Genomic DNA, 55,736 nt, shown 5'->3' on the forward strand with positions numbered 1-55,736 from the left:
TTTTCTCATCTATTTTTAGCCTGTTAATAAATCAAATTAAACCTCCGTTTGTCTCTCTGCTGCCATCAGCCTCGAAATGGTCAGGAGTCTTTACTTCATTGATACTTCCTCAACCCTGGAAGTGTGATTTTGGAAGGTAAGAGAAAGAGGTTGACTGAGGACTGGCAAATGGTGATACTCCCTTTACTGTTTGAAAAACCCACGTAAGTTATCTCTTATCTTCTCTTTCCAGATCCACTCACTTTTAAATTGGGATGTTGTTTATTCATGAGATTAATGTATTTTCATTCAATAAATGAACAAGAGACTCACTTATTTTTGAAATAGATATATGTGTGCCATTAAAATCGAACAAGAAAAGTTTATAAAATGGAAAAAGATCATCTAGGTTCCTTAATGTCACTTGACAATGTAACCACAGTTATATGCGTACCTTGCATCTTTGTGTGTAATTTTTTCTATAATTTTATAAAACACTTAATATGACACTGATTTTATTCATGCCTCTAATCATTGGCCTCCTAGCCTTTTTGGCCTTCACTTTAATTGTGAACTAACCTTATGACTAGGTTTTGGCCAACATGATGCAGCAGAGCGATCTGATGGAGTTTCCAGCCTGAGTTTTACAAATCCTTGTGCCCTTCTCCCTCTTGAACACCTGAAGCTAAATGAGGATAAGCCTGGGCTAGATTCCTAGCTGAATAGAGACCTCGTGTGGAGAAGAGCCCAGTCATCTCAGCCAAGGCCATCCTAGACCAGCCTCCAGCCAGGTGTTTTCCCAACCTATGAGATATCCCAGCCTTGTCAGCAGAGATGCCTACCCTACACACAGATGGTCTCAGACACAATCCCAGCAGTGATGAAAAGAAATATTCAGCTGACCGGCCACCTTGTAACAATAATAAATGCTTCTTGTGTGAAGCCACTGTATTTCAGGGCGTTTCGATACTCAACACTAGATAACTAACAGACACATAATCACCTACAGATTTTTTTCCTATAGTGGCAGTATCTTAAAATTATATTGCTGATAATTTGCTTAATTTAACTTCCACAATATGTGACAAACATTTAAAAAACTCAACACATCAAACACTATCTGATTTTTGATGGCTGTATACTATTTAAAATGTGGATAGATTATAATTTTAAAAAGTTTTGTCAGTAGTACAGAAAAGACTGCAATAAAAATTAGATTTTTATGATTTTTATCTTTGGTCCCACAAACGAGGTGTAATTTCTCTAAGTTATTTGCCTTACTTTTTAATGACAATCTTTGAAACAACCAATAATGCCTGTTTGATCTATTTCATGATATAAAGATTACAAACAATGCTATCTGTCTCATATGAAAAATGAAATGTAGCTCATTCACACTGCCAGTTCTTTCTCCTATTCTATCTAATATTTGATAATAGTGTGATTTCCAATTATTTCCTTGATTCATTTTGAAATATAATAACTTAACTCACACTTATTCTTTCATCAATTTTGCATAGTAGCTTAATTCTCCTCTGTGTAAGTTGATCAGAGTTTCCCAGGTACAATTTACTCCATCTCTTCTCACCTCTGCACCATTTTTTCCCAATTTCCTATTGTAGTAAAAATACATACTCCCAAATTGACCATCTTAACATTTTTACATGTAGTGTTTGGTGATACTAAATATATTCATAATATCATAACAGTCACCCCCATCTACCTCCAGAATTCCTCTTTATCTTGTAAAACAGAAATTCTATATCATTAAATAATAACTCCCCATTTCTTCCTCCCCACTGTCCCTGACTATCACCATTCTACTTTCTCTCCTTATGAATAGGATACCCTAGGTACCTTATACGTAAGTGAAATCATACAGTGCTTGTTTTTCTGTTGCTGCCTTATTTCACATAGCCTAATGTTCTCAAGTTTCATTCATATTGCAACAAATGTCAGAACTTCGTTTTCAAGGCTAAAATTCCATTATGAGTATATACCACATTTTGCTTATCCATTTATCATTTATTGGTTAGTTGTGTGGCTTCCACATTTTAGATATTGTGAACAATGCTGCTATGATTGTGGGTGTATAAATACATCTTTGAGATCCTGCATTCAATTATTTTAGGTACGTACCCATAGATGGAATTTCTGGATCATAGGGTAACTCCACTTCTGATTTGTGCAGAACCATCATACAACTTTCCACAGTAGCTGTACCAATTGAAATTCTCTCCGACAGATCACAGGGTTCTAATTATTCTACATCCCTACAAACACTTGTTATTTTCTGTTTGTTTGTTTTGATGGGAGTCATTCTAATGGGTACGAGGTGCTATGTCACTATAGTTTTCGGCATCATCTGCTTTCATCCTATTGTTGGGGCTAAGTCGCAGTCGGTTTTCTTAATTGGATATTATGCGAGCCATAAAGATAAAAACTCCGGTTAGCTTCTTCCACTTCATTTAGACTCACCCACCATTTTCAGTGAAATTATATTCTCTATTAGAAAAAGAAAAAGACACAGTTCATTTGTCTTTACCTTTATTGAAATACAAAATGTTAAGCATGCAATCTGTACCAGTAAAGGTGTTTCTTGAAGTTGATAAAGGAGGGCTTGGCTGCTTGTGGTTTCCTGCTGGGGAGAGAAAGAACAGAAGGTCAAGACAGTCACCCCTTGCTTCCTTCTTCCCATTCCTCATCATGATTCTTCTTCCATCCTCTTCCATGTGCTCTTGACACTTCCCTTGACTTCCATCTGTGAACCTGTTAATCTTTTCACTAAAATGTGATCTTCATAAAATCTAAGTAAAATTATGTTACTTCTTTTTTCTAAAGCACTAGAAAGGCTTCTTGTCTCACTGAGATAGTAATTTTTAAAGGTTTACCATGTGATAACCAAGAAACATGAGATCTGGCCTCACACTGCTTCTCCTAATTTGTCTCTGCCATTTTCCCCACTCACATTCTCTTTTGGTCACACTGTCTCCTTGCAGTTCTTTAAACATGTTTAGTGCATTGCTACCCTAGGGCATTTGCACTGGCTATATTCTGTGCTGGGACACTTTTCCTGAATAAGAACCATATGATTCACTTTCCAACTCTGTCCATTCTTTGTTCTCATTTCATTATTTCAAGGAAGGCTTTCCTGAGTGCAATATCTATAGGAGTACAGCATCCATCATTTTGTATGTTTCTTTGTCTTCATTTATTTTTCCTCTTATTTTATTTATTTATTTATTTATTTATTTTTTGCATCTAGCTTGTGATATATCTACCTATTTATGTATTCAGAGAATGTTTCTCTTCACTAGTATATAAACTTTCTGAGTGTAAGGAATCTAGCTACTTTGTTGACTGGCGTATTCTAAGCATCTAGAACAGAACCTGGTACATGGTTAATGTTGCAAATATTAGTCAAACAAACAATTAAACGTACAAATGTAGCCCCATTGGATGGATTAAGCACTGAAAACTCTTATGCTGAAATGATGCAATATTGTGACTGGAGTGTCAGAAACCAAGAGTAAAAGAGTGCATGGCAAATATTGGAAGTATTGAGAAAACCTTTACACAGTTGAGTATAAAATATAGGCCAGGCGAGGTGGCTCACGCCTGTATCCCAGCACTTTGGGAGGCCAAGGCGGGCGGATCACTAGGTCGGAAGATCGTAGCCATCCTGGCTAACACGGTGACACTCCGTCTCTGCTAAAAATACAAAAAGCAATTAGCCGGGCCTGGTGGCAGGCGCCTGTAGTCCCAGCTACTCGGAAGGCTGAAGTAGGAGAATGGCGTGAACCCGGGAGGTGGAGCTTGCAGTGAGCCGAGATCATGCCACTGCACTCCAGCCTGGGCGACAGAGCAAGACTCCATCTCAAAAATAATAATAATAATAATAATTTAAGTATGTATCTGAGATGGAGATTGATAATAGGCTTATAATATAGTGTTAAATGAAGATGCTATGAGTGAATAAACTACTCTTTTGGTCCAGATTCAATGTACCCAATCTATAACATTTTGATTAAAAGAACAAAAATAAAGTATATCTATTAACATGAGAGCTTGAAGAAACTTCTGGAAAGGGCTGAGGGTCTGAAAACAATCTCTGAGTGATTTGTGATCTGTGTTGTGAGAGCATTCTGAGAACGAGAGACTGGATCAACACAAACTGTACACTGTAGGGTTTATTTTGTACTATCTGATAAGGGTACCTGAATACCAGTAATGTGGTATTTGCTGTGGTATCCTCACTCAGAAAATCAACATACTGCTTTCTGCAGAGTTAGTGCCTCTGTTTTCTCATTTTTGTTCAGAGTTTGATGCAATGTTTGGTAACTCTCTCTCTCTCTCTCTCTCTCTCTCTCTCTCTCTCTCTCTGTGTGTGTGTGTGTGTGTGTGTGTGTGTGTGTGTGTAAGAAAAAGAGAGAAAAAGATAAGGATAGAGTATGAGATGTAAATGAATATAAATAGTAATGGATGCAGGAGTATGTTTCTATTTTAATAAATGCTACCCTGGGCTTTTCATTATCACATTCAGTCTTGATTTTCCTTACGTCCTTGATTGATTGCCTAATTAATTGTAGAGTTGGGGGAACCCAAATGTAAAAAAAAATCAAATAAAAAAATACCAGATAATCACCAGATTGCATCAACAAGGTACACTAATTTGGCCGTCCAAGTACTCAACTGTCATTGGTCATCGGACCTCACCTCCAATATCACACTCTCATTTATTTCATACACCACCAACAACTCTCAATACTTAACCATTTTCAATTGCCAGGAAAGAGGTAGAAATATATTGTCACGAACACTTGTTCTATGGTGGGCATTTAGACTGTTGTCTCTGGACTTTCAAACGCTTGCTGTACCTGAAAAAGAAAGTAGGTTGTAGATAAGACATAACTCTTTTCGAGTCTCAGAAAGCATCTTGCACCATGAACCAGGAAAGTCCTGGAATGAAGAGAGCTTGCAGGTTTCAAAGGACCAAGCCCGTAGACATTCTATCTTCTCAACATTGTAGACTACCTCTTAGAATTGACCCTCCATGTCAGACTGTACCCTTTACATCAAAATAAACACCTCATGTCTAATCCAAAGACTTTCAACATTCATTTCCTCTGTTTTCCATTTCTGACCTACAGATCAGACAATCAGTTATCCTTTGGAAGTTGTTCATGAGACCAGGATAGGGAATGACTGTTTTCAACTCCCACGAAGGCTGATTCCTCCACTGAATGAGAATTAAGTCTCAATACCTTAACTTTGACACTTGAACACTGAACAACTTTCACTTCTTCACCACCAAGCTGATCTTGTAGTCTTTTGGATGAACCAACTGATGAGATGCTGAGATGCTACTTACCCTAAATCCAGAATGTTTAGCTCTTTTTTTCTGAGAATACCCTTGAAAGTAAAATGTCTAATTCCTAATTATCCTAAAACAATTATTTTCTTAGGTCTCTATTCACAGAAACTCTGTCTCAACTTATGCTGCAATCTTCTCATACTCCTTCTTTTTTATCTTTTAATTTTTTGAGACAGGGTCTTATTCTGTCACCCGAGCTGGAGTGCAGTGGCATGATCTGCACTCACTACAACCTCGTCTTCCGTCGCTCAAGCAATCCTCTCACCTCAGCGCCCAAGTAGCTGGGATTACAGGCGCCCACTCTCATGCCCAGCACAATTTTGTATTTTATGTAGAGACGGGGTATTGCCATGTTTCCCAGGCTGGTCTCAAATTCTTGGACTCAAGCAATTGGCCCTCTTTGGCCTTGCAAACTGCTGGGATTGCAGGTATGACCCGCGGTGCCAGTCCTGGATGACTTTCTTCTTTAAACGTCGCAAGTTTATTCTTCTTTTCCCACAGGAGTCATACTGTTCTCTACAGGTTTTACTTTATAAACAACCACACTATTTTGTTTTAATACCAATCCTTTTTTCTCTTTAAAAAATAGAATATATTTAGATTAGATAGAATAGATTCTCTATTAATTTATGCTTCTCTTTATTCAATGATTTATTGAATATTTACTGTATGCCAGGTTTGTTGGGGTGCTGAGCAAATCCCCATCATCCTGAAGTTTGCGTGTTAGAAAGTAAGTACGGGTAAAACAACAAACAAACAAATACAGAAACTATTAATATATGCTGAGTGCGGGAAGGTAATAACTATGAAGAAAAATATCATGGGAAGCAGTGGGAATAAGGAATGTCCCAAGTTGGGCAAGGAGGAGCAAGCCTCTCCTTCTACAATTCTCCATTGAAAGATTGACTTTTTTTATTCCCTTTCACATGCCTTTATGGATCATATCACAGTCTGTAAACACATATTTGTCCATTAACCCACATTTTCAGTATCTGTATCTCCCACCAAAATGTGAGTCCTAGATAGGCTGACATCATGCATGCCTCACGTACCCTTCTGTCACCAGGATGGACCCAATGACCTAGCAGACCACTCTCAGTTTTTATTCATTTCATAAATGAAGTAAGTAAAATTATTTCAAAATATTTTTCATTCTCTAAAACTTAAGAACGTATAGTCTAATACGTAAAGATTATGGTTGGCATTATTTTGTTTTACTTTGATCTCCTGGAACTGTTTTTTTGTTTTTTTGTTTTTTTCCCTAAACCGTATTTTAAACACTTGAATGACAGAAAAAACTAGGTATCTCTCTACTTTCGCTTGAATGACAATGATTGTTTTTTTCCTCCTTTTCCTTTTCCTGCTCTGTGGTCCCCATACCTTCTTCTATCCATCTGTCTCTTCTCTTTTTGATCACTCAGTTTTTGTTTCTCTACTCACATAAAAACACAAATTCTGAAGGAGTTTAATCTAACAAGCCTCCTTTTATTTCCTCATAAGAATTAACCAGATAGTTTGTATTTCCTGTTTAAACTGTGTTATTGGATCCTGACGGTGCCTTCCCCTTTCTGTCTCATTGTTGTCTTAACCTTTGGTGGAGATAGTGCTGAAGAAACCCTCTTCTCTACTCCATAGCATGCTTTCCTTTAGCTACCTAATATGGCCATAATATTTAATTTTTACAAAGAGTGAAACTTTACCTCTGCTTTTTGATAGTCCCTGAAAAAAGACTGATTGTAGAAGCAATCTCAAGCTGTAGTAGAATTAATGTGTGATTGTACAAAAGAGATACGCCCAGAAGAATAATTAGTAAAAGGAGCAAGTAAAAAACAGTGAGGTGTTGAACTCTGAAAGTTTTCAAGAGATCTGAAATTCACCTTACCTCCTTTGAGTTTAGGATTAGTAAAGGCTCATGATTGCGACCGAACTGGTTGTTCTTCCAGTCCTTCAAAATCTTCACAGCACTGAGTGACTGATTTGACCCTAAACTCTTTTTCCTTGCACAATGCAGGTGATGCAGGTGCATAATTTTGCATTCAGTACACTGTAGTGTTTCCTCAGAGTTGTATGTTCTGTCTGCTAATACTTCTATGTTTGTTGACTGTCATACCTTCTCAAGGAGACTGTGAGCTATTAGGGATCAAGGGTTTAATAAAAATTTACTTAGTATTTCTCAATTCCCTTAGCTAAAGGTACAAATATGCAGATTCTCTTCATGGATTTTTCAATAGTAAGCTCTGGTATTTGGGGAAAAAAGATCCCCTTTGCACATCATGCTGCCACTGTCATAACTGTCTTTCTTCTCCCCATCTCTCCTGCCGTGTTCTAAATTCTTTGAAGTCAGGTACCTGCTGTAACTTATATCTGTGTTCCTAAAAGAGAAAGCCCAGAAAATGGTTTATTAAGGGAAAAAAATGGTGCTATTAGCCAGTTCAGGTCTTAGGAATCAACCCTAAAGACTAAATCCATAACCCATTCTACGTTTCAGCTCCTGTTTTTCCAGGGGGTAAAAAACAACAACACAAATGTAATTTATAGATTCAGTGCAATTTCCATCAAACTACCATTGACATTCTTCACAGAATTAGAAAAAAACTACTTTAATTTCATGTGGACTCAAAGAAGACCCTGGCTAGCCAAGACAATCTTAAGCAAAAGAACAAAGCTGGAAGCATCATGCTACCTGAATTCAAACTCTCCTACAAGACTACAGTAACGAAAACAGCATGATACTCATACCATAAAGATATATAGACCAATGTAACAGAACAGAGACCTCAGAAATAACCCCACACATCTACGACAAATCTGTCAGGTTTGTCTACAAACCTGACAAACACAAGGAATGGGGAAAAGATCTCCTGTTCACTAAATGGTGCTGGGAAAACTGGCTAGCCATATGCAGAAAACTGAAATTGGACCTGTCCCTTACCCTTCATATAAAAATTAACTCAATATGGATTAAAGGCTTAAATGTAAAACCCAAAACAATAAAAACCTTAGAAGAAAACCTAGGCAATGCCATTCAGGACATAGACATGGGCAAAGACTTCATGGTGAAAAAGCCAAAAACATTTGCAACAGAAGCCAAAATTGACAGATGGGATCTAATTCCACTAAAGAGCTTCTGCACAGCAACAGAAACTATCATCAGAGTGAGCAAGCAAACTACAGAATTGGAGAAAATTTTTGCAATCTACCCACCTGACAAAGGTCTAATATCCAGAATTTACAAGGAACTTACACGAATTTACAAGGAAACAAACAACCCCCGTAAAAAGTGAGCAAAAAATATAAACAGACACTTCTCAAAAGAAGACATTTATACAGACAACAAACACGAAAGAAAAAAAAACTCAACATCACTGATCATTAGAGAAATGCAAATCAAAACCACAATGAGATACAATTTCATGCCAGTCAGAAAGGCGATTATTAAAAAGTCAAGAAACAATAGATGCTGGTGAGGCTGTGGAGAAATAGGAACGCTTTTCCAGTGGGAATGTAAATTACTTCAACAATTGTAGAGGACAGCATGGTAATTCCTCAAGGATCTGGAGCCAGAAATACCATTCAACCAGGCAATCCCATTACTGGGTATATACCCAAATGAATATAACTCAATCTACTCTAAAGACATATGCACACATATGTTTATTGCAGCACTATGTATGATAGCAAAGTCATGGAACCAACCCAAGTGTTCAGCAATGATAGAGTGGATAAAGAAAATGTGGTACATATACTCCATGGAATACTATTTAAAAGGAGTGAGATCATGCCCTTTACATGGAAGAAGCTGAAGGTCATTACCCTCAGCAAACAAAAACAGGAACAGAAAACCAAACACTTCATGTTCTCAATCAAAAGTGGAAGTGGAACAATGAGAACACATGAACACAGGGTGGGGAACAACACACACCAAGGCCTTTTCGGGGGTGGAGGGGAAAGGGAAGGAACATAGAAGACAAGTCAATGGGTGCAGCAAACCACCATGACACATGTATACCTATGTAACAAACCTGCACGTACTGCACATGTACCCCAAAACTTAAAGTAAGATTCAAAAAGAGCCCTCTATGACAAACTCATAACCAAATTCATAGCCAATCGTAGTGAATGGACAAAAGGTGGAAGCATTCCTCTTGAAAACCAGCACAAGACAAGGATGGCTTCTCTCACTACAACTATTCCATGTAGAACTGGAAGTTCTAGCCAGAGTGATCAGACAACAGAAGGAAACAAAAGGCATCCAAATAGGAAAAGAAGTATATCTTCCAATATACAAAATTTGGTAGCATGCATGTAATGTATCTTCATAATAGAATGATTTATATTCCTCTAGGTATATATACCCAGTAATCGTCCATACTATTCTTTACATGTGATATTTTCATCTGGTTCTGATATCAAGGAAATACTAGTCTCATCAAGTAAACTGGGAAGTGTTTACTCCTCTCATAATTTTTGTGAAAATGAAAGTCAAAACAGAATGAATGGTGGCAAGATTGTGAAGAAAAAGGAATGCTATCCAGCATGATGGCTTATGCCTGTAATCCCAGCACTTTGAGAGGCTGAGGCAGGTGGATCACTTGAAGTCAGGAGTTCGAGACCAGCCTGGCCAACATGGTGAAACCCCATCTCTACTAAAAATATAAAATGTAGCCAGGAGTGGTGACACATGCCTGTAGCCCCAACTACTTGGGAGGCTGAGGCAGGATAATCACTTGAACCTGGGAGACAGAGATTGCAGTGAGCCAAGATTGTACCACTGCATTACAGCCTGTGTGAGAGAGTCAGACTCCATCTCAAAAATAGATAGATAGATAGATAGATAGATAGATAGATAGATAGATAGATAGATAGATAGATAAGGAATGCCTATACATTGTTGGTGGGAACATAAATTGGTTCAGCCACTGTGGAAAGTAGTTTGGAGATTTTTGTATCCAAAGAAATACAAACCATTCTATTATAAAGATACATGCAAGCAATGTTCATTGCAGCACTATTCATACTAGCAAACACATGGAATCAACCCAAATGCCCATCAATAATAGAATGGATAAAGAAAAGGTGGTACATATACACCATGGAATACTAATCAGCCCTAAACAGGAATGAGATCATGTTCTTTGCAGGGACATGGACATGGATGGAGCTGGAAGCCATTATCCTCAGCAAACTAACACAGGAACAACCAACCAAAAAGTGCATCTTCTCACTTATAAGTGGAATATGAACAATAAGAACACATGGACAACAGGGAGGGAAACAAGACACATTGAGGCTTGTGAGGGGCTCAGGGGAAGGGAGAGCATCAGGAAGAATAGCTAGTGGATGCTGAACTTAATACCTAGGTGATGGGTTGATCTCAGCAAGAAACCACCATTTCCTTTGTAACAAATGTGAACATCCTGCACATGTACCTCAGAACTTAAAATAGCTTGGAAAAAGAAAAAAGAACTTAAAACAGAACTGCCAGAGAAGCAAAAAACACTTCCAAACTCACCCTACAAGTACAATATTACTCTGATACCAAAACCAAACCAAGATACATAAAAAAAGAAAGAAAACTATTGGCCATTATGATTGATGAATATCGATGCAAATACTAGCAAATTCAACAACACATTAAAAAATTATTCCTCATGACCAAGTAAGATTTATCCTAGGGATTCAAAAATGCTTCAATATATGCAAATCAATTTATTGTAATACATTGTATCAACAGAAGAAAGAACAAAAACCATACAATCATTTCAATTGATCCTGAAAAATCATTTGACAAGATTAAAAATGCCATCATCATAAAAATTCTCAAAAAACCAGGTAGAAAAGAAATACTTCATAATAATAAAAATCGTATACAACAGACCCAAATATAGTATTATACTGAGCGGGAAAAACTCAAAGCCTCTTCTCTAAGATCAAAAACATGGCAAGGGGGCCCACTTTCAACACTGTTATTCAACATAGTGTTGGAAATTCTAGGCAGAGCAATCAGACAAGATAAAGAAAGAAAGTGCATCCAGATTGGAGGGGAAAAAGTCAAATTACCCTTGTTTCCATATTATATGTTCTTATATTTGGAAAAACCTGAGGACTCCACCAAAAAATCTGTTATAGCCGATAGACAAATTCAGTAAGATTGCAGGATACAAAAATCAATATACAAAAATTGGTAACGTTTCTATCGGCCAATGGTAAACAATCTGAAAAAGAAATTTAAAAATTTCATTTACAACAGCTACAAATAAAATTAAATACCTAGACATTACATTAACCAAAGAAGTAGAAGACCCTTACAATGAAAACTATAAAACATCAATGCAAGAAATTAAAGAGGATGTGAAAAAAAAATTTAAAATTCCTTGTTTGTGGGTTGGAAGAATCAATATTGTTAACTTGTTCATACTACCCAAAGCAATCTCCAGATTCAATGCAGCCCTTACCAAGATACCATTGACATTCTTCACAGAATAAAAAAAATAAAAAATCTAAAATGTATATGAAACCACAAAAGACCTGAAATAGCCAAAGCCATCCTGAGCAAAAAGAACAAAACTGTAGGAATCACAATACCTGACTTTAAATTACACTACAGAACTGTAGTTATCAAAATGTCATAGTACTGGTGTAAAAACAGACACGTAAATAGAACAGGTTACAAAACGCAGAGATAAATTCATACATCCACAGTGAACTCATTTTTGACAATGGTGCCAAGAACATTCATACATTGGTGAGAGGACAGTCTCATCAATAAACGGTGCTGGAAAATAAAACTAGATATCTATATGAAAAAGAATGAACCCAGACCCCCAACTCTTGCCATATACAAAAATCAAATCAAAATGAATCAAAGGCTTAAATCAAAGACCTCAAAGTATGGAACTATAACAAAAAAATGGAGAAACTCTCCAGTCCTTTGGACTGGGCAAAGAGTTTTTGAGTAACACTCAGGAAGCATGGGCAACCAAAGCAAAAATGGACAAATGGAATTATATCAAGTTAAATACCTTCTGCACAGCAAAGGAAACAATCAACAAAAAGACAAAACCCACAGAATGGGCAAAAAAAATTGCAAACTCTTCATCTGACAAGGGATTAAAAACCAGAATATATAAGGAGCTCAAACAACTCTATAGGATAAAATTTTAATAATTTGATTTAAAAATGGGCAAAAGATCTGAATAGACATTTCTCAAAAGAATACATATAAATGGCAAACAGGTATATGAAAAGGTGCACAACATTAGAGAAATGCAAATCGCAACTACAATAAGGTACTATCTCATGTTAGCTAAAATGGCTTTTATGTAATAGGGAATAACAAGTGCTAGCTAGGATTTGGAAAAATGAAACCCTCATACACTCTTGGGGATAATGTAAGTTAGTACAATCACTATAAAGAACAGTTCGGAGGTTCTTCAGAAAACTAAAAATAGAGCTACCATATGATCTAGCAATTCCATTGCTGGGCATATACTCAAAAGAAAGGAAATCAGTATATCAAAGAGATGTCTACATTCCTATGAATATTGCAGCACTATTCACAATAGCCGAGATTTGGAAGCCAACTAAGTGTTCATGAACAGATAAATGAATAAAGAAAATGTGGTACCTAAAATAAAGAAATAGTGGAATACTATTCAGCCACAAAAAAGAGTGAGATTCTGTCATTGGCAACAACATGGATAGAACTGGAAGTCATTAGGTTAAGTAAAATATGTGAGGCACAGAAAGACAAGATCATGTGTTCTTATTTGTAGGAACTAAACATTAAAATAATTGAACTCAGTGAAATACAGAGAAGAAGAATGGTTACCAGAGGCTAGGAAGTGTAGTGTGGGGTGCAGGGGAATTGGGGAGGGTTAATTCCTCCAAAAACTGTTAAAAAGAAGGATTAAGACCTAGTATTTGCTGGCAAAACAGGGTGACTAAAGTCAATAATAATTTAATTGTACATTTAAAAATAACTAAAAGAACATAACTGAATTATTTGTAATACAAAAGACAAATACTTGAGGATATAGATGCCTCACTTTTCATGATGTAACTATTATGTGTTGCATGCCTGTATCAAAATGTCTCAAATATGCTACGTGTATGCACATAAACATACACCTAAAATGGAAAATTAAAGAGATAGAGAAAAAAAAACTGGACCATCATTTAATATAGGAATCCTCTTATGCAGTATATATTCAAAAGAAAATATCTCATTCTTCCAAAAAGACACAGGCAGTCATATACTCATCATAGCACTATTCATAATAGCAAAGACAAGGAATCAACCTAGGTGTTATCAAGGGTGGATTGGATAAGAAAATGTGGTGCACATACAACATAGAATACTACACAGTTATACAAAGAATGAAATTATATCCTTTGGAGTGACATGAATGCTTCTGGAGGACATTATCCTAAGCATATTTACTCAGAAACAGAAAACCAAATACTGTGTGTTCTCAGTTATAAGTGAGAGCTAAACGCTGGGTACACATAGAAAGATGGGAAACAATGGACACTGGGGTCTACTAGAGGAAGGAGGGAGATAGACAAGGGTTGAAAAGCTACTTATTGTGTACTGTGCTCACGACTTGGATGACAGGACCAATTGTCAACAAAACCCCAGCACCATGCAATATTCTTAGGTCACAGAAGTGCACATGTACCTCTTAACGTAACTTTTCAATTAAAAAATGTGGAAGGTAATGGGAAAAAAAATTAGATTTTGGAGAATTTTGGATTTTGAATTTTTGGATGAGGAATAACTACATTTAGGGCCAGATATCTTGACCAGAATGGAATTTCAGTACTCCTCTCCAACCGCTTCAACTCGTGAACACACATACACATCTGCCCACAGGCATTCATACAGCCTACTTCTTTTAATGTCCTAGGAAGATTTAGAAACATCTTGTCAATATCATTCAGTGATGAGCATCTGTGCCGTCCAATCTGGAAGCTCAAATGAAAATCAGACCTAAAAAGAGAAAGTCTGTAGACCTTTTCTCTGATGTAGAATCTTTAGCCAGAAAAACTGCAACAAATACAGCAAAATGAATAACAAAAATAAAAAAGTACTTGAACCTGCAACAAGTATAGCAATAGGAATATCTAAGCATTGAATGACCCTCCTCAGGGTTTTTAAAATCTGCTCTGGATCTGATAGCCGTGAAGGATACAGGCAAATTAGTCCATTCATTCCATCTCTTCAGAGAAGGCCAGATCTGCTTTCTATGTTTCCAACTGCAATAGTCTAGCATCCAGGGTAGTCAAGTGGTAGAAGCATCTTTAGCCCACTGTTCAGAAAATATCCTCCTTGTCACTGGATAAGGGATATTCTTGCCAATGTTTGATAAGTGTCAGAGTAAAAAGTCACTTGTGAAATGTTGGCAAGAAACATTATCTGTGAATAAACCACATCACAAATCCCAAGACTGGCTCTTGCATGAAGAAAAAGAAGAAATACTGCTTTTTTTCTAAGTCAGCTAAAGCATGCAATGGAATTCACGTTTTCTAGACATTGGATTATATTTCTAGTGAATATATTCAAAATTCAGTGAGTATATTGTTACTGATATTTGACAAGCATGCTGTATGTGGTGCAGATATTAGAGTAGCATATTCCCTGAGTTCAAGAAGTCATCAATTTAGTAGAGAGTAAGAGAAAGGTAAAATGGGGCAGAGGAAAGTGGTCCATGGAAAAGACATGCTTAAATGTGCATTTCAAGAGTGATATTTACCAACTGTGATTTAAGTTAATTATGAGCTCTGAAATGCAATTGCCTCATCTATAAAGGGGAGGATAATAATTCATACACAAAAGATTTCTGAAACATCACAAGTGTATGGGATAATATACTCAATCTCTACAGTATAATTCTATTAATAGCTTCTCAATTTACCAACTTAAAAATAATTTTAATTAGAATTAATTAAACAATATTCACAAAAAATATTTACACAAAATTTTAACTAAATACAAAAATGGTGCAACAGAACAAAAGTGAAAATCTAGAAAAGGTTGACTAGGGAAGAAATACATAATATTGGAGGAAAAAAGTTCTTATGGACAACAGAAATAGTAAAGAAGAATTAATAATTTATTACATAGTTGACACAGAAGTAATGAAGACATTATTATACAAAGGAAGGTGTAAGGGAAAAGTAATGGCAATAGCTCTGTATACAATCATGGACACTCCTTTAGTCTAATCTTTTATTCAATGGTAATGGTAATAAAATGTATTGAATAATAAATTGAAATTTTGTATAGAACTATGTCTGTCACAGTTAAAGGAAAGTTTTAACTAAGTCTTGTTTCAGTTAAGTGAAGTAGGTAAGAGATAGGATGGAGACAGGTGTCTCTGCAAATGTTTTGTGAAATTAAGGAAGTAGATGGTTATTTTTCTTCAGGAGAGCACCATGATATGGTTGGAATTTACACAGTGGAATGTGGAGCTAGGTGTAATATGGGAGTTATAGATAACTAAATTGGAGTTTCTGATAGTCATCTGGAAAGGAGGAGTAAAAAAATGTGAAAGAAAAGAAAGACACAGAAATCAGCAAGATTGATGTTGAGAAAACAGTGGACCGACAAAGGGCTTCAAAGACAGAGGCAAATGTCACATGGAAGGCTGGGATCAAATGATTTTAAAGAACAGTTCCATCTAATATTAAAGTCTACTAATTACACTCAAGCTAGAAATGTCTGGGTCTTTTGTGTGGTATCATTGTTTTTGATCATGGAAAAAAATAATTCTAACTTAGGATAAGGTCAGCACAATATGGAACCAGTCTGTCTCCTGAGGGACGGCATCTCATTATAGACAATATGTAATTTAACTATATGAGCAGAGCCAAGACCTTCAGGCCATAGGTGGCCACGAGAATGCAAGTCCCAGGAAGCTGCCAAACATAGTGAATGAAAAGATTCAAATGACTTTTATTTAAACCTTGATAAGGAAGTTAACTGAGTTAAGTTACAAAGTATAAACATCTTCAATGATAGCAGTTGTTTAATACCTTCTTTACTCTGGACCATGCTAAATATTTTGCATACATTAACTCATTCAATCCTTAGAACAATGATATCTACATTCACATCTATTAGTAAGGAACTCAAAGAAAGCCCAGAGAAGCTAAGAAAAATGAAATCAACTTACCAAGTACTAGATGGTTGTGTCAGTCTATAAAAGCAAAGTTATTACACCAAAGTTCACATTTAGAATTATTCAGATATATTATGTTTTATGTACTTCATACTTCTAGGTAAAAGCCACTTTAAGGTAGGGTTCCAATGTGCTTCTTTTGCTTTTCTGCTTCTCTACCCTCTGCTCCCACTATTCAATAAGTACTTGAAGTCTGGGCAAATTGGACTGCTGAATGATCTCAACATTGCAGACCTTTTCTATGTGGAGTCAGATTCTAATGTACTCCAGCATAGATCATTTTCCACCAAATTCTCTATTGTTGCTCACAGTTTAGGGAAAATATTTTGCACCTCAGAGAAATTCAATGATTACTAATTCAGTGAATATATATATAATCTCCTTGGATAAAGGGAATTGAGTTTATAACTTGGAGCCAAGCTTGAGTTGGTCTTCAAAAATCTTATCTAAAGTCAACACCAGTATCTGTGCTCTAGCGGGTGAGTGTGTGTTTCTGTATTGATAACCCCAACAAAAGATATCCTGTGTAGAAACTCATTATCTGGTGTAAAAGAGCAGAAAGAAATAAAATCCTCCTCTTTGTGGGCTTTTTTAATAGCATCATTCTGAAAGTCTTCTAGATTTGGTCAGCCTGTGTTTCCAGAGGCTTCTATTGAATCTTTTAATCACACAACCCCACGGTTCTCAGGAAATACAAGATTTGTCTTCTACAACTAGCAACTGCCAAGAGAACCACATTCTCCTCTTAACCTGTGTTCAATCGTATTTATCAAAGTGTTGACTTTATCATTTATTCATATGCCCCTAAATACATACATCCCAGTAACAATCTTTTCAACAAATTTTACCTTTTCTAATCCTCAAATTTTAACAACATTCCAACATCAAAGTCTCAAATTTAAATACTGTGATGGTTAGTATTGAATGTAAACTTGATTGGATTGAAGGATGCAAACAATTGTTCCTGGGTGTGTCTGTGAGGGTGCTGCCCAAGGAGATTACCATTTGAGTCAGTGAACTGGGAGAGGCAGACCCATCCTAAATCTGGATGGGCACCATCTACTCAGCTGCCAACACAGCTAGAATAAAGGAGGCAGAAGTTGGAAGGACTTAACTTGCTGAGTCTTCCAGTCTCCATCTTTCTTCCATGCTGCATGTTTCCTGCCCTCAAACATCAGACTCCAAGTTCTTCAATGTTTGGTCTCTTGGAGTTACACCAGAGACTTTCCAGGGACTTTTGGGCCTTTGGCCATGGACAGAAGGCTGCACTGTTGACTTCCCTACTTTTGAAGTTTTGGGACTCGGACTGATTTCCTTGCTCCTCAGCTTGCTGACGACTTATTTTGGGACTTCACTTTGTGATCACATGAGTTAATTATCCCATAAAATCATATATATATGGGGTATGTGGGGGGTGTGTGTGTATATATATATCCTATTAGTTCTGCCCCTCTAGAGAACCCTAATACAAATATAGAACAAACATCTCCCAACCAGCAATATAATTCACAGAAGCCATATTATTGCATACTGACGGTATGTGTTCTTTCACATTAAGCATCAAACATAAAGAAAGGGAAAAATCCTGGATGCATACGGATGAAGTCAGTATTTTAATGTCTGGTGTTCTCAAAGACATCAGCACTCACCACCACGGCAGGCCTGGATGATGATCACCTTGGGTTTGTCCTTCAAACTTGGACAGTTCCTGATATTCAACATTTGAAAGACTTCTTTGACTTCTAATAGATCTGGGACTTGCTGAGACTACTTCTTCCCATAAATCCTTCCTGAATACCATGAGACATGAACACCAGGAAGGTACTGCCAACGGTCTTGTGCTCTGGGCAATGAGCAAATGTCTTCAGTTCTGTAGTCATGTCCTGAAAGAGATCCATACTACTGATTTTGCACTATGTGATTCACTATTATGGCACCTTAGAAATCAAATAAATAAATACCCAAAGGATTTCTTAAGGAAGTCCATGACAAACAGCGAGTGGCAAGGAAAATTCTAGTCTTAATTTAGAGAAAAGTAAAGAGAGTGTTACAGAGATCATCCTGAGATTTCTTATAGAGAGAAGGTGGGACTATTGAGTTAATAAAACATTTCCCAATTAAGTTTTACCAGGCTTTTGCTGAATGACTCTTATGTTAAAAGAGAACATGTAGCATCCAGAACCCTCCATTGGCAAGTTTGGATTTTAGATTATCAAGAGGTTACATTTCCTGGTCATACGACTAAGCTTTCTAAGATTATTTAGGAATATGAAAGCCATTACCATTGTCTCTATGTGTGATAAAACTTACTGAAGCAGTGACATTTTCTTTCATATCCATGCTGTACCCCAGAGTTTCCACCAGCGTCTTTATATCTCTGACATCAACTTCAGTTCTGACCCTCCCAGGAAGAATGGCATTCCTCATGGATAATGGCATTCTTCTCTGTCCCACTTTGTGTTTCTTACATCATCATCTATGTGTGAAGCCATAAAGAAAGAGGTACATTCTTGAGAGGACAATCTTGATCTAGTCATTAGCACCACTGAGTGAATTCACTGCTAATGGAACACATTCCAAGCCAGAGGAGATTTCCAGTGGTGCAATACAGGCATCTACTTTCATATCTTAGAATCAGCATTTTTACAAATATTTTAGAGAAAAAGAGAGCTTTCCAAGGCCATGCATAATTAAACACCCAGAAAACACTAAGATATAATTTAATGGAAGTAGTACTTAATTAAATGTTTCTTTAAAAAATATATGCTTGCCTATTTATTTACTTATTAGTCATGATAGCAATCATTAGACATTGTTTTAATGAGCCTTCGTGCCAACCTTTAGGATTTCTTCTTAGTACACATCAGTTATTTTAACATTGTCATGTTGCAGATTATCAGAGCCATAGAATAGAAGAGGTCTAAGCTTCTGGGTTTAGAAGACCTGCCTATTAGAAAAGAATGACGATTTTAGAATTTTCATGAATGAGAAATAAGTTTCCACCATATCTGAGCCATTATAAATGTTTCACCTTTTTAAAACATCCTGCATTAACGGATACAGGCGTGTGTAGTCTCATTTATATCCCTAAATTATTGGAATGCTTTAATTTAAGGATAGATATTTTTAATTACCTATTCATTAATGATTTACGTATTCACGTGAGTGCAATAAAAATGGAAACATTGTTTATCATATGCATTTTTCTCTATCTAGTCCATAGAACAGGGTACAGAATACAGTTGGCATGTGATAATTCTTTTTCTAGTGGCCTAGTAAGTAATATTAATTCTAATGAAATTATTTAGTGAAGTGTTCTTTTAACAGGTATTTATTGAATGCATACTACGGGCAACCAACTGTTAGATGAGACCATACCTATGAATAAGTCAGACATTTAAAAATTTTATCTTAAAGCTTAAAGTCTAGTGGGGGAAACTGAATTTATTTTTTAAATTACCAAAACATGTAGTAAAAGTTATGGCTAAGGAATTATAGGGCATTTCAGGAATAGGGGCTCTGAAATATAGTAGTAGAAGTAGAAATGGAGAGAGAGATCCCAATTTGAACAATAAATCCATAAACTTGGCAAAAGCTTAAATGTTGGACGAGAGTGAGAAGAAAGCTCAAGATGAGTTTCGGGTTTCTGATTTGAATAACTGGTAATGGGGACATCATTAACCAAGATAGGAGAAACTGAAAGAGAAGCAGCATGGGGGGAAAATGGCACATTCAACTGTGGGAATGTTCAGACAAAGGCGTCTCTGGGAGATGTGAGTGAATATGTTCAGTAGACACTTGAATTGTAAAGTCTGGCACTTAAGTGGGAATCAGGATTTAATACACAAATTCAAAATTTGTTCATATAAATGTGTACACAGGAGTAGTGAAACTATCGGAATAGCCTCTGTGGAAGCAGAATAGATTAAGAAGAGAAAAAATAATATGGTCAATCCCTGAGAATTACCCATAACCCTCTTACCCTGGGATTATCCTATATGAGATTCAAAGAATGCTATTTCCTTAGAAGCACCATTAACTAGGAAGGAGAAAACACTGCTTAAGAGTCGTGTGTGTTAAGATAACTTCCTAGTGGACCTAAAGAAAGATGGACATTGAAATAGCATACTCTCTACTCTACTAAATTTTTTTCCACTTACTTGACTGATTGATAATAAATCCTGTTCAAGATGTAAGTCACTTGAAACCATGTACATCATTTGGGAAACAAGAGGGTCTTCACATGAATGACTGGACAGTTATTTAACAGCTAAGGCAGAATAGATGAGTATCTGTGAGTGACACCTTTGATCTCTGCTTTGTATGGTGAAAGTGGAATTGAGACATCGTCGGATATAGAATTAATAATTCTCTTGACATGTGTATGTCGAGGTGGCTCCTGAGGCATCACAGGTGTGTGAAAGTAAAGTTGCCTAACTCAGTTTGATTAACACTCTGGGGGAAAAAAAGACATATATGCTTGGACTCCTAGTTTTGCTAAGATTTATCACAGCAGAAAGTGGTTAACGGTCTCATATGAAAAATGAAATGTAGCTCATTCACACTGCCAAATTCCTCTCCTGTTCTACATAATATTTGATGGTGGTGTGATTTCCAATTATTTCCTTGATTCATTTTGAAATAATAAATACAATAATTTACTCTCATGTCTTCTTTCATCAGTTTTGCATAGTAGCTTAATTCTCTTTTGTGTAAGTTGATCAGAATTTCCTGGGTGCAATTTATTCCATCTTTTCTCACCTCCGATTATCCCCTTTTTCCCCAATGCCTTATTGTCTTAAAAATACATACCACAAAATTGACCATCTTAACATTTTTAAATGTAGTATTTGATGCTAAATCCATTCATAATGTCATATAACAGTCACCCCCATTTTCCTGCAGAATTCCTCTTTATCTGGCAAAGCTCAAATTCTATATCATTAAATAATAACTCCCCATTTCCTCCTCCCCACAGTCCCTGGCCGTCACCCTTCTACTTTCTGTCTCTATGAATTTGAATACCCTAGGTACCTCATGTAAGGGAAATCATACGGTATGAATTTTCTATTGCTGCCTTATTTCACATAGCATAATGTCAAGGTTCATTCATATTGTAACAAACGTCAGAACTTCCTTCTCTTTTAAGGCTGAATAAAATTCCGTTATGTTTATATACCACATTTTGCTTATTCATTCATCAGTTATTGGATAGTTCCACATTTTAGATATTGTGAACAATGCTGCTATAAATGTGGGTGTATAAATATATCTTTGAGACCCTGCTTTCAATTACTTTAGTTATGTACCTATAGGTGGAATTTCTGGAGCATATGGTAACTCTGCTTCTAATTTTATGAGGCACTACCATACAGGTTTCCATGATGGCTGTACCATTTGAAATTCTCACCAACAGAGCACAGGATTCCAATTATTCTACATCCCTGAAAACTCTTGTTATTTTCTGTTTGTTGGGGGTTTTCTTTGATGGGAGTCATTCAAATGGGTATGAGGCAGTATCCCACTATAGTTTTCAGTAACATCTTCTTTCATCCTGTTGTTGGGGGTAAGTCGCAGTCAGTTTTCTTCATCAACCAAGTATAGATATTTCATGAGCCATAAAACTCGAAAATCCAGTTAGCTTCCTCCATTTCCACTCACCCACCGTTTTCATTGAAATTATATTCACTATTAGAAAAAGACACCATTCATTGGTCTTCGCTTTTATTGAAATACAAAATGTTAAATATGCAAGCTGTACTAATGAAGGTGCTCCTTGAAGTTGATAAAGGAGAACTGGGCTGCTTGTGGCTTCCTGCAGGGGAGAGAAAGAACAGAATGTCAAGATGATCACCCTTGTTGCCTTCATCCCATCCCTCATCATGATTTTTCTTGCATCCTCTTCCATGTGCTCTTGCCACTTCCCTTGATTTCCATTTGTGACATCTTAGTCTATTTACCAAAATGTGATCTTTGTAAGACCTAATTTAAAGCATATCACTTCTTTTTTCTAAAGCACTAGAAAGGCTTCCTGTCTCACTCAGGTAATAATTTTTAAAGGTTTACCATGTGATAGCATAGAACCATGAGATCTGACTGCTTCTCCTAATTTGTCTCTGCCATTTTCCCCAGTAACGTTCTCTTTTGGTCACACTGTCTCATTGCAGTTATTTAAATATGTTTAGTGCATTGCTACCCCAGGGCATTTGCACTGGCTGTATTCTGTGCTGGAACACTTTCCCTGCATAAGAACCACGTTATTCACTCCCCAACTCTCTCCATTCTTTGTTCTGGTTTCATTATTTCAAGAAAAGCTTTTGAGTGAAATATCTATAGGAGTACAGTATCCATCATTCTGCGTTTTCCTTTCTCTTCCTTTATTCTTCCTTTTATCTTTTTTTGCTTTCTGACCTGTGATGTATTTACCACTTTATGTTTTCAGATTCTGTTTCTACTCACTAGAATATACGCTGTCTGAGTGTAAGAAATCTATTTACTTTGTTAATTGGCATATTCCAAGCATCTAGAACACAACCTGGTGCACAGTTAGTGTTGGCAAATATTGGTCAACAAACAGTTCCATGTCCAAATGTCGCCCCATTGGATGGATTAGGCACTGAAAGCTGTTACGCTGAAATGATGCAATATTGGGACTGAAGTGTCAGAAACCAAGAGAAAAAATTATGTGGTAAATGTTGGAAGTATTGAGAACAACTTTATACAATTCACTATAAAATATAATTTTAAGTATGCATGTTGGAGAGAAACTGATAATAGTCTTATAATCTAGTGTGAAATAAAGCTGTTATGAGTGAAGAAAGTAATCATTTGGTACAGACTCAATGTACCCATTCTATAACATTGTAATCAAAATAATAACAAAAGTTATGTTGGAGCTTGAAGGAACTTCTTGACTGTGATTGAGGATTCAGAAGCCAACTCTGAGTGATTGGTGATCTGCATTGTGAGAACAGTCTGAGAACCAGAGCCTAGATCAGTACAAACTCTACAGTGTAGGATGTATTTTCTACTATCTGGTAATGGTACCCGGATGTCGGTAATGTGGTATTTGCTGTGACATCCTCACTCAGAGGATCAAAATGCTGCTTTCTCCAGAGTTAGCTCCTTTGTTTACTGCATTTTGTTCAGGGTTTGATGCAGTGTTTGGTTACTTAGTGTCTCTCTCTCTCTCTCTCTGTGTGTGTGTGTGTGTGTGTGTGTGTGTGTGTGTGTGTGTGTGTGTACGTAAGAAAGGGAGAGTAAAAGAGAAAGACTATGAGAGATAAATGAATATAAATAGTAATGGAAGCATGAGCATGTTTCCATTTTAATAATTGTTATCCTTAGTTTTTCATTATCGCACTCTGCTGCAGCTTTTCTTACTTCCTTGATTGATTGATTGCCTGATTAATTGTAGAGTTGGAGGAGTCCAAATGCATATAAGTCAGAAAAAAAGTAGCAGATAATCACCAGACTATATCAACAAAAACACCAATTTGACCATCCAAGTACTCAGCTGTCATTTGTCATTGGACCTAACCACCAATATCACTCTCTCATTTATTTCACACACCACCAACAACTCTCAATACTTAACCATTTTCAATTGCCCGGAAAGAGGTAGAAATATCTTGTCATGGACAGTCGTTCTATGGTGGGCATTTGGGCTTTAGCCCTTGGAGTTTCAAATGATTGCTGTACCTGAAAAATAAAATAGGCTGTAAATGAGATAAGACTCTTTTCAGGTCTCAGAAAGCATCTTGCACCATGAACCAGACAACACCTGGAATGAAAAGAGCTTGCAGGTTTCATAGAACCAAGCCCATGGGCATTCTAACTCCTCAACATTGCACCCTGCCTCTTAGAATTAACACTCCCTGTCAGACTGCACTCTTTACATCAAAATAAACACCTTGTGTCTAATCCAACATCTTTCAACATTCGTTTTCTCTATTTTCGATTTCTGACCTACAGATCTGACAATAAGTTATTCCTTGGAAATTGTTCATGAAAACTGGATAAGGAAGGACTCTGTAGTTTCAATGCCCACCAAAGCTGATTCCTCAACTGAAGGAGAATTAAATCTAAGTATCTTATCTTTTTTTTTTTTTTTTTTTTTTTTTTTTGAGTTGAAGTCTTGCACTGTCTCCTGGGCTGGAGTGCAATGGTGCGACCTCAGCTCACTGCAACCTCTGCCTCCCGAGTTCAAGCAATTCTCCTGTCTCAGTCTCCCAAGTAGCTAGGATTACAGGTGCCCGCCACCAAGCCTAGCTAATTGTGTTTTTTTGTATTTCTAGTAGAGACATGGTTTCACTATGTTGACCAGGCTGGTCTCAAACTCCTGACCTTGTGATCCACCCACCTCGGCCTCCCAAAGTGCTGGGATTACAGGGGTGAATCACCGCACCCAGCCCCAGTATCTTATCTTTAAGACCCAAACACTGAACAACTTTCATATCTCCACCACTAAGCTGATCTTGAAGTTTTTCTGCATCAACTAATTGGTAAGAGTCTACTTATCCTAAATCCAGAATTTTCAGTTCCTTTTTCTATGAACATCCTTGAAAGTACGATATCTAACTCCTAATTATCCAAAAAGATTTAAAAGATTTAGCTTCCTAGATCTCTATTCACAGGAACTCTGTCTCAATTTATGCTGCATTTCCTCCTCCTCCTCCTTCTTCTCCTCCTCCTCCTCCTTCTCATCCCCCTCCTCATCCTCCTCCTTTCAGTACTTTTTTTTTTTTTTTTTTTTTTTTTTAAGACAGGGTCTTACTCTGTTGTTGAAGCTAGAGGGTAGTGGTGCAATCTCAGCTCATTGCAACTTCTGCTTCTTGGGCTCCAGTGATTCTTCCACCTCAGCTCTCAGGTAGCTCAGATTACAGGCTCTAGTCAATATGCCTGGCTAACTTTTGTATTTTTTGTAGAGACAGGTTTCACCATGTTGCCTAGGCTGGCCTCAAATTCCTGGATTCAAGCCACTCCACCCTTCTTCGGGCTCCTAAAGTGCTAGGATTACAGGAATGAGTGACTGTGCTGGTCCTGGATGATTTCTTCTTTAAATGCCAAGGTGTATCTTTCTTTCCCATAGGAGTTTTACTCTTTTCTACAATTTTTACTTTACTAATAATTATACTATTCTATGTTAATGCCAATCCTATTTTCTCCCTAAACAAGAGGGAGCATTTATCTACGTATTTATGCATCTATTTATTCAATAATTATTAGTTGAGTATCTGCTACATGCCCGGTTTGTTGAATTACTGAGCAAATCCCTGCCATCCTGAAGTTTGCATGCTAATGAGTAAATACAAGTTATAAAAAACAGACATATAAATAAACTATTAATATATGCTGAGTGGGTGGAGGTACGAGCTATGGAGAAAAATAATATAGGAAGTAGTGGGAATAAGGAATGTCCCAAGTTGGGCAAGGAATAGAAAACCTTTCCTTCTACACATTTTATTGAAAGAATGACTTCATTTTGTTCCCTCTCACATGTCTTCATGGATCCTATCACAATCTGTAAGCGTATATTCGTTGGTTAACCCACATGTTCAGTATCCATATCTCCCACGAAAATGTGAGTCCTAGAAGATAGGCTTACGTCACGTAGGCCTCATTTACCCCTCTATCACTAGGCGGAACTCCATGACCTAGTGGACCACTCAGATTTCATTCATTTGATAAACTAAGTAATAAAAATTATTTCAAAATATTTTTCCTTCTCTAAAACTTAAGAACTTATAGTCCATAACATAAAGCTTATGATTGACATTTTTTTATTTTACTTTGATCTTCTGCTGGGATACAGGAATTGTCTTTTCCTTAGCCATATTTCAAACAGCCGAATGACAGAAACTAGGTACCTCTCTACTTTCACTTCCCTGACAAAGATTGTCATTGTGAAGTGAAAGGCGAATCATGACAAATTCTTCCTGAAGAAATAAATGAATAACTAGAAAAGAAAGAGACACTTACCTTCCGAAATACTTCCTCTAGGTGGCAGCACCAAGAATATTTCTGGAAGCACGTGATGAGCTGTGTGATGAAGACGGAGCCCATTGTGCTGTCTCTCCAGGACACGTTATCTATGATGATACAGATGGATATGCCTTGGGCTATGACTTTCACTATGTTTTTGTTTATATTTCCATTTTGAGAATTTTTTAAAAAGAAAAGCATAGCTTGGGAATTATCTTTACAGATTTGTAGGAAGCACTTACAACCTGACATTTACCCACTTTCCACAAAAAGTAAACAGAAAATCTAGCAAAAGGTGACCAAAAGTTGCAGTTCGTAAGCATTGCAAGAGACTGTGTAATGAATGAATTTTGATTCTTGGGATTGACTTTCTACTACAAAACTCACGCTCATTCTCTCGGCGTTTATAGGGGCTTGAGAAATAACGAATTATCCCACTTTACAGAGGAAGGAATAGAAGCTCAGAAAGATGAAGCAACTTCCCCATGTTCACACATTGAGTAACCAACAAAAAATTGCTACCAGGCTCTATGGTTGTTTGCAGATTATGCCACACTGTCTTTCACCATATAGTAAACAAAATGATGAACACATGACAAGTTTCAGTTATAGAAGACAAAAAACGTGATAAAAATCTACTGTACAGGATGGTGCCAATAGTAACCAATACTGTTTTATGTACTTGAAATTTGCTAAAAGAGTAGATTTTATGCTAAGTATACTTCTTACACACAATCACGGAATGATGATAATAATAAACAGAGAAGTGGAAGAATCTTTAGGAGAAGAGAGATATGTTCATGGCATAGATAGTGGTGATGATTTCAGAAGTACATACATATCTCCAAACTCATTAAGTTGTACACATTAAATATGTACCATTATTTATGTCAACCTTACCTCAATAAAGTGGTTTTAAAAAATAAGGTTTAAAAAATATACAAATCAAAAACAGCCAAATGTACGCTCCTTAAGATAATTACCTAGAAGTGAAATACTAACCAATGTTCCCTGAGATTAGACCTAATCAACCCCACAACTTTGGAGCCTGGTGAACATTGGGGAGTTCCTTCATCTTTCTGAGCTTCTATTCCTTCCTCTGTAAAGTGGGATAATTCCACTGAATTCTTCTACTTGTTTTAAAGGGTATCCACAGTTCTAGTAGGGCATGCAATGGCACTGGTCATTGTAGAATCACATGGGAAATATGGAGAAGAAGACTTGAAGTTGATCATTTGAGAAAGAGATGTCATTCCTGGAATCCATAAAAACACTATGTAAAATGTTAAATGGGCTTAATTTAAAAAAAAAAACAGAATTCATATGTTTAAATGGTGAGTGGTGAATGGGTTCCCATGTATTGGGTTGCTTTAATATTTGGTATGCCTCTGACTGTAAAGTGTAATACTTATAATGAAAGTACAATTGTCAAAAATGTGTGTTTTGGAGGGGGTAGGAATCTCTTTTCATATCACACATAAGATCATGTAAAATATGTGGAGAGCACACAACATTCTATCAGATCATTGTTTCATAGGGATTCTTGATTTTGTAGATTCATTCAAAAGGTAGCCTCAGGCCCACAAGTCCCTTACTGCCACTAAAAGATACATACGTGGGGTTGACGAGCAGAAAGCAATGAAGTCCTTCTCCACATGGGTCTTGTAAACAGCGTCTTCCTCCAGGTTCTCAGGTGACTGTGAAGAGGCCACTTCCAAGGATGCTGGAGAGTCTCTGACCCACAGTTCCCCATGGTTTGCTGTAGAGACATTAACTTTCTGCACACTGCTGTGCCTCCCACAGAATGGCTATCACAATTGCCCACCTTGTTCTTTTTGAATATTCATTCTTACTAGTTTCATACATACAGAGCCACACAGATACAAATACACACACAGACACACACACACACACCCCCCACTTTGCTTTCTCTCCAGTGTCATTCAACAATGTGGCTACTGACAGTGAAATCATCTTGAATTTACCATTTTTAGAAAAAAACCTCTGTTTTCTTTCGAAAAATAGCTTCCAAGAGCTATGAGACAATTGGTCTCAAATTCCTGACCTCAAGCCATCCTCCTGTCTTGGCCTCCCAAAGTGTTGGGATTATAGGCATGAACCACCATCCTCAGCCAGCCATGAGACAATTGAATCTCTGGAGCAAAACTGAACTGCAACATTCTAAAGTTCCCTGATCTGTTTACTAATTTCCCCCTCAATAATTATAAGAAAAAGGGAAGCTGTTTTACATAATGGCCCCAGTTTCAAAGGAAATTCTTCTCAAACCACACAATGTCCAAATGTCTGTAAAACATTTACAAACCAAGCTATCATGAAAATTATTCCATTCCAAAGTTTCAGTATTTCTGTCTAACTTTGATTTAGGGATTCTGATGATCTCCTTCACCGCTTACTGTAGATAAAATTGTACAGAAATTTCTCCGCTGATGAGACAATTTCTTATTATACCAGACCCTTAGGTAGAGTTTCTTTAGAATTCATTGTGCTTTGTTTGCACTGGATGGGGTCTAACATTGTTTCCCCTAAATATAAACCAAACATCACAATTCTCTGCATACACCTTCGTAATTGTTAGATGTCCAGTCTCAGCACTCACCGCCTCTGCAGGCCTGGACAATGATGACCTTGGGTTTGTCCTTTAGACTGAAGCAGTTTCGGTTGTTGAATATCTGGAAGATGGTGTCATAAAGCAGCACATCTGGGTTTTTCTCATCATGTGCAGTTCCGCAGATTCCCTCCAGGATGCCATGAGACATGAGCACCAGGAATGTGCTATCGGAGGACTTGTGCTCTGGTCGGGCAGCAAATGCCCTCAGCGCTGACTCCATATCCTGTAAAAGAGCAATGTCTAACTTCAGTCAGAGAAGCATCACAATTAATAGGACGTCCCAGATTTACCATGAGTGAAACAAGAAACATATGTGACATCCGGGTCATGGTGCTTCACATATTGCTTACTCAGTCACAACAACTGTTCTATGGTTTTATTTTTCCTTCTCTATGGGGCTGTGGGTTCCCATTTTCTCTTCCTGCTGACATACTCTCTTCTTAGTATATTGTATATTGTTATGTGTTACTCATGTTACTTTTTCTTTTCCATCTCAATCTTTTCTCTTCCTACCTACCAAGAGTCATGTGTTATAAATGCAACACAGCACTTTCTTTGTAAAATCCGTCCCACTATGCTTAGAATAGAATCAAACTTCTGGCCTGACCATACTCCACCCTCATACTGTGTCCATTCTCCTTCAACATCTAGTCACGCTGGTCTTCTCTTTGTGCTTCTCATGTGCCAGGTTCATTTTCAGCTCAGCTCTTTCACAGTAGCGTCTCCTACTTTGAAGGCACTGCATTCGTGTCTTTCCAAAGCCGTCTCCAACCAATCCAAAAACATGGCTCCCCACCCTGCAATTCTGTCTCATGTTTCCTTTTTCTTTTCTTTTTGCTTACTTTTGGCTGTCTTGTCACTGTTTTATAGGCACACACATGCACACCTGGTGCTTGAAGTTGCCTTTTTTCTTAAAATTTCACTGTTTCTCTCCACTGTAACCTAGATGAATGCCGGCTGGGAGCTTCCTGTCTCATTTACAGACCTATTCCCAGTGTTAAGAATAGCTCTTGGCACCAGGTTTAGGACTCAATATTTGTTTTACAAGTGTACTCCCATTTAGCATTCATTAGTCTATAATTTTCTGGGGATTCTTGGGGCTGCATCCCAATCACATGATTTTGGAATTCAATAAGAAACATGAAAACATGTGCCAATCATGTTTAGTCTAGTTTTCCAGAATTGAGGATATTTGGAGGACCAAAGAGACATAGATTTACCAATCTAGTACTCTCATTTTGCATACACACACACACACCCACACACACACAGGTTGTTAAACTTTGTTGAGCTGGTTGAAACTAAGTAGTTATTAGAAGGATGTGTGTTGAATACGTATGTGTTTGTGGCAACTGAGGGGTTCTTACCCTGGCTGTCAGATTCTCTTCTACATCCACACTATAGTCCAGACCCTCAAGCAGCTCCTTCATCCCTGTGATGTCAAAGTCAGCTCCATTCCTTGGAGGCAGATGATCAAACTCTGTATTGCATATGATGAGAGCCAGGCGTGTGCGGTCATTTCTCTCCTTTATTGGATAGATCTGCAGGATATGGAGATGCAGTAAATTTAATTTACTCAAGTCTTCTTTCAGCCCCCTTATGCCTATCAATGTTGATTTTTAAGTCTTCATGCAGCTGCTTTCTGCTCTAACTTGCATCAAAGACACTGACTTTCTCTCTCTGAGGAACCCAGGGAAAGAACCAGGACATATCTGAAATGGTTATTCGAGAATCTTGAGGAAACTAGATAATTTCTACCCCTTTTCTTCTCTCTTTTCTTCTTCAACTACTCCAATCTTTCTTAGCATTCAAAGTTCAGGTCAAATTTCATACAAAGCAAGAGATGTTGTCATTGGCTCCATTGAAAAATGAATACAGCAAAAGTCTTTGCCTTTGGAAGCATAGCTATTTTGTTACTATTTTTAACACATAAATGTATACTGTTTTTCAAGCTTTAATTATATTTCCCAAGTATCCTTCATGTCTAGACTTTTCAACTAGAGTGCAACCAATTACTAGTCAGCTATCTTATCTTGTAAATATGTTTATTCCATGACTAATGCTACAATTTTCATAAAATCTAAATAATTACAAGAATAAATACATGAGCCATAGAAATACCAATTTTCTCTCAACTCGTGATAAAATGATCTGCATTATGGGTTGAGAGAGGATTGGTATCATTGTGAAGTCACATAATCTTTCCCTTACTAAAAGCAGTATTGCAAATGGTTACTGCCATCCCCACCCCCAATCATTTAGTGCTGTAAGAAATGGTGCACTGAAGGAAAGCAATGATTTCTCTTCTTTTTTGCTGTTTAATGCAGATAGCATAGCACCTCTTCAGCTCTTTCTTTACATAGTCTCAGGAACTCTTCATGAGGGCAAAGCTTGAGGGCATCTGCAGATTCTCCTGACTCAGGTGGTCTAGCCTCCATATTCAGATGAGCTGCAGGATATCACATAACATAAATTGTGATTTCTGCCTCTGTGACCCAATTTATCACCTAAGAAGCTCGAGAGAGAAGATGTCCTGGGAAGAAGATTTCTTTACATACAGGGGTTTTAGTGGTATCTCATATCTAGTATTCCACATCAGGAGATGTATTGCTACTGGAAAAGATAGAAAAGAAGATCTACCCAAACATGTAATCATACATTCTGATCATTCTGGGGAAAACATTTCGATGATGTTGGGGTAATTTGGCCTTTCTTTATACGGTCGAAAGAATTTGATTTTTCCAAAGGTTTTACTCCAGGATACTCATTTATCTGTGTGGACTTTGTATTGTGTCTGTGCAAGAGTATACTGAGTAAATAGTTGTCAGAGTGCTATCTACTACAAATTTAATGTGTGTTCCATGTCCAATATTTAATTTCTACTATAACACGTAAAAGGTAAAATTAAACAGGTAACATTAATTCTAATAACATTTATTTAACATAACATATAAAAAGTATTATTTTAACATGTGTTTTTAACCACAAGCCAAATGCTTAATAGTTATCCCATATAGGATGGAACAAAATCCCATTTTGGAGTAATTGTCCCCTCCTAATCCCCACTACACATACTGATACATACATACATCAAACCACAGAATATTGAATCTTGTACTTTCAAGGCATTATTTTTTAGCAACTTTGCTGTTAATTTTTAATGATTCTAGAACAAATGAACTTCAATTATCCCTGTGCAAATTGTAAAGCCAGCTATTTGTAAAGCCAGCCAGTCTGAGCTCTGGAGATGTAACAACTTGTAAGAGTATCTATGAATGTCAAACCTTCTGAGCATCTCTTTTCATAGATTACACAGTAATATATGACCTTTGGTCCTATTTCAGAAAATTCTGCCAATGTGAAGACATGCTGGATCCTTGGGTATTCCCTGGTTAAAGGGTATGTTTTCTAGTCCAAAGTTTTCTGTTTCCAGTTCACTTACAGGTTTGGAGAACTTCCTAACTTAGTCATCTCCTAATGATAATTATGTGTGTATGTGTAGATACAGTGTTTTCGGGTAAAATTTAAAATGAGATAGAATTTCTGTCTTACATCCAATAGTAAAATTAGCATGAAAGCAAATCATTTCATTACAAGATAGTACATATTATAGTACAGACTGCTGCCCAAAGAGAGCTGGGTACACTGTAGTTACACTGGCAGTGTACCTAAATTTTTCTGGGATCACTCTGGAGACTCCATCTGAAGATAGAGCCCAGGGAGCTACTAGACCCCGCCTGTGAGGGGCTGCAGCTGTCTTATTCCTGCCATAGCCTCTGCTCATCAGATAGGTTACTTCAGTTTAGAATCGAATGCTCATTGTAATATCTGGGTTTGCTAAAACCATTCTGAAGCCTCTATTACTTCTACTCTAATTCCCATTAGTTGCACTATCACTGACTTTTTGAAAATGGAGATTGTTTCCATGCCATCCCAGGATTGAGAAAAAAACAAAACAAACAAACAAAAAGCCCTGCGAAGGGACCAGTTTAAATATGAATGAGGATGCTACCTTCTTATAATCTTGAACAACTGTCATGCTATCACGTGCTCCCTGTTGGTAGCAACACCCCTTCTTCACAGAAGAGTGCTGATTGAAAAAGCTCATTTGATATGGTGAGGTCTCAACAATTTATATTTCCTTTTGTTTATTACTATTTATCATTATTGGTAATCTGTAATACTTCATGGCTCAATCTTTAAGCTTAAATTCTGGGGGGGAATTGAGTCTGTCTCTGGTGAACTTCAATGTGAGAATGTTTAACCTCTAATAATACATAATTCAATCTGGGGCAAAAGTTCCGAAAAGAAGTTTTAAAATTTAGACACTTTATAGAGATTCTCCTTATCATATTTTGTAACTCGCAGAAATAAGTAAGCACTGGAAAAGTCTAGCTCATAGCATCCACATAATAATTATGAAAACTAATATTTATTGAATGCATAATACTTTATTTATTTATTCATCCTATGTTATTTAGGCATCCACTATGTGCCAAGAAAACTACTGATTACTGTTATTAATTGGTGAAGAAACCAGTTGCGTTCTGGTAGGAGAAACTTGGTAGATGTTGTTTCTGTTTACTGAGATGAAAAGGGAATAAAAATGCAACAGTTTTATTCTGGAGAACAAAGTGTATAGTTTTAGCTGTATTTGTTTTGTGATGCCAGCAAAACACTCAAGTAGACCTGTTGAATATACTGCTAGAGCTAAATGAGTCTGGAGTTCAGAGGAGAGAGTTCCAGATGAGAGCTAATATCTTGGGAGTTGTTGGCATGTGGTGCCTGTCATTATAATGTTTCTAGGCCTAGACGATCTTATGAGAAAGTACTGGAATTGTCTTCATTTCACAGATGGTAAGACTAACAAATAGGGAGCTCGGGAAGTTAAGCAACTTGCAGGAAGTTGCATAGGTCACAGGTGACAGAATCTAGGTTTAGTTCTATGTATCTCTTACTACAAGGTGTGAACTATTAACTATTTTTGTACAAAATCTAAACACAAGGACTCAGCCTTTTATGTGATTGTAAACTGGATTCCACCCTACAAAAGGTGAAGTGGTCTCTAAAAGGAAAATGATAGGTTTAGTGAAAATGATAGTTGAGGAAGGGAAAGATAAGGTTATCACAGAAGACACTGCTTAGGCCTTGGAGTTAAATAGATTCTGGGAAAATTGAGACATTCATTGTAAAAGACCAGTCTTACCTTTTTTACTGGGGGATATTTGGTCTATGTTAAAAAAGGTTTGAAGAAGCATTTGACCTGCCATACGTTGTTTCTCTTGGATAGAGTCTGCCATGACCCGAACTTTGTCTTCAGTTTTTGCATCATAATACTTCTTTTTTTCCTCTTCCTTCCAGTTCAGCACATTCTGTTCCACCAAGTTATCCAAAACGCCAGTGAGGAAATCTTTGCCCAGGGATTCCAACATCTTAAGTGGCTTTTTTCTCTGGTTGCCCTCTGTTAGAAATAGAAAGACTCCTTTAACTATGGGCACAGCTTAAAGAGTTTCACCGTCACTTTAGATGTAGTTCTACAATGTGAAATGCTTCTGAAAGTATGTCCGACTTCACCATCTGTCTTCCTGTACCCGTAGATTTCTGTCATTCATCAAATTCCCACCCGGTTGTTTAACAATTTATTGCCACTTAATACTTTTTATTTTCTTTTTTTTCCTTTTTCTTTTCTTTGCTTTTAGCTTCTCATCTTCCTTCTGTGGCATTGGACCTCATGCTAACTTCCTGGTCATCCACTGCATTCATTTTTCTCTTTTACTGGTTCACAACCCATAGTGATAATGATCTGCCTAAAATATATATTCCTGGGAAAGTCAATGCTCTTGTCTAGAATATAAATTCTTCCTACTAGACTATATGATTTTTACTCTTTTCTGTATTTAGTTTTCTTGGTGAAAGAACTATATATTTGAATTTGCACTTTTTAACATACATCCTATACCCCCATCTTTTTATTCAAAATGTTTAAAAGTACTTAATATGCCTTGCTAAATACATAAATTAAAGAATAAATGGATGAGTGCATCCATACTTATAATTCTTTCAAATCTTGCTGTCAATGAAAATTTAAAATAGAAAGTAACCTGATTACTAATCTTCCAGTGTAGTCGATTAATTTAATTTGACACCATGTTAATGTATTACTCCTTACAGTAATTTGAATATTTATGAGGAAATATAGATATCAAAATAATAAACCCTTTATTTCAATACAACAGATATGATTTTGGCAGATTGTACAGAGAAATGCTGGATATCTTATCAATTCTCAATCAATGCTATGAAGACAATTATACAATCCGTGTAGATGTAAGGATAGTGTTGACACAAAATGACATCTAAAGAAATCATGTCAGGACATTGCACAAAAGCTTTGGCACAGAAGCACCAGCCTCATTGTCTGGGTTATCTTGAATTCATATTTTCATAAATGTTTATTGGGCAACTATTATGAGAAAGACATTAGATATTACAAACCAGGAAAAAAGTTACCTAACATAAATTAACTTAATAAAGGGTAACATCTCCCATGTACTTATTATAAATAAAAAATGAATGCATATAAAGCAATATAAATCATCATTATAATTATCATTATTATTTACAAATCACTGTACCAAGGGTTTTACAAATTTTAATATACTGGACCCTCACAGTAAGCCAGTGGGTAGTTATTACATTCCCTATTTTATATTTACCATTTAAATAATAACTTGCTTCATATCACATGAATTAGGATTCAAATCTTGGTTTTTTCCACCATATTCTATATAGTTAATCATGATATGGTTCAATTAAAATAGTTAATATTCATTGAGTCCTCATCATGCCAAGTACATTACTGAAATTTCACAAAAATTCCATGTAAAACATATATTAACCTCTCTTATATGGAAAATGAAAGGTAATAAGTAATTAACTCAAATAATGTGAAAGAACACCGAGTATATAGTAACTGGGAATAAGAATTGAAATCTAGTGAGTCAGAATCCAGAGCCCCCATTCTTAATTCATCAAACTACATTGCCTGACAGTTGGTGAAGAGCTTCTTAAGAGAATGTAGACAGGATGTTTAAGGGGCTCAGTAAACATTAGTACATTCCAACAGGTGAGATCACAAAGGCTTCTGAGAACAGGTAGCAAAAATATTAGTCTTGCAACATCATGTACAGATGTTGGAACACAGTGTGATTTGCAAACAGTACACAGATTAGTTTGTGGGATATCCAATCTGCCTGAGTTCTGGGCTTCTGTTTTATTTATTTGTGTGCTCAGTAAACTAATATAGTGTTGACTGAATAAATGATATGTGAAGAAATATAATAAGCAATAAAATTGAAGAGCTTTTCACAGAAAATGCCACGTATGACAAACACACAGCTAACATACTCAATGGTGAAAAGTTGAAAACCCTTTCTCTAAAATAGGGAAGAAGACAAAGATATTCACATTCACCACTTCTATTCAATGCAGTTCTGGCCAGAGCAATTCGACAACAAAAAATAAATAAAAGGCATCAAAATTGGAAAGGAAGAAGTTTAATTGTGCCTGTTTAAAAATGAAGTGGTCTTATATACAGAAAACCCTAAAGGATCCACAAAAATATTTTGGAACAAATAAACAGATTCAAGAAAATTGCAGGATAAAAAAATAAACATAAAAATCTGTAGTGTTTCTGTATAACAATAAACCATCTTTAAAAATAAATACATTTCTATTTAAAATTGCTACAAAAATACTTAGAAATCAATTTAACCAAGTGGGTAAAAAAAAAAAAACATGTACACATAAAAGTATAAAATTCCAACCTGATCAACATGCTGAGACTCTGTCTGTATAAAAAATTTAAAAAGTTGGCTGGCCATCGTAGCAATGTGCCTATAGTCCTTGCTTCTTGGAAGTCTGAGGTGGGAGGATTGCTTAAGCCCAGGAATTTGAGATTATAGTGAGCAATAATTGTGACACTACACTCTAGTCTTGGCTACAGAACAAGAACTTGTCTCAAAAATAACAACAATAATAACAAATCTCAAAACTATAAAATATTGATAGAAGAAATTGAAGAAGACAAAAATAAGTAGAAATATATTTTGAGTTGATGGACGAGAAAATTACTATTATTAAAATGTCCATAATACCCAAAGAAATCTAAAGATAAAATGCAATTCCTATCAAAATTCTAATGGCAGCTTTTACAAAAACAGAAACAAATCCTAAAATTTATATGGAATCACAAAATAAAAACCCTGAATACGCAAAGCTATTTTGAGTAAAGGGAACAAAGATGCAGGCATCACACTACCTGAGTTCAAAATAGACTACAAAGGTACGGTCATCCAAATAGCACGATAGTGGCATAAAAATAGAAACAGAGAGCAAATGAACAGGACAGAAAACCCAGAAATAAACCCAACTATTTACATTAATTTGACTTTTCAACGAAGGTTTCATGAACACACAATCAGGAAAGAACAAATTCTTCAATAAATGGTATTGGAAAAATTGGATAACCACATGCAGAAGAATAAAAATCTCTAAACATATACAAAAATAAACTCAAAATGAGTTAAATATGTAAATGTAAGGACGCAAACTGTGAAACTACTGGAAGAAAACAGAGGGGAACAACTTCATGACATTGGTCTAGACAATAATTTTTGGATATGACACAAAAGGACAGGAAACAAAAGCTAACATGTGCAAATGAAATTACATGATAAACTAAAAAGCTTTTACATAGCCAAAGAAACAATCAAAAGATTAAAGAGATAATCAACAGTATGGGAGAAAAGATTTGCAAACCATACATCTGATAAGGAATTAATATGCAAAATACAAAGAACACAAACAATTAAATAGAAAGAAAATAAACTGATTTAAAAATAAGCAAAGGACCAGAATAAACATTTTTCAAAAGAAGACATACAGATAATATGTATATGAAAAATGATCAACCTCTCTAGCCATCAGGGAAATTGAAGCCACAATGAAATACCACTTCCCATCTGTTGGAATGGCTATTACCAAAAAGACAAAAGATAACAAATGGTGGAGAGGATGTAGAAAAAAAGAAACTCTTACACCCTGTTTGTAAAAACATAAATTAGGCCCTGTGTGGTGGCTCACGACTGTAACCCCAGCACTTTGTGAGGCCAAGGCTGGCGGATCACCTGAGGTCAGGAGTTCTAGACCAGGCTGGACAACATGATGAAACCCTGCTTCTACTAAAAATACAAAATTAGCCGAGCGTGGCAGTGGGCACCTGTAATCTTAGCTACTCAGCAGGCAGAGGCAGTAGAATGGCTGGAACCCTAGAAGTGGAGGTTGCAGTGAGCCGAGATTCCACGACTGCCCTCCAGCCTGGGCAACAGAGTGAGACTCTGTCTCAAAAAAAAAAGAAAAAGTAAATTAGCATGGTCTTTATGGAAACCTATATGGAGACACCTCTGAAAGTTAAAAATAGAGCTAAAGATATGATCAAGAAATCCCACTATTTAGTATACATCACAAATTTGAAAATAAGTGCCTCAAGGAGATATCTGAACTTCTATTTCCATTGCAGCATTATTCACAATAGCCAAGATACAACATCAACCTAAATGTCTGCAGACAGATGAATAGATGAAGAAAATGTGGTTTATATACACAATGCAACACTATTCAGCTTTTAAATGGAAGCAAATCCTATTGTTTCTGACAATATTGATGAACATGAAGAACATTGTATTAAGTAAAATAAGCCAGGCCAGGCACCAAAAGACAAAATATCACATTATCTCGCTTATACGTAAAATCTAAACAGGCTAAACTCATAAAAGCAGAAGGTTGCACATAGATAATACATACAATATTTATTTGTCAAATAAAAAAATAAATAAGGAAATTAAAAGTATGGCCTGAGGTATAATCTGCACATTCTGATGGCATCCATTATATGCTTAAAATAATAAATAAATCACCCTCAAATTTATGGATTCAGCCCAGATGTGGATGTCGGTATTGAAGCCCATACATCCAATATACAAAGAGGTATCTCAACTACATCTCACAATCTCATTCAACCCAACTTACAAAGATGAACTGTTCGTTTTTTCATTTCCATCCTTCATTCTCTTTTCCATATACTAGTAAATAATACCTATACTCCATGTACAAAATAAGCAGCAAAAGCTGGTGATATTCAACCTCTTTGGCCTTCCCTGTATCTTAATTCCCTTCTTAATTCACATTGCATCAATTTTATTTGCTAAATATTTTCAGAATCTGACCACTTCTCTCAATTCTAATCGTTCATTACTTCTATTCAGGCCAACATCCTTTCTTTCTGAAGAAATAAATTCATAAGAACTTTATCAACCTACTCTCCACCCTTTCTACTCTTCACAATGAGGAGTGTTCCAATATCTAGATTTGACCATGAAAACTTTCAGCCTGTTCTAATCTAGGCCTTCTCATTCACTCGTCTTCTGATACTGTTCCCACTCTGCTCATTACATTCAAAACGTTCCGCCTTTCATTTAGTTTCTAGAAAGCTTCTATTTAGGGATCTCTAAATAGAATTTCCAGCCCCCACCTTCTCGTTCCTTCTTGTTTTCCTACTGCTGTCTGTCTAACCTTCAAGTCTCAGATTAGATGGCTTTTTATTCCAGGTAATCAAGTCTCTTCTTAGGGATCTGTATATTTTCAGCAACCCCGTTTCTAATTTCTTCCGGTTTTTGTACTGTTCTCTGTCCATCCTCCAAGTATCAGATTAGATGGTATTTTCTTAAGGGAATCCTCTCTGATTCTTCCAGAGGAGACATGGTCAGAGGTATATGCCCCTAGGGCGCCTTGTATCTCCTTAGAGTAGCATATTTTTTTACACTTATTTATTTATGTATTTATATATTTTTGTGAGACAGTTTCACTCTGTCACCCAGGCTGAAGTGCAGCGGTGCTATCTCGGCTCACTGCAACCTTTGCCTCCCGGATTCAAGCAATTCTCCTGCCTCAGCCTTCTGAGTAGCTAGGACTACAGGTGCATGCAACCACGCCTGGCTAATTTTTGTATTTTTAGTAGAGATGGGGTTTCACCATGTTGGCCAGGCTGATCTCGAACTCCTGACCTCAGGTGATCCACCCATCTTGGCCTCCCAAATTGCTGGCATTGGATTACAGGTGTAAGCCACCACGTCCAGCCTTTTTTTTTTTCTTTTTTCCATTTAATTGTGATTCCCAGCCTACTTATCACTATCCACTGTTAGATTTTATGCTCTGTGAGGACAGGGGCCATGAAATACACCTGCATTATTTTTGGCATTCAGGGGATATTTATTAATTATTTACTGAATCAGTAGTCAAGGCAATGTAGGAACAAATGAATAAAATTTAAGTATGGTTCAACTCTTGAAGAATATGAAAACCGCTTTTGCAAAATTATAACGGAGGAAATTACAACAGTGAAAGAAATCAGACTGGGAAAGCCTTTGTGGCTACCTGTCTGCGGTTTGGTGCCTCCTGTCCAGCGATGGATCCAGAAGCTAGCCCAAGTTGCCGCCTAGTTCTCTTGGACTAGGGGCTGGCTCTGGTACTGTCTCCACTGGCAGGCACTGCCAACCCAGTGTGCATGCATTTAATTGCAGTGGAGAAATAATCCTGGATAGATGTCCTCTAACTGTAGCCCTATCACAGGGTTTCTGTCTGTAGTCACATTGCAGGGTGTCTGGACTGGTGAGTAATCTAGGTGCGCCAATGCCTCCTTCCTTCTCCTTACTGGTTCTGTGACACCATAGTGGGGTGTCTGTCTGTAGCCCCATTGCAGGGTGTCAGAACTGGTGAATATACTAGGCATTGCTAATGCCTCCTTCCTTCTCTTGACTGGTCTGTAGCTATATGATGAGGTGTCTGTAGCCCCATTGCAGGGTATCTTTTGTCGCTCCACCACGGGGTATATGTATGGCTCCACTGGGATCTCAGTTGGCTCTAACTAGTAGGAAGAGTCTTGGTTCAGGAGACTTCTCCTCAATCAGGAAGATTTTGAGATTTCTCAGACAGAGAACAGGAGGATAGTTTGGAAGGGATACTGTTAGAGTTCCTGGTTAGGGATCATCTGATTTGGAAGGCCCCCTGTCTGTCCCATCTTTGTGCGTGTTTGTATATGTGGAGGGAATCTCAGATGGAATTGCTGGAGGAAGTCCAGCAGGCCTAACTCAGAGAACTCTTCTTACCTGTTACATTTGATGAGCCCTGGAGAAAGCTCAACAGGCCTGTCTCATGGTGACTACGTGCTCTTTGCCTTACCCAGATACTCCATTGTGAATTACTGTTCTGAGGTCATCCCTCCCCATCTGGAGTGGATCAAAGACAACAGGGACCAACAGGAAAAAGTTTGACATTTGCCAGGTTGGTATTGCGTGCTGAACGAGGTGACTAGTGTCTGTTTTGTTATGTGAATTCTGCTGGGATGGAAAATGTTAAACAGTTCCCCATGCAGCCGGTTGGGCAGTATCTTGCATTTTAAGAATCTTGCCTATGGTTCCATACGATAGAAAATGGTGATTTTTTCTTGTAAAGTGGCTTGAATCCCACAACCATCGTGAGGTGAGCAGGGTGATCAGAAGGCATTCCATTCTTCTGGAAGTTGCAGAGGAAGGGAACCCAGAAATCTGGTATGCCAGCAAAAAGAGTAAGAAATTCTTACAAGCTAGGTTTCTGGTCTCACTCTCTTTCTCCATCTGTGTAAACAGTAAATATCACTCTTTGTCTCTCTGTAAGGGTTTGATTAATAGAAAAAAGAATTTGCAAGACTAGTCCTAGCCTGTAGCAAATCTGGTGTATTTTCTGCTAAGAATTTGTCTTTCAGTGTTCTGTAACAGAAAGAGGGGTATTGCAGGATATAATATGGGTTTAGGACCCCTTTAAACCTGCTTTTCAAGCCAGCTCAGCAGGCTGGACAATTATAAACTTTGCTATGGGTCCCTGAAACCAATACTGTATGGAATTTCTGTCTTGTTTGGTCTCCTTAAGATCTTAATCTTGTGACCAAATGTGGATACTTTCTTTTGGTTTACACCATCCAGCCCTAAAAATTTTTCTTGAGCAGTTAAAAACCTTGGTAACGTTAAAAATGGCTTCTCTAGTATCCTTCTTGGAATAGCAATGGAAACTTCTCAAGACTGTAACTCAGTAGCTAAGACTTTGCCTTTTGACAATAGCTGCCCAGGTTCTATTCTTGACTTCTGGAATGATTTATTTCTGGCTTACTATTTGCATAACTTTGCCATTTAATGAGGTTCCCCCAAAACTCCATGGATAGCTTCTGATTTCCTCTCTTGAATTTTCCTTTCTCTGAACTACCTTGGGGAAATTCTAAATCTTGTAAAAAGAAACTGCTTACCATGTCTTTGAAGCACCTGGGAGGTTACTTTTTGTAAAGTTCAAAAGCCAGAAATATTGCCTGCATGGCTAAAGTTGGGTAATAAGAAATTTAAAAGGATTTTTTTAAGAGCACTATGGTTAAAAGTCAGCTTAATTAAAAGTGAATAAACAAGTTATGGATAATTTTAAAAGGCTTTAATGTTTTTCTCTTCTTGGATCTCATTTAGCCATAAAATGTTTTTTTCTTCTTAGTCAACTGAATTATTTTTCTCCATTTTTTTGTCTCGCCACTCTTAATGCACACATGAGAGGCCCTAAGATAACTTCTGATAGCCTGGGACTCCTTGGAAAAAACAGAGGAGGCACCACAGACCCCATTTTGGCAAAAACAAACAACAAAAAAACAAACAAAAAACCCTCTGTTTTCTTCATGACACCCAAGGAATTAAAAGTAGATAGATCCCTCTCAAAATCAAAGGCTGTGTTCTGTTTTGCATTGTGTTGTCTGACAGTTTGAGTTTTGAGGATATCAGAAATTACTTTGCATTATGAGAGGGCTTTGGTATGTAATAACTAGGTAGGAAATATACTTTAAGGGATGGCTAATAGTATTTTCAGAGGGATACTTGGCTCTTTGCACACTTGAATTAGAGAAGCATGCTCCGGGCCACCTGGAAGATGTGGAAACATCCCCATAACTGACTGAGAGATGAGACTTCCTTGGGGGATGGCCTGATTTCAAAATGGGCTGATTGGCTTTAGGTTGCCTTGCAATAAAATGCAGGTTAGAAGCACTGTTCTCTCTTCTCCAGTAATATTTCCCTCCTTTGGGGGATCAAGGGTCCAGTATAAAATGGCACCCTTCATTTTGGAGATCTGTCTTTGCCTTCAGCCGTGGCTGCTTATTTGGCTCGGAAAAAAATGCATGCTTTTCTGGCCTCGTTCCTCCGAGGGCTCCCCTCTGAAGCCAGTAATCCGGTTAACAACTGGCAAATAAAAAATCTTTGAAGTACTGAATTTTCTGTCTTCTGTATATTTGTATTAACTTCTATAATTCTGATATTATTTAGTGTACATTATTGGTAATTATTGTTATGTAAAAATTGTTGGATGCCACAGAAGTAAGCAAAATTCCTAGTTGATTATGGCTTTAATAGGGTCTATAGACTTTTGTCATCCACAGACATTTTGTCTTGCTTTGGTCCTTTTCAAAAGGCAGTAAATAATCAGATATAGGACTCTGAGTGCAGGTCTCAGATAACTTTAAAAAATTGTGCTATTGGAATAGAGGAAAAAAATGAAACTTCCAGGACTCTTACAGAGAGCTGATGTCTTAAAAGTTACCAATCCTTTTGTTTTCAGAGTCAAGATAACTTATTTCTTTAGAGATATTTGCAACTTTTAACAAGTAGGTAAAATACACTCCTGTGAAAAAATTTTGAAGCATATTTGTTTCTCTCTACCTGATTTCTCCAGAATTTGGAAACTCTTTGTAAGTATTCTCAATTTATGGCAACATGGTTAATTCTGTAAGTACAATAAAAATCTGTTTTCTTTTGTAACACGACACAATTGGAAAAATTGGTTATTTTACCAAGGCTTTGACTGGAATGTCACACTTCCCTTAAAGAATCAAAGTTGATTTATACAGTCAACAAAAGCCCTTTGGGGAATCTGGCCTCATACCTTGTCTACACAGAGTCATTGTACAAGGTTTTTGATCTGTAGTAAGTAAAGAATATCACTTTCTAACAGGTTCATGAGCTCCAGGTTATCTTGGGACCTTGAGAGAAAAGGAATTTACCCAACCCATAGGTATTTAAGGGTACAAATGTGTGGCTGGGATCGGCTCTTAAAAAGTCTTATCTGAGATTCCTCATGAAACAGAGTTCCATCAAAGCCAATTTAAACAATGAACAGCTTAAATAAAAAATAATTATTCTTACCGCACTTTATGCAAATAGTCAGGCCAAGCACAATAAGACTAAAACTTATTTTGGTAAACACATTAGTTCTATCATAATTTATTTTTAATAAAAATGGGATCTGGAGAGAAAAATTATGCTTCAAAAGAAAACATATAAATACATCTGTTGTTAGTTGTCCTTGAGTTTTTTCTACAGTTTGGACTAAATCCTAAATTCTTTGTGGATTAGAAGTCCCCAAATTAATGCTTTCAAATCTTTGCTTTTAAAATTGAGAATTGTCCTCTTCATCCTAGGATTTGTTATTTACCTTACAGGAGGCTATTGGCTTAAATATCACAGTAAAACTACAGAGGAGCATACTAATGTTTTTGCATTGCAAGCATTGGAAACCCAGTCAGTCCTGCATGAGTGTGCTCATACAATTGCAAAGTGGTTCCATTCTTCTCACCTTGAGGTTCACTCTAATTTCCACCATGTCCCCTGTCAGCAGGAAGAAGCCAGAGTGATCGATGGCCTTTTCCCATCTTCATAGCCTACACCTTCAGATTAAGCTATTAGAAAACCCAAATGGAGGGATTGAAAATGCCTTTGCAAAATTATAACTGAGGTAATTGCAACAGTGAAGAAATAAGACCTAACCAACTCTATCTTGCTTCTATCCCTTAAGCTGTTCTTATTCATTCCTGGATATAGGCCGAACATTCAGTTCATGGTTTGACTGAAACAAAACTGATAACAGCCTTTTCTCGAAAACACTCTTCTTGTCTGGGGTCCAGTCTCCCTTTGCAGGACTAACAAATTAGCTACAAGATTAAAAATTACTATTTAAGGGTCATGCAGCCTCTGGCTCCTAGAGTCGGAACGTCCCCCTTGTGCTCCCAGGGATAATATCACTTTTTAAAACCTAGTATCAGCACTTAATATATTTTGCAGACACTACTCAGTGGATCAGCTGACACCACCCAGAGCAGTAATCTAACCCAACCAGTTCTGCCATCGTACCCAGGAAGAGAAGACAGCAAGAAAACCTCACTTTGACACCCTATGATTCTAATCAATAATCCCTACTTCCCAAGCCCCTACCTGCCAAATTATCTTTAAACACTGTGATTTCGGAATGCTCAGGGAGACTGATTTAAGTAATAATAACACTCCCGTCTCCCGAACAGCCGACTCTGTGTGAATTATTCTTACACCATTGCAATTCCCCTGTCTTTATAAATTGGCTCTGTCTAAGCAGTGGGCAAGGTGAACCCGCCTGGCGATTACAAATTCTTAATAGCAAATCAGGTAAGTTTGATTTCATTTAACAGACGATAGTTGCATATTGGACGTTTCAGCAGAAGGAAGGCGTGTTCATTCCCCTGTCCATTCAGGTACATTTAATCAGCATAAATTCCTGAAACTAACTCTGCTAGTATTGGGGATACCACTTTTGAAGCATGTTTGTACACTTCAACGTTTGCAGTCAAGTGGGAAAATAGATATGCAAATAAGTAAAATGAAAAATATTATAAGAATGTAAATCATTAGCAGAAGCTCAAGAAAAGCATAAGCAAAGTGTGACTCAGGTAGAAGATAGCTTTCCAGAGAAGGCAGGGTTTGGCACTGAGACCTGAAGGACTGGTAGGAATTTGGCCCTTGGAAAACTAGGGGCTGGTCTCTTGGCAGAGAGCAGTGAAGAAAGAAGCACAAAGACATGCGGGTATCTGGTGTAACCAGAAAACTGGAAGAGCTGGGCTTTAGAAAAAATAGAAATATGAAGCCAGGACTGAAGTGGCAGTGATCAGAGACAGGGCAAGTATTTGAAGATGTTTGCAGAAAGGTAGAGTAATAGCAGAGTTTGAGAGTCATGCCCACCTGAGACCACTCCTCCTAACAGACTTTTGACCTAAAGCATATTTTGAAGGCATTATCTAAGTATCCCCTTCAACTATAATATGGCAATAATAGCACAACTGTGTTCATTGATTTTAAATATTAAATCAGAGAGAGTGCATGAAATAGCTATCATACGCTAAGTATTTTTTAAAGAGACGGTTACTATAGAATTTTTTTTTTTTGTTATTATAATCACTGAATGAAAGCAGCAGTGATAATAAAAATGGAAGGAATCAATTAGAGGGAAAAACTCATCAGTACCACAGTTTTGGTTCCAGGTAAGTGAAGTAATACTTAAACATATTATAGGATACAATTCCTCAGGAGTTTAAGGCAGCAATAACTGACTACATTTGGTTGTTTATAATTATCAAACCACGACTTGTTTTTGACTAGTGGCTTTCAATTTCCCCTATCTTTATCTAATGATCCCTTGATTCCGGAGCTTAAGTTAAATGTTGTGAAGTGAGACATAAACCTCGGAGAGAATTGTTCTACAGGGAGAATCAAAGGAGTAAAGAAACTCAACAACAAGGTAATATAAGTGAAGTAAATACAGTATTTTTTTATGAAGCTGAAATCATGCTTTACAAAGATTAGTGGAAAAAATGGATACACATGTTTCAAAAGGTAGAAGAACTTGTCTGAAAGTTCAAATATTTTTTTAAAAAGGCAATAGGGAGCCACTGTATGTCCCTGAGCAAAGTTAATTAATTACATTAATAGATCACTAGCAGGTAAGCAGAGAGTGTTAACTAACTGGTCAACTTTCCTAATAACACTAATCTGTACACAAACCTATGTCAAGTCAGTTTCATAAGAATTATGTGACAATCTTCAAAGGTAATAAATGCCTGCAGGGTATTTAAGATTGAGCTATTCACGGTGAGAAAGGGGGTAGTCATCTGACTTTTTTATATGACTACAGATTACTGTGATATGTTAGAAGGTTTAGAATCCACTGATCTAGTCCAATTTCTCCCTTTGCCTACGAGGAGAATGAAGCCAAAGAAGCATATTACCTGCTGCAATACTAGCTGCCTAAGTAACTCATGACTCTATCCCTTAGGCTTTTTCAGCTTCTGTGTATAAGACAGATGACCTGAAAGTTGTGTGCAGAATGGATTGGAGAGTTAAGTCCTGGAGAGAAGGAGATCAGTTAAAAACGACAACAACAGCAAAACAAAACAACAGTGATATTAATCCATGAAATATTATATTAAAGTAGTCAGTACCAGGAACAAAGAGAAAGGGGAAAAATTGAATCACTTTAAACAGAGAAAAAATGTAATTCACAATAAGAGATGTCAAAGAGGGTAACACTTCAGAGGCTCTCAGATCTGATTCTGGGAGAAAGGTTTATGATCTGGGCAATTAATTTGGAATCAAAAGAAATATTTCAGAATGCATTTTGAAACTTCTAGAACACACAAATAACTTCCTCTGGCTTTCTTTACCCTCCCTTTGATTACCAGAAACTAAAAGAAAAGAATGATTACCAGAAACTAAAAGAAAAGAATTAACTTCTTTCTGGCTAGAAGACATCTGGAAAACATATGATCTCTCTAACAACAGGTCCCATGATTCAAACTACACACAATCAGTAAGAAAAGGAATTCAGAATGTGTGCTAGTGGCTCACTTCCTTTCTTGTGTTTATTACAGAGCAATAAATCAAGTGTTTTCTAAGATCCTACCCCCAAGCTGCTAGTCAGAAAAGGACTCACCCGCCATAGTTAACAGCCTCTGTCCTTTTCTACAGCGTTGAAAAGAGCCTCAGACTCAAAATGAAAGTAAACTATGTCTTTCCTTATTGTAAAGGGCGGAAACATGTAATTACAGATTGTGAAACTGCCGTTCAGACTTCCAGGCTCATTATCAGGAAGTGCCTTGTCGTCAGCAAATTGGCATGCAATTACTGGAATTTAGTTTCTGACGTGGTGAAAAAAAAATGATAAAACATTGTCCTGTGGTTTGACACCTTAGCCTGTTTCTTGTTTCCTGTGGCCACTCTAACTTCTTCTATCCAACTGTCTCTTCTCTTCCTGATCTATCAGTTTTTCTTTCTCTGATCACATAAAACCACAAATCCTGAAGGAGTTTAATATAACAAGTCTCCTTTCATTTCCTCATAAGAATTAACCAAATAGTTCATATTTCCTGCTTAAACTGTGTTGATGAATCGTCACGATGTCTTCCCCTCTCTGTCTCCCTGTGGTCTTAACCTTTTATTGGAGATAGTGCTGCAAGAACCCTGTGCTCTACTCCCCGGCATGCTTTCCTTTTACTACCTGAGATGGCCATAACATTTAATTTTTACTGAGGGTGGAAGTTCACCTTTGCTTTTTGATATCCCCTCAATGAAAGCTGCTTGCAGAAGGAAGCTCAGGCTATAGTAGAATTAATGTTTGATTTTACAAAGGTGATATGTCTGGAAGAACAGTTAGTAAAAGGAGAAAGAAAAAGGCGAGGATGGCCAAGTAGAAACAGCTCCAGTCTGCAGCTCCCACAGAAAAACACACAAGGCAAGTGATGTTTGCATTTTAAACTGAGGTACCCAAGTCCTCTCATTGGGACTATCTAGGCAGTTGGTGCAACCCACAGAAAGCAAAGAAAAGCAGGGTGGGGTGGCAGTTCACCCAGGAGCTACATGGGACAAAGGGACTTCCTTCCCTCAGGCAAGGAAGACAGTGAGGAACTGTGTTGCCCTCCCGGGCTACTGTGTTTTCCAGGATTTTGCAATCCAGGGTTCAGGAGTTCCTCACGTGAGTGTACACTATCAGGGCCTTCGGTCTCAGCACAAAACTGGACAGACCCAAGGCTGCTGTTCTGGTCGGCAGCTGTTTGGGCAGGCACTGACTGAGCTGCAGGAGTTTTTACATAGTCCAGCAGCTCCCAGAACTCTAGTGAGGCAGAGTCCCATCCACTCCCATGGAAAGGAGGCTGAAGCCAGGGAGCAAAATGGCCTCGCTCAGCAGATCCACTCTCACAGAAGCCTGCAAGCTTAGATCCACTGGATTAGCATCCCCTCTAGCCAGCAGAGCAGCCTGGAGTGGGCCAAAGATGACCGAGTTCCACAGGGGAGGGGCGACTGCCATTACTGCAGCTCTTGTCAGCGGTTTTCCCCTACCAGTGCTATGGAGGCTGGGCAGATTGGATTGGGCAAAAGTCTTCACAGTGCAGCACAGCCACTGTGGCAGATTATGGCCAGACTGCTTCTTTAGGTGGGACCGAGATCCATCCCTCCTCGCCCGGCAAGAAATCGTTGCAGGAATTCCAGAAACTCCAGCCAGGAGTTTACAGACAGAGCTCTCATTTCCCTCAGACAGAGCACCTGTGGATAAGGGTTACTGTGGTCTCAGGTTCAGCCAACTCAATCTTCCTGCCTGCTGGCTCTGAAGAGTATCAGTGATCCAGACAAGGGGGCTTCCCCCAGCCTAGTGCACTAGCTCTGCTAAAGGATAGCCAGACTGCTTCCTTAAGTGGGTTCCTGATCCCGGACCTCCTGACTGGGTTAGACCTTTCAACAGGGGTTGCCAGGCACCTCATACAGGAGAGTTCCAACTGGCATCAGGTTAGTGCCCCTCTGGGAAGAAGCTTCCAGAGGAAGGAGCAGGCAGCACTCTTTGCTGTTCTGCAGCCTCCATTGGTGATACCCAGGTGAACGGTGTCTGGAGTGGACCCTCAGCACACTGCAGCAGACCTGCAGAAGAGGGGCCTGAATGTTAGAGGAAAAACAAAAATCAGAAAGCAACAATAACACAACATCAACAAAAAAGACCCTACAAAAGTCCCATCCAAAGGTCAACAGCTTCAAAGATTAAAGGTAGATAAATCCACAAAGATGATGAAAAATCAATGCAAAACCATTGAAAATTGCAAAAGCTGGAATGCCTTTTCTCCTCAAATGATTTCAACACTTCTCCAGCAAGGGCACAGAATAGGACTGAAGCTGAGATGGGTGAACTCACAGAAGTAGACATCAGAAAGTGGGTAATAACGAACTTTGCAGAGCTAAAGGATTATGTTCTAGCCCAAGGCGAAGAAGTTAAGAACCATGATAAAAGATTACAGGAACTGTTAATTAGAATAACCAGTTTAGAGAGGAATGCAATTGACCTGATGGAGCTGAGAAACACAGCATGAGAGCTTCATGACGCAAACACAAGTATCAATAGCCAAATCAACCAGGCAGAAGAAAGAGTATAAGAGCTTGAAGACTATCTTGCTAAAATAAGGCAGGTAGAAAAGACTAGAGAAAAAAATAAAAAGCGTGAACAAAACCTTCAAGAACTATGGGACTATGTAAAAAGACCAAACGTATGACTGATTGAAGTACCTGAAAGAGATGGGGAGAATGGAACCAAATCAAAAAACACACTTCAGGATATCATCCAGGAGAACATCCCCAACCTAGCAAGACAGGTCAACATTCAAATTCAGGAATTTTAGAAAACCGCAGTAAGATACTCCACAAGAAGATCAATCCCAAGAAACATAATCATCAGATTCTCCAAGGTTGAAATGAAGGGAAAAAATGTTAAGGCATCCAGAGAGAGAGGCCAGGTCACCTACAGAGGGAAGCCCATCAGACTAGCAGTGGACTTCTCAGCAGAAACCCTACAAGCCAGAAAAGACTGGGGACCGATATTCAACATTCACAAAGAAAATAATTTCCAACCCAGAATTTCATATCTGGCCAAACTAAGTTTCATAAGTGAAGGAGAAATAAAATCCTTTTCAGACAAGCAAATGCTGAGGGATTTTGTCACCACCAGGCTTTCCTTGAAAGAGGTCCTGCAGGAAACAATAGTCATCGAAAGGAAAATCTGTTAGCAGCCACTATAAAAACACACTAAAATACACAGGCCAATGACACTATGAAGCAACTACATTAAAAAGTCTGCAAAATTAACCAGGCAACATCATGATGACAGGATCAAATTCACACATACCAATATTAACCATAAAATAAATGGGCTAAATGCCCCAATCAAAAGACACAGAATGGCAAGCTGGACAAAAAGACAGGACTCATCAGTGTGCTGTATTTAATAGACACTGTTGGTGAGAATGTAAATTAGGTCAATGATTGTGGAAGAGTGTATGGTGATTCATCAAAGATTTAGAACAAAAATACCATTTGACCAAGAAATACCATTACTGGGTATATACACAGAGGAGTATAAATCATTCTATTATAAAGATACATTACATGTATGCATATGTTCATTGCAGCACTATTCACAATAGCAAAGACATGAAATCAACCAAAATGCCCATCAATGATATGCTGGATAGAGAAAATGTGACACATATACACCATGGAATACAATGCAGCCATAAAAACAAATGAGATCATGTCCTTTGCAAGGACAAGGATGAAGCTGGAAGCCATTATCCTCAGCAGACTAATGCAGGAACAGAAAACCAAACCCTGCCTGTTCTCACTTACAAGTGGGAGCTGAGCGATAAGAACACATGGACTCAGGGATGGGAACAACACACATGGGGGCCAGATACGAGGATGGGGGATGGCGGAGAGCGTTAGAGAAAAGAGACAATGCCTGCTTGGCTTAATAACTAGGTGATGGGTTGGTCTGTGCAGCAAACCACCATGGCACACGTTTACCTATGTAACAAACCCGTACATCCTGCACATGTATTCCAGGACTTAAAAAAAATTTTTTAATTAAAATGGCAGTATGAAGTTCAACATTGAATGACTGCAAGAGGTAAGAAATTCGTCTTCACTTTTAATGAGTTTGGGATTTGAAAAGGATCATGATTGCAACTGAATTTGTAGTTCTTCCAGTTCTTCAAAAGCTTCACATCACTGAGTGACTGATTGAACCCCAAACTATTTCTCCTGCACAATGCAGGTGCATCATTTTGCATTCAATGAACTGTAGTGTTTCTTCAGAGTCTCATACTCTGTCTGCTATTATGTTTATGTTGTTGACTGTTATACATTCTTAAGGAGGCTGTGAAATATTAGGGATCAATGCTTGAATTAAAATTTACTTTGTATTTCTCAACACTCTTAGCATAGGTTAGAAATATGCAGGTTCCCTTCATGGATTTGTCAATTGTAAACTCTAGGATTTGGAAAAAAGTCCCTTTTCACATCATGCTCTCACTATCAGAACTGTCTTTCTTCTCCCCACCTCTTCTACTGAGTTCTAAATTCTTTAAAGTTACATACTTTCTATAATTTGTATCTGTATTCCTAAAGCAGAAAGCTCTGAAAATGGTTTTCTGAAGGAAAAAATGGTGCTGTTAGCCAGTTCAGGTCTTATGAATCAAGTATAAAGATTCTAAATCCATTACATGCTCTAAGTTTCATCTTCTTTTTTTTTTTCCAGTGTGGTAAAAAATCATAGGACAGTCCTTCATTTTTATATCAGACTTATTGGAATGCTTAAGGAACAATATGTTTTTCAACAGACATGACTCAGAAATTAGGTGCATAATGAGAGAATTCCTGGCTTCCTGTGGGAAAAAGAAATAAAGCAAACACTTTGAAAAGTTCCATGAAAAGATATTCAAGTTATAGTATCATACCACCAATGGGACTATACACATTCTGAAAACAAAAGAGCCCATGCTGTATCTAGATATTCCCCTGCTGAAATGAGAGAGAAACACCTATAAGTGAGCATTTGTAATCTTATTACCACCTCAGAAATCAACATCAACTGACCCTCAAAAGGAGTGGTTTAAGCAAAGAACTTTGAGGGAAGAGCAATGTACTCTGCACTGACCAGAAGGAAGGTGTTCTTTCAGTATCCCCTGTACACCTTCCATAGAGAGTAAGAGAAAGGTAAAAATGGGGTAGGGGGAGTGACTGGGCATTGGAAAAGAAATACTTAAATGTGCATCTCAAGAGTGGTATTTAAGGACTGTGATTTAAGTTAATTATGGTCTCTGAAATGCAATGGCCTTATCTATATAGGGGAGGATAACAATTTATACACAAAATATATCTGAAGCCCAAAAGTGCATGGGATAATAGAGGACATGTAAGATTCAATCTCTACACAGTAATTCTATTAATAGCTTCTCAATTTATATACTTCAAAAATAATTTTATTTAGAATTAAATAATATTCACCTAAAGTATTTACACAAAATATTAACTAAATACAAAAATGGTACAACAGAATGAAAGTACAAATCTAGAATAGATTGATAAGGAAAAAAATTACATGATATTAGGGGAAAGGAGTTCTTATGGAGAAAAGAAATATTAAAGAAGAAAGATTAATTATTACATAGTTAACACAGTTTTAATGAAGACATATAAATATTATACAAAGGAAGGTGTAAGAGAAAAGCAGTAGCAATAGCTCTGTATATAATCATGAACACTTTGTTTAATCCAATCTTTTAGTCAAAGGTGACAGTAATAAAATATATTGAATAATAAATTAAAATTATATTTAGAACCTTAGCTATCTCAGTTAAAGAAAGTCTTTAACTAAGTCTTGTTCCAATTAAAGGAAGTAGGTAAGAGATAGGATAGAGACAGGTGTCTCTACAAATGTTTTGTGAGACTGAGGGAATAGATGGTTATTTTTCTTGAGAGCACGATGATGTGCTTGGAATTTATGCAGTGGAACATGGAGTTAGGTGTAATATGGGAGTTATTGATAACTAAATTGGTGTTTCTGATAGTCATCTGGAAATGTGGGATAAGGAAAGTGAAAGAAAAGAAAGAGACAGAAATCACCAAGATTGGTGTTGAGAAATCAGTGACCTACAATGGGCTATAGTGACATAGACAAATGTCATATGGAAGGCTGGGCTCAAAGGATTTTAAATAACAGTTCCATCTAATATTACAGCCTATTAATTCACTCAAGCTGGAAATGTATGGGATTTTAGTGTGGTATTGTTTTTTTATCATGGAAAAAATTAATTCTACCTTAGGATATGGTCGGCACAATGTGGAACCAGTCTGTCTCCTGAGGGAGGGCATCTCATTATAGACAATATGTAATTTAACTATTTAAGCAGAGCCAAGACCTTCAGACCAAGGTGACCATGAGAGTGCAAGTCCTTAGAAAACTGCCAAACATGGTAGATGAAAAGATTCCAATGGCTTTCATTTAAATATTGATAAGGAAAGTAACTGAGTTAAGTTACAAAGTAGAAACATCTTTAATGATAGCAGTTATTTAGTGCCTTCTTTACTTTGGGTCATGCTAAATATTTTGCATATATTAACTCATTCAATCCTTAGAACAATGATATTTATATTTACATATATTAGTAAGGAACTCAAAGAAAGCCCAGAGAAGTTAAATAAGCGAAATGAATTTACCAAATACTGAATGGCTGTGTAGTCTATAAAAGCAAGGTTCTTACACCAAACCTTACATTTAGAATTATTCATACATATTGTTTTATATACTTCTTTTTTTTTTTTTTTTTTTTTTTTTTTTTTTTGAGATGGAGTCTTGCTCTGTCGCCCAGGCTGGAGTGCAGTGGCTGGATCTCGGCTCACTGCAAGCTCCGCCTCCCAGGTTCACGCCATTCTCCTGCCTCAGCCTCCTGAGTAGCTGGGACTACAGGCGCCCGCCACCTCGCCCGGCTAGTTTTTTGTACTTTTTAGTAGAGACGGGGTTTCACCGTGTTAGCCAGGATGATCTCAATCTCCTGACCTCGTGATCCGCCCGTCTCGGCCTCCCAAAGTGCTGGGATTACAGGCTTGAGCCACCGCGCCCGGCCCTTGTTTTATATACTTCATACTTCTAGGAAAAACCCACTTTAAGGCAGGACCCAAATGTGCCTTGCTTGCTTTTCTGCTTCTCTGTCCTCTTCTCCTACTATTCTATAAATACTTGATGTCTGGGCAAATTGCACTGCTGAATGATCCCACCATTGCAGACCTTTTCTGTGTGGAATCAGATTCTAATGTACTCCAGCATAGATCATTTTCCATTGAATTCTCTGTTATGGCTCACAGTTCCCGGAAAGTATTTTGCACCATAGAAGAGATAAATCATTACTACTTCAGTGAATATGTATATAAATGTGGTCTCCACTAATAAAGGGAATTGAGTGTATAAGTTGGAGGAAAGCTTTAGTCGTTCTTCAAAAATCATATCTGAAGTTCAACACAGGTATCCATGCTCTAGTGGGTTGATGTGAGGTTCTGCATCGATAGCCCAAACAAAGATATCCTGTGTGGAATCACATTTTCTGATATGAAAGAGCAGAAATCAACAAAATGCTTCTCCAGCTAGGCTTTCTTAATAGCATCATCTTGAAAGTCTTTTGGATTTGGTCAGCATATATTTCCAGAGGCCTGTAATGAATCTTGTAACCATACAAACCCATGGTTATCTGGAAAGAAAAGATTTGGCTTTGTGAAATCCCCAAATTTGAGACAGGTCTCAG

At 37.4% G+C, this 55,736-nt stretch overlaps 1 protein-coding gene across 2 annotated transcripts; it reads right to left on the reverse strand.

Annotated features, from left to right (window-relative positions):
• Positions 1-22,243: 22,243 nt before the first annotated feature.
• LOC105493691 (caspase-4) lies at positions 22,244-48,164 on the reverse strand. 2 transcript variants are annotated; one of them, XM_011761546.3, is made up of 9 exons: positions 48,059-48,164; positions 34,356-34,610; positions 31,489-31,598; positions 30,517-30,690; positions 29,138-29,372; positions 28,136-28,279; positions 26,518-26,627; positions 24,134-24,237; positions 22,244-22,351 (listed from the first exon to the last, which is right to left on the reverse strand). In XM_011761546.3, the coding sequence occupies exons 1-8, from the start codon at positions 48,063-48,065 to the stop codon at positions 24,139-24,141; spliced, it is 1,134 nt and encodes a 377-aa protein (XP_011759848.1). In that variant the 5' UTR covers positions 48,066-48,164; the 3' UTR covers positions 22,244-22,351; positions 24,134-24,138. The 2 variants fall into 2 exon arrangements, with proteins under 2 accessions (XP_011759848.1, XP_070931618.1); XM_071075517.1 differs by lacking the exon at positions 48,059-48,164 and adding an exon at positions 38,430-38,447.
• Positions 48,165-55,736: the final 7,572 nt, after the last annotated feature.

Source organism: Macaca nemestrina, chromosome 12 (assembly GCF_043159975.1).
Source record: "Macaca nemestrina isolate mMacNem1 chromosome 12, mMacNem.hap1, whole genome shotgun sequence".
In the NCBI taxonomy this organism is placed as follows: Eukaryota; Metazoa; Chordata; class Mammalia; order Primates; family Cercopithecidae; genus Macaca; species Macaca nemestrina.

Excerpts from the sequence above, each read along its gene's own strand:
- LOC105493691 (XM_011761546.3), bottom strand. Across the intron at positions 29,373-30,516 it reads AAGAGAATCTGACAGCCAGG|GATATGGAGTCAGCGCTGAG; the intron begins GTAAGAACCCCT and ends GCTCTTTTACAG. Across the intron at positions 26,628-28,135 it reads TTTCTGCTCGTCAACCCCAC|ATAACGTGTCCTGGAGAGAC; the intron begins GTATGTATCTTT and ends GTATCATCATAG.